This window comes from Cajanus cajan, chromosome 10, assembly GCF_000230855.2.
Source record: "Cajanus cajan strain Asha chromosome 10, NIPB_CcT2T_4, whole genome shotgun sequence".
NCBI classification, from domain to species: Eukaryota; Viridiplantae; Streptophyta; class Magnoliopsida; order Fabales; family Fabaceae; genus Cajanus; species Cajanus cajan.
Window position 1 is genome coordinate 24,341,798 of NC_138526.1, and position 72,089 is coordinate 24,413,886.

General features: G+C 35.5%; 3 protein-coding genes and 1 non-coding gene across 4 annotated transcripts in view; 3 read left to right on the forward strand and 1 right to left on the reverse strand.

Moving 5' to 3' along the window:
• Positions 1-1,957, forward strand: part of PSRP2 (RNA-binding (RRM/RBD/RNP motifs) family protein) — a 5,106-nt gene extending 3,149 nt beyond the window's left edge. Inside the window, exons 3-4 of the mRNA XM_020348907.3 lie at positions 1-269; positions 1,702-1,957. The exon at positions 1-269 is cut by the window's left edge and continues 31 nt beyond it. Of these exons, the coding sequence (XP_020204496.1) occupies positions 1-269; positions 1,702-1,740 (308 nt within the window). The 3' untranslated portion in view covers positions 1,741-1,957. The remainder of the gene's footprint in view (positions 270-1,701) is intronic.
• Positions 1,958-30,892: 28,935 nt separating this feature from the next.
• On the forward strand, positions 30,893-34,380 carry LOC109789867 (acid phosphatase 1). Its single transcript, XM_020348908.3, has 4 exons — positions 30,893-31,037; positions 32,577-33,036; positions 33,751-33,963; positions 34,091-34,380. Exons 2-4 carry the CDS (start codon positions 32,609-32,611, stop codon positions 34,266-34,268), a joined length of 819 nt encoding a protein of 272 aa, XP_020204497.2. The 5' UTR covers positions 30,893-31,037; positions 32,577-32,608; the 3' UTR covers positions 34,269-34,380.
• A 19,640-nt stretch (positions 34,381-54,020) lies between these two features.
• On the reverse strand, positions 54,021-54,127 carry LOC145952931 (small nucleolar RNA R71). Its single transcript, XR_014430438.1, has one exon. It is a non-coding gene; the product is annotated as a small nucleolar RNA R71 (small nucleolar RNA).
• A 13,216-nt stretch (positions 54,128-67,343) lies between these two features.
• LOC109793020 (sister chromatid cohesion 1 protein 3) overlaps positions 67,344-72,089 on the forward strand; it is a 7,385-nt gene continuing 2,639 nt past the window's right edge. The window contains exons 1-11 of the mRNA XM_020352483.3: positions 67,344-67,680; positions 67,790-68,051; positions 68,404-68,450; positions 69,012-69,061; positions 69,182-69,312; positions 69,390-69,781; positions 69,869-69,980; positions 70,092-70,228; positions 70,317-70,900; positions 71,463-71,502; positions 71,672-71,720. Coding sequence (XP_020208072.2) covers positions 67,557-67,680; positions 67,790-68,051; positions 68,404-68,450; positions 69,012-69,061; positions 69,182-69,312; positions 69,390-69,781; positions 69,869-69,980; positions 70,092-70,228; positions 70,317-70,900; positions 71,463-71,502; positions 71,672-71,720 — 1,928 coding nt within the window. The 5' untranslated portion in view covers positions 67,344-67,556. The remainder of the gene's footprint in view (positions 67,681-67,789; positions 68,052-68,403; positions 68,451-69,011; positions 69,062-69,181; positions 69,313-69,389; positions 69,782-69,868; positions 69,981-70,091; positions 70,229-70,316; positions 70,901-71,462; positions 71,503-71,671; positions 71,721-72,089) is intronic.

The window sequence follows — 72,089 nt, forward strand, 5'->3', positions numbered from 1 at the left end:
TAACTGAAAAACCTTTATCAACACTAGATTTGCCTTTACTCCAAGCTGAGGAATCCGAATTTATTGACAGTCCCCACAAGGTGTATGTGGGCAATCTGGCCAGGACAGTAACAACTGATACTCTTAAAACGTTTTTCTCTGAGAAGGGAAGAGTTCTAAGTGCCAAGGTTTCACGGGTCCCTGGTACCTCAAAATCCAGTGGGTATGGTTTTGTTTCTTTTTCATCAGAAGAGGATGTAGAAGCTGCAATCTCGTCTTTCAACAATTCTGTAAGTTGTTTACTGCTCTTGTTTATTTCCAAGCTGAGGCATACAAATATACTTCAAATTCATGGCAGTATGGCACCTTAAATAACACCTAGAGGATGAATTCCCATGTTAGACCCCCAATTAGAACATAAATAAATAAATAAGTGACAGTGTGTCAGAAGAAAGAATAAGGAGTGCATTGGGCCCCTTGTGGCCTTTCTCGGATCCCTTCTATTGTGTAGTTAGTTAGTTAGTCAGTTAAGCATCTAAAAGTTAAGATTCTATTAATTGATAGTATTGGCTATTGGCTAGTATAAAAGGGGGAGAGACAAAGGTTTTAAACACATTGAGTGTATTCAGAAAGTTATGTTTGGTAATGCAGTTTTGGGGAGAAAGAGAATAGAAATTTTCATTTTTAATATTTTAGTTTAGACTACTGGAATCCTCTACTAGAGGCAATCCTATTTGAGTCCTATAGGACCACTATAGGTGCAAAACTTTCCTTTAAAGTATTTAAAACAATTGCATACTTTGAACTCGAATTCGAGACCACTGGTTAAACTGAAACAGACCTATACTAGTTGGTTCACGTGTACATCAGTTTCATTTTACTTTTTATAACTATTCTCTGTTCTGATATTTTTTTTTTAATAAAATGATAGATTGACATATTAATGACCTAATCTTTTGCTTATTTTTCTGAGTATTATACAACTCTTAATTTTAAAATATAAAGTTTGTCCCCGTTTTTTTCCTTTATAAAATTCCACTCCTAAACATACTCTTAAGGGAGGGAGAGCTAGGATTCTTGAAATTCCTGGGAAAGAGAGACCTATTGAATTCTGCCGGTTCATCTTCTTCATACTTGAGTTCTTTTGAATTTTGATAGAAGAGATAATCTAGTTCGGTGGAAATTCCATTCTCTCATTTGGGGTCAGCACAACATAATCGCATACTATGTGCATTTAACTTAATTTCATATTTTAGTTCAATACATATATAAGTTTAACCCCAGATAACTGTCAAATTGCATCAACATGTTTTAAAATATAAGTAATAAATAGAATGTGTGTTGGCACAACCACAAAATAGCCTGCTTATTTTCCCTTATCCCGGTCCCTCATAAACATAGAATTGCATATCCATATGGCCAAATGATGTAGTAGCTGATCTAATCTCATCTCTCCCATTTTAGTGATGCTTAATTTTGACTTCGATTGCCCTAAATTTTCTCAGATTTTCAAAGATTAATCTTGATGTCTGCATGATGCAAGTTTCTTATCTCCAAAGATGTTAACATTATTTAAAAATCTGATCATTTTTTATCTGGTTTTTTTAATAGGATTGGATTTTGTAGGCTGAATGTAATGAGAGTTTCAAACGAGTAATTAGTTTAGTTCTAACTGTTATGCTGAAAATAATTTGTTATTTGTCTGATGTTTGATGACTGCAGTTGTTAGAAGGGCAAAAAATTCGTGTGAACAAGGCTTAGCGAATTAGCAATGTTGCAGAGCATGTTGTACCATGTTTCTTCTAGCAGGAACAAAGTATACTCTGAGGCTGAAACCACTAACAAATGTCCTTGTATAGCACAAACCTAATCATTTTCAGTTGATAAGGTTCTAATTTATGAGTAAAATAGTGGTTCATGCTTCTGTTGTAGACATTGCACCTTTAGTCCAGGATATTGAGACCTCACTATTTCTTCATGGTTGTGTTGCTCCTTTTTTATCTGCTCCAATGTTGCGATTCTTGTTGATATATGCATGTATTCAATTCATTTTTTTTGTCTGAATTTGAGTTACCATCAACATTATCAATGAATGAGGACTCTAGGAAGTTCAACAGTATTGTTATTGTGGGAAAACCTAATATTATTTGTGTTTGTCGATTTACCCAATTGGCAATTCCATTTAATATTTGTTCTATCACTCGATTACTCTATACTGGTTAAGAAGTTTAATTAAAAAGAACATAAAAGGGGAAAAAGAATTTTAGAAGTGAAATTTAAAGATTTAAATATGTTTGATAAAGATGTTTTTGAATCCTCAAATTTAAAAATATTATTTTTAATTCTTGTAATTTTTAAAAATCTTCTTTTAATCTCTTAAATCACTAATAACATATTTAAAAGTAACAAATTAAGACAATTATATAATATTAATTAGATTTAATATGATGTTTTCACTAACATAGACACTAATAGGTAAATTTTATGTAAAAATATTTAATAAATTTTTTAATAAAATTTGAATATAAGAATTAAAATAAGATTTTTTAAAATTATAAGAATTAAAAATAATTTTAAATTTGAAGGACTAAGAATAAATTTATCCTAAATTCAAGAGATTAAAATATATTTAAGTTAAATTTTAAATTTTTTTCTTTCAATTTAAAGTTAAAAATTTAATCTCATACTTAATTTTCTGCCCTCTCTAAATAATTAAGGGGTAAATATTTTAAGAGACTACGTGGGAGTTTTAGTGTTTCGGTAGAGGCTACGTGGTAACGTGGGAGACCATGAGAAATATATTTTACCATTCGACCTCTTTGTTTTTAAATCAATGACTAAGGTTTACTTTTTTTATTTTTATTTCTTTTATTTCTTTTTATTTTTTTTATTTTTTTTTCTTTTCTTTCTCGGTTACCCTTCTTCTCTTTTTTGTGTCGTCCCACCCTCCATCTCTTTCTTCCTTATTTATCTCAAAACTAATTTTTAAAAATATTTAATGTTATTTTTATCTGATTTCATTAATGTTATTTAGGTTAATTTAGTCAGAAAAAAAATTGAATATTTTTATAAAAACAAAAATAATAAGACCAAATTTAACAATGTAAAAGTAAGTTAGCTTAATGATTGTACCAACTTGACTCGAGCCGATCTTAGAGCCGAGCTTAGCCGAGTCCACGAGTCAACTTGACCGAGGTGACCTCTCAGACAAAATGAGATGAAACCATGAAATGCTTACATGTCACGAGTTAGTAAGACACCTCGGCAGGTTGACAACGTCAAGGACAATTCAACCACCTTCAGAAAATAACCATATAGCAGTTACACGGTTACTCGGAAAACCACCACAGGTAATGATATAAGCAATATGTGAAACTGGATACACAAACTAACTTGATCGTCGGAGTCCTTTTTGCAGGTACATCCGAGACGCCCGAGCAAGGAGACCGGAGAGAAGGAACTCAACCTATTGATCGATCTCACACAACCTCGGTTGAATCCAGCAGGGAAGACGACTTATCCGAGTTAGGGAGACGACCTGATTCGTGTAAGTACATTTGGCGCTAGAAGGAGGGCCTGGTAAAACTTTTCCTCCTTCACCCTTATGGTTTCAACCCGAAGTCAAACCAACACGACAACGAGTGCAACACACAGAAACGCATCAAACATGGAAGACAATCCAATTCTACGGCGGTTACTCGAGCAGATTGAATTGATGCGACAACAACATGCTGAAGCAATGGAGAGTCTTCGTAAACAACATGAAGCCGATCTCCAACAAATGCGGGCTGAGCATGCTGCTTTCAGAACTCAGTGGCAACAGCATCAACCACCCCATACACACAATACCAGCAATACTTCCCTTGCCGCTGAGGAGCATCATTCTTCCCCAAATCCAACCTATCCATCAAACCCAACTCGGACTCATCGTTCCGAGCATACCCATATTAGTCGTCCCGTCGATGATCACCACACGGTTCGTCGACACCCTTTCGTTGATGGTATTATGGAGGTTCCCCTTCCACCCTCTTGGAAAACACTGAATATTGAGCGATATGACGGCACCACAAACCCAGATGAACACATCGATGCGTATATCACTCAAATCAACCTCTACACCAATGATGACGCCATCATCTACCGTGTATTCCCCACCTCGCTTAAAGGCGCTGCCCTTAGTTGGTACACCCAATTACCACCCAGATCGATTGACAACTTCAACACTTTGGTGCGCCTTTTCTCCGCCTAGTATGCCACCAGTAAACCCCATCATATCACATCGGCCGCGCTCTCCAATTTGCGACAACATGATGATGAGTCATTAGGGCATTTTATGGAATGTTTTGCTAACGTTTCTATCAAAATACGCAACCTTAATCCTGAAGTCGCCCTTCATTCCATGCTTATGGCACTTAAACCCGGACCCTTTGTGGATAGTCTTTGCCGACATCAACCGGCCAGCATGGATGAACTCCGAGCACGTGCAGCCGGATATATTTAAATGGAGGAGCACGCCGAGTTTCGTAACTCTGTCCGCGACAGTTTTACCGATAAGGGAGAGTCTAGCACCAAGGAGAAATCCAAGACTCATTTTGACCAGAGATCAAAAAGACCTCGTCAATCACGAGGTCCCAGGTATGACTTTTACACACCTCTCAATGCTCCCCGTGTTAATATTTTGGAGGAAGCTAACCATGCAGATTTGATCTCTCTACCCCACTGGCACACAACCCGGTCAACGCTGATAAGAGCAAGCATTGTCGTTATCACAGAAATTACGGACATACAGCAGAGGAATGTTGGAGCCTCAAGGATCGAATCAAAGAACTTATCCAAGCTGGTCACCTTGGACAATACGTCCAACGCGGCCAAGCTTCCCGTGGAGGCTTCCGAGGACGCGGTAGAGGCCATGGCCGATTTTCAGGCCGATATCAGGGACGACATCAAAATTATCAAGGACGATCTGAACAGAGCAATTATCATCAAGCAAATGCACGCGAAGAGAGCAAACCAAGCACAAACAGTGCTGATCCGCAACACACGGATAAATCCTCTAAAGGAAACAGCATACGCAGTGTCATCAACACTATTGCTGGAGGGTTTGCCGGAGGAGGAAGTTCTAATTCTGCTCGGAAGCGGCATCTCCGCAATGTTTCCAATGTTCACAATTGTTCCAATTCAGAATTTAAGTCAGATATGAAAACCCCTCCTATCGTTTTCACTGATGACAATTACGAGGGCATAAGCCTAAACCAAGATGATCCAATGGTCATCTCGGCCGAGGTAGCCAACTGGGAGGTTCAGAAGACATTAATTGATCAAGGCAGCTCTGCCGATGTGCTATACTGGCCAACCTTTTTAAAGCTTGATATTCCTCACAGCATGATCCAGCCATATTCCGAGCCTCTTGTGGGTTTTGCAGGTGAGCGAGTCCACACTCGCAGTTTTATTGAGTTACTAACCTCTTTTGGTACAACTGCAAATTCCAGAAGAGTGTTGGTAAAATATCTCTTAGTCGATGCCTGTCGCCACCGGCCCGAAACGGGCTTTCGGCATTCGCGAAGGATGGTTGGACTCTTTTATTTGTTTAAAAAATATGGATTGCTAGAATGACTTATTCCCAAACTGAGACCTTGTCAAACGAGCAATTTTATTAAAAGGCTCACCAATCCATGTTAATCCCAAGCGGAACCCTCCATGGATTAGCGGTTTTCATAAAAAGAAGGGTTCATGGAGTCGCCACCAATGTTTTACTCAAAACATTGGAAAAAGAAGTTTAAGGCAATCGATTCAAAAATCGACTTCGGCCATGACAACCAGAGTCGGGTAAGGGAGTCGGTTACGCGTGGGGAAGGTGTTAGCACCCCACGACGCCCCTTTCGGGTTCCCTATGACAGATTATTTCTAAAAATAATAGTGCGAAATTACTAAATTACCCCTATTTATTCTAAACAATTATAACTTAACTATCTACATGATGACAGTTAAATATACACACAGAAAGCAGTAAAAGAAAGGTCTTAAGAAGAAACCTTTGAAGCGTGCTTTTATATTCAAGTAAAACTGGGAAGCTTTTTGGCGTTCCCTCGCTCTACAAGCCCGCTCGCTCCCTCCTAGAAAATTTTAACTATGGAAATCCGGAGGATTTCCCTTCGACTCAGTTCGAGACTCAAGCAAAAAGCTCAGAACTCGAGAACTTTGTCGGATCAACTCTCCGAGTGATTTCTAGGCAGAGCACTGCTCAAAAAAAACCCAGAATACTCAAGAAGAGGGTTAAAACTCAGTGTAAAAGTGTCTAATGACGTCCAAATGACGTCTTATTTATAGGGAACAGGCGCAATACGGGCCCTGGAGTCAATACGGTCCGTATTGAAGTTTTGAACTACAATACGGCCGTATTGAGTTCAGTGCGGCTGTATTGAAGTTCAGAAACTTCAATACGGCCGTATTGAGTTCAGTGCGGCTGTATTGAAGTTCAGAAACTTCAATACGGCCGTATTGAGTTCAGTGCGGCTGTATTGAAGTTCAGAAACTTCAATACGGCCGTATTGAGTTCAGTGCGGCTGTATTGAAGTTCAGAAACTTCAATACGGCCGTATTGAGTTCAGTGCGGCCGTATTGTAGTTCAAAATGTTCAATACGGCCGTACTGAACTTTTGGGAGGCCGTATTGGGCTTTATTCCCTCCACTTCCTTATTTTGAGCTATTATAAGACCTCTAGACCTACAGAGAATCCTCCTAGGGCCTTCCATGAGTCCTTCTAGCTGACTTTCCTTCATTCTTCAAGAGTCTTCAAGCTTTATTTCCGACCCGGACAATTTTAGGGGTCTACAGCTGCCCCCCCTTTACTTAGTCAAACGGCCTTTTGGTGTACCGTTTGATAAGTAAAGGAGTTGACCCAATTGTCCGGGGAATAAGCCATTTTTCCGACTTGTAGTGTCTTCAGGTGGGAAAATTGTTGAGTAGCCTCTCCAGGTTGAGTTTGCCCTCTCCAGGGTGAGTATTAGTCGTCGCCTCTCCAGGCTCATTGCATACCTCGGTGCTCTGGACATCTGGGTAGCTGAGTATTGCCTCTCCAGGCTTTGTGCATACCTCGGTGCTCTGGACATCTGGGTAGCTGAGTATTGCCTCTCCAGGCTTGTGCATACCTCGGTGCTCTGGACATCTGGGTAGCTAAGTATTGCCTCTCCAGGCTTTGTGCATACCTCGGTGCTCTGGACATCTGGGTAGCGTGAGTTTGCCCTCTCCAGGGATTTGTGATAGTTTTGTCTCCACAGTCCACGATGCTGCTTCGACGATTGTTTTTGATTTTTGTGCCGCTGAGGGCTGGATAACGCAGGGATCCGTCTAGGGGATGTGCAGTTACTCATAGGTTCTTGTGTCCCAATTTTGCATTGCGTAATTGGTGCCCATTGAGGAATTTCTGTTTCCTTGGGGTGTAGACACGAAGATGCTCTTTCTGAGATGAGCGGTGCCTTATGTTTGGCTGACGTCCTTTTGACGTAAGTGGAGTATCCCGGTTATCCTTATTCGGGTGTCTCTTTTGATTTTCTGATTTTTGTAGCCTCTGTGTAGGCTGTTATCCGCTGGGGGATTCTGTCGTTGATTCTTGATTGGCCTCTTCTGTTAGGCAGATCATCTTGACACTTGATGCTTGGCTGAAAGCCGAATTCCACTTGAGGAATGGTTATTGATTTTTTCGATTTTTCCTCTTTTTGAAGGAGTGCCTCTGAGTAGGCGAATTATCTTGATGTTTGGTGTTCGGCTGAGTGCCGGATTCCGCTTGGGGAATGGTTATTGATGTTTTTTATTTTTCTCCTTTTGTAGGGGTGCCTCTTGAGTAGGCGACTGGGGATTTGGGGATCTTATGTATCCCAGAGTATTATTTAGGAAGCCTCTGCAGGCTTAGCCTCACTCAGCGCTTGAGTCAGAGAGCTATCTTCCACTGAGGAAGTTTCAAGTCCTTTGACTGAATATTTTGCTTTGGATGATCGCGCTTCCATTGGGGATTTTGACGATCTTGCTTTGATAGCTCTCGCTGGGGATTTGTTCCATGAGCTTAAGCTGAGGTTTCTCTGGGGAGTATTATTTCTGCGAGCCTCTCCAGGCTCAATTATTCTGAGAGAGTATTATTTCGACGAGCCTCTCCAGGCTCAATTATTCTAAGAGGGAGTATTGTTTCTGCAAGCCTCTCCAGGCTCGGCTATTCCGAGAGAGTATTATTTCGGCAAGCCTCTCCAGGCTCGGTTATTCTGTATGGTGAGAGAGTATTGTTTCTGCAAGCCTCTCCAGGCTTAATTATTCTGAGGAAGTATTTTTTCAGCAAGCCTCTCCAGGCTCAATTATTCTGTATGATGAGAGAGTATTATTTCGGTGAGCCTCTCCAGGCTCGGTTATTCTGTACAATTTTGCTGGATTTTCTGCCTCTTTATTGATTTCGGCTTTTTCTATATTTTTGCCTTTTTTGATTTTGGCTTTTTTCTGTATTTTGCCTTTTTTGTTGATTTTGGCTTTTGTTGTACAGAAATAAAAGTGCTAAAAGATTTAGACTCAAAGAGTGAAAAATTTCATTCATTAAATAAACATGAAATTTTGTACAAGGGAAATGATGGGACGCAGCCCATTCAAACAAATACATAAAAATAGGAAAAAGAAAGCCGATCTTCATTCTTCTGCCGGCGGGTCCTGTGGAGGAGCGGGGAACTGGCGGTGCATCCAGACCGAGAGGTTGTCGAACCCCTGCACTAAAGTGTCCAGTCGAGTATCGGTGCTCTGCTGCCATGCGCCGATACTGTGCTGAAAAGCATCGAATTGAGTATCGATGCTTTGCTGTAAAGCGTCAAAGCGGGCATCAAAGTAGGCCCTATCCGACTGTGAGGTGCCGGCCTCTGGCTGTGGGCTGCCGTCGCCCTGAAGATCAACGTCATTGAAGAGCTCGGCGAAGGCATCGGGGCCATCCGCTCGTACATACCCCCCTCCTGACCTCGCTATGATCTTCATACTGATCAAGGTGGAGGCATTAATTGGCTTCGGTGCCAATGGCCCTGGCTCTGCGCCGTCTGGGCATCCCCAAGTCTCCGCAAGCCGTGAGAGGAGTGGGGCAACCAGGATGTATCCCTGCCTAGATCCTCCCTCTCGTGCCCCCAAGTTCTTGACGTGCTCGAGGAAGAAGTATCTGGGGTTGGCCCTCCGACTGGTGGCCATGCAGTATAATGCTAATAAATCCGGCCGTGTCACCGACTCGGGGCTCTTCCACCTGCCATGGATGGTGCTGGTGAGGATCTTGTGACAGATCCGAAGAGCGGTCGGGAGCCGGGTGCCCTTCACCCCGGCATGATAGTCTTCGTGGCCTGTGATCGCTCTCCACATGCCGACCAGGGTCCACTGATCAGGCCACTCGCATATAGCATCTCGATATGCCAGCTGATCAGTCCTGCTGAAAAATCCTGCTTGGACGTTGAACTCGTCCAACGTCAGTGAGCGGTACCCCTGGTTCATCCAGAAGTCAACTGAGCAGACAGCCTCCCCAAAACTGTTTGTCGACTCAGTAACGCCGACAGTGGCCAGAAACTCCTTCGTCGCCGTCAAGTACAGCTGAGAAGGGGGATCAAGGAGGAATCCCCATCCTATACTGTCGAAGTAGCCTCGGACTTCATCCTCCAAGCCCACTGTACGGAGAATGTCAAAGTCGAGTGCCCTCGACGGCTCGAAGGTGAATGACTCTATGAGCTGTAGCCGTTCCTGATGTCGATCTGTCATTACGAGTCGAGCTGGGGCTCTTTGCCTCTTTCTGGATGATTCAGCCATTTTGTATTTGGAGAAGATTTCTGGGTTTCACTCACAAGCAAGGTATGCAGAGGAATGAAGATTGGAATGCAAAAATAAGAAGGGAAAAACCTATTTATAGACAAAATTTCGCCAATACGGCCCGTATTAATTCAATACGGCCGTATTGACGTATCCGTTAGTGGGCAAAATTGGTAACCAATACAGGCTGTATTGAATGCAATACGGCCGTATTGGAGGCTAATACGGGCGTATTGGTTTTAATACGCCCGTGTTGAATCTGAAGAGTTGCTTCAACGGTAGTCTCAATACGGGCGTATTGAAACCAATACGGGCGTATATATATATATATATATATATATATATATATATATATATATATATATTTTTTTTTTTTTTTTTTAAGATAAACAGAGAATAAGTGATCTTCCAGTACACCTATCATCTGTATGCATGTATGCAAATATGATGCACCTAATTCTATTTGATTCATTTCTTTCAAAAGAATTAATCGGTGCACTTTTTGTTTGGATCTTGCCATTCCTCCAGATGGGCTGTGCTCTGCTGATTTCCGTAACCGAGGAATGATGCGTATTTGATTTTGGTGTCATCAACCAAATGATTTTCCTTTCCTTTAGAAGATATGTCAACCCTCCTATTGACCACTATATCTCCATGTTTCCACTAGATTATCCTAAAATCGCTTGGGACAAGAGAGAAAAGAAAGGAAAGGTATATATTTTTCGAAAGTTTGTGTTTTAGAGGGGTTTTTATTTTTATTTTGAAAAATGGTTTTTGTAAGAATGGCTGGCCAAGGTAGGCTTATTGTGTTTAGGCTTGTTTGTTTAAGCATTTATGAAGTTAATCAAATCTTGTTATTGACGTTTGTGATTTGACAACTTAGATAGCTTTCCCTGAACTTTTTCTTTTTGAATTCTGTTCATGGTACCATCATGGATTTCTTTTCGCTTTTTGATTGTCCTTATTTTTTCCTAAAACACCCTTTTGTGGCGTTTTAGCGGACTTTTGTTTTTGTTCATTTTTGCAACCCTAACTTTTGCCTAGGTCACCCTTTCGTGGGATTCCTAGCGGGTCTTTTGCTCTTATTTTTGCGCAGCCCCCTTTTTGGGTTTCCTGCCGAGCTTTTTTTTGTTTTTATGGTTCTTGTTTTTAAAGGATTTTCTTTTTATCCATGATGGCACTTGTCGAGGCCAAGGAAAAGTGCTCTAAGTTGTCACGCACACTTCCACATAAAAATGATGCGGGTTTATTGTTATTAAGACAATCTTAACCTCATTCATGCTTATTCAAACAGGGTTAAAAATAATGTGGTTTAGAAATTTATTGTAAGCAAGAAGAGAAGCAGTAAGAAATAATAAAGAATGATTTTATTATAATCATAATGGAAACATGTGCCCTATCGAGGCTCGGGGGTCGGGCTGTCCCCGAGGAGTGATCTCTAATAGTCATCAGGTCTACACATCCCTATCGGAAGGAGGAGAGCACTTGATGACGACGACCGGCCTTGATGCTTGTGAACCGGCCTTCCTAAAGATCTGGCTTAAAGAACGTCGAGAAGGATCTTGATTCCTCTTCGTTCTTTGATCTTTAACAGGGTTGTATCCTAACCCTTGTTTCCCCGGATTATCCTTGATGATGGGTAGCTCCGGAATTCCTTGGGAGTCCTTGCCAAGTCCTTGTCCCGGCAAGTATCCATTCTTGGTGAGCATATGGGCTACCTTCTTCATTTCTCGGGGAAATGTCTCAACATTGGCGATCTCCAATGCTTGGAAGGCGGTTTCTAAAGCTTCCTCTGCTGCATCCACATAAGGTATGTTGGATGGCTTGCTGATGAGTATGTCATCTTCAGCTTGTACAGTCACCAGTTTGTCACCCACTATGAACTTGACTTTCTGGTGGAGCGTAGAAGGAACAACTTTCGCATCATGAATCCAAGGTCGGCCGAGGAGACAGCTGTATGCAGGAGTAATGTCCATCACTTGGAATTCGACATTAAAGATAGTGGGTCCAATTTGGATTGGAAGATTGATTTCTCCCACCACTTCTCTTTTAGAACCGTCGAAGGCTCGAACGATCATGTTGCTCGGGCGCATTTGGATTCCCTTGATTGCCACTTGCTCGAGCGTTCTTTTTGGCATCACATTCAAGGAAGATCCATTATCTACCAAGACTTTAGCGATGTGATACTCCTTGCACTTTACAGAGATGTGCAAGGGCTTGTTGTGGTTCGGTCCCTCAGCGGGGAGTTCTTCATCGGTGAAAGTGAGGTGATCATTAGCCGTGATGTGACTAACAATCCCCTCAAACTTGTCTTGGGAGATAGTGTGCGACACATATGCCTCGTTCAAGACTTTCAACAGAGCTTGCCGATGCGGTTCGGAGCATAGGATCAACGACAACAGGGTAATCTTTGCTGGCATCTTATGAAGTTGATCCATGATGGAGTACTCGCTCTGTCGGATATACTTTAACAGCTCATTAGTCTCCTCCTCGGATTCTTTATTTTCCTCGGTTTTCTCCTTTTCTTTTCCTTTATTCTTGGGAGCTTTATCGTGAAGATCTTCGGGAGTGTAGATCCTGCCACTCCTAGTCATGCCCCCAAGTCCAGCGATGTTGGAGATATCGCTGTCGGCAGAAGAATGGATGTCGTATATCCATGGCACAGCCTTATTTGATTCGTAAGGGAAAGGCTTTGGAGCAGTGATCCTTAATGGTGTTGGACCTTCCCCTTTGTTTGTCTTGATTACCAACAACGGAGTTGACGTGTGTTCGCTTGGCGCAGTTGTTGGTTTGCATTTAATAACAAATGGCGTGCGATCCATTCTTTGAACATACGCATCGATTAATTTTTTCTTTTTATTAATGTTATTAATGGATTACTAGGAGAGATGTATGAAATGAATGACTCCTAGATCCCTCCATGATCTATATGCATGATATGAGATGATGATGTTGAATATGCATGCATAGTGTTTATTTAACTAAGCATTATCATGTTTTTAGGATGTCCCTAAGATGATGCATGATATTGCTTGGTTTTGGGTAAATATCATTTTTCTTTGTTTTTTGAATATATATTTTTTTTTTGTATTTTTAGGGTGAAAAGGGAAACTACCTATATGAATGTGATGAAGGTAGATGTTAACACCATGTAATGGAAGATTCTTATTTCTATTTATTCTTTTAAAAAGGAATGTTGTATGTTTAAAGAATGCAATGTATGCTCAAACAATGTCACATAAACAATGCACAAACAATTCACTCATCCACCAACAGTCACGAGCGAATCACGAGGTAGGGGTATCCTGCAGAAAAGTGCATATTCAAGGAGGTTCTAACTGTTCTCACTGGTCTGAGGCCCCCAAGGTGCCCCCATTATAGGGACCCAATTCCTCTCGTCGTAAGCCGATGGAAAGCTCCAACGCACTGTCGGACTCGAGTTCATGGTTATCACCTTGAGTGATGCTTTCCGACAACGGTCTACGGGTACCTATAGACCCATTCGACAACCGGCCGTACTAACATCCACTCCCTATGGCTTGCCACTCATGCCCCCGGGTATAGAGGGAACTGTTGTGTGCAAAGGTTCGTGTGCAGTTTGTATTTCAAACAATTGCGGAAAATTAAACATACAACAATTATTAAAGCCAAATAGATAAAGCATGTTATCATACAAGTAAGGGGTAATGAAGTAATTTTAAACTATTATTTAAAAATAATCCATCACTAAATGGGACTGACTCTCGAGGCTTCCCCAGTGGAGTCGCCATCTGTCGCCACCGGCCCGAAACGGGCTTTCGGCATTCGCGAAGGATGGTTGGACTCTTTTATTTGTTTAAAAAATATGGATTGCTAGAATGACTTATTCCCAAACTGAGACCTTGTCAAACGAGCAATTTTATTAAAAGGCTCACCAATCCATGTTAATCCCAAGCGGGACCCTCCATGGATTAGCGGTTTTCATAAAAGGAAGGGTTCATGGAGTCGCCACCAATGTTTTACTCAAAACATTGGAAAAAGAAGTTTAAGGCAATCGATTCAAAAATCGACTTCGGCCATGACAACCAGAGTCGGGTAAGGGAGTCGGTTACGCGTGGGGAAGGTGTTAGCACCCCACGGCGCCCCTTTCGGGTTCCCTATGACAGATTATTTCTAAAAATAATAGTGCAAAATTACTAAATTACCCCTATTTATTCTAAACAATTATAACTTAACTATCTACATGATGACAGTTAAATATACACACAGAAAGCAGTAAAAGAAAGGTCTTAAGAAGAAACCTTTGAAGCGTGCTTTTATATTCAAGTAAAACTGGGAAGCTTTTTGGCGTTCCCTCGCTCTACAAGCCCGCTCGCTCCCTCCTAGAAAATTTTAACTATGGAAATCCGGAGGATTTCCCTTCGACTCAGTTCGAGACTCAAGCAAAAAGCTCAGAACTCGAGAACTTTGTCGGATCAACTCTCCGAGTGATTTCTAGGCAGAGCACTGCTCAAAAAAAACCCAGAATACTCAAGAAGAGGGTTAAAACTCAGTGTAAAAGTGTCTAATGACGTCCAAATGACGTCTTATTTATAGGGAATAGGCGCAATACGGGCCCTGGAGTCAATACGGTCTGTATTGAAGTTTTGAACTACAATACGGCCGTATTGAGTTCAGTGCGGCTGTATTGAAGTTCAGAAACTTCAATACGGCCGTATTGAGTTCAGTGCGGCTGTATTGAAGTTCAGAAACTTCAATACGGCCGTATTGAGTTCAGTGCGGCTGTATTGAAGTTCAGAAACTTCAATACGGCCGTATTGAGTTCAGTGCGGCCGTATTGTAGTTCAAAATGTTCAATACGGCCGTACTGAACTTTTGGGAGGCCGTATTGGGCTTTATTCCCTCCACTTCCTTATTTTGAGCTATTATAAGACCTCTAGACCTACAGAGAATCCTCCTAGGGCCTTCCATGAGTCCTTCTGGCTGACTTTCCTTCAGTCTTCAAGAGTCTTCAAGCTTTATTTCCGACCCGGACAATTTTAGGGGTCTACAATGCCATCACTTCTTACAACATCCTCATTGGAAGACCCACACTGAACCAATTGGGAAATGTAGTATCTACAACTCATTTAACCATGAAATTCCTGGGGATGAATGAACATATCATCGCCATCAAGGCTAATCAACAATTGGCAAGGAAGTGTTACACTGAAAGTCTAAAGATCACTCCCATAAAACCTCAGCTTGGAATGACGAGTTCTACAATGATGGCCCATGTCGGCAAGAGCGAGATGACCGAGTTGGATCCACGAGTTGACATGCATGACCACCGACCTAGTCCTGTTGACGAGCTCCTGGAATTCCAAATTGGAAAGAAGCCAGGACAATGCACAAAAATCGGGAAGCACGTAGAACCCGATCTCCAAGGTAAAATTATGTCAATTCTCATTAAAAATGCTGACCTTTTCACATAGACCCCAATTTTATTTGCCACAGATTAGCCATTTACAGGGAAGCCAAGCCAGTATCCCAGAAACAAAGAAAAATTGGTGGCGAAAGACGAGAAGCTGTTAAAGTTGAAACTCAAAAATTGCTCAACACAGGATTCATCAAAGAAATTAAGTACACCACCTGGCTAGCCAATGTCGTGATGGTCAGGAAATCTAATGGTAAGTGGTGTATGTGTGTTGATTACACAGACTTAAACAAAGCTTGCTCGAAAGACGCATACCCTCTACCCAACATTGATAGGTTGGTGGATGGAGCTTCTGGTTATGCCATGCTAAGCTTTCTGGATGCTTACTCAGGCTATAATCAGATTCTCATGTATCCCCTAGATGAAGAGTACACTGCCTTTATCACATAACAAGTCAATTACTGTTACCACGTCATGCCATTTGGGCTTAAAAATGCAGGAGTAACATATCAAAGATTGATGGACAAGGTATTTGCCGGACAGATTGGACGTAACCTTGAAGTTTATGTTGATGACGTGGTCATCAAAATGAAATCAGCCACTGATCATGTCCGAGATCTCGAAGAGATCCTCCAACAAGTCAGAAAATACAACAAGAGGTTAAATCCTGAAAAGTGCATTTTTGGAGTTCAAGGAGGAAAATTCTTGGGATTTATGCTAACTTGCCGAGGGATAGAAGCAAATCCAGACAAGTGTCAGGCGTTGATTAACATGAGGAGCCCCCAAAATCATAAGGAAGTACAGAGATTGGCGGGCAGGCTTGCTAGTCTATCTCAGTTCATTCCCAAGATGGCGGAAAAGGCCAAACCTATTTTTAACTTGCTCCAAAAACCCAAGGATTTTTGTTGGGATGCCCGATGTGAACAAGCGTTTCTGGATTTCAAAAAATTTTTATCTGCACCCCCTATCCTAACCAAACCTCAGGACCGTGCCAATCTCTTGTTGTATCTTGCTGTGGCTGACAATGCAATCAGTTCGGCACTTATGCAAACCGACGGTAAGAAACAAATTCCCATTTACTTTATCAGTTGTGTTTTGCAGGCGACCGAGTAGAGGTACCAAACTATTGAGAAACTGATCCTAGCCTTAATAACATCGGTGTGCCGACTCCGGCCGTACTTCCAAAGTCATCAAATTGTAGTCAAGACCGACTACCCCATCAAACAGATACTTCGGAAGCCCGATCTCGCAGGTCGGATGACAGCTTGGTCGATTGAACTATCTGAATACGGAATCAGGTATGAAAGTCGAGGAGCGTTGAAAGCCCAATGTCTTGCTGATTTCATAGCCGAGCTTACACCTAGCATCCCGTTGGAAGATCAATGTTGGATTTTACACGTTGATGTCTCGTCTAATACCAAAGGTAGTGGTGCTGGTATTATCCTTGAAGGCCCTAATGATATGATGCTTGAGCTTGCAATTAAATTTGATTTCTGAGCTACTAACAACCAGGCAGAATATGAAGCCCTACTTGTAGGTTTAAGACTAGCAAAAGATGTTGGTGTTAAGAAGCTCAGATGTTGTAGCGATTCTAAGTTAATTACAGAGAAAGTCGGAGGAAGCTACCAAACAAAAGAACCACAGCTCCAAAGGTATAACCTTATGGTGTCTCATTTGACCTCTTCTTTTGACCATTTTCAGATTGAGCATGTTCCACGAGCACACAATGTTAGAGCTGACCTGCTATCCAAATTAGCTAGTACTAAACGTCCAGGACAACACAAAACAATTATTCAGGAGACAATTAGTGCACCAAGCTATGATTCTGTAGCAGTCTTGGCCAACAATCCTGGTTAGTCCAGTTGGATGTCAAGCATTTGGCAATATCTCACAGATGGTACTTTACCAAGTGATAAAGTTGAAGCTTCAAAGGTCAAAGCCAAATCCTGTCATTTCACAATTGAAGCTGGTGAATTGTTTAAAAGAGGATTATCAGTACCCCTTTTAAAATGCCTTAACTCGGGTCAAGCCGAGTATGTAATGGACGAGATTCATCGAGGCATATGTGGCATGCACTCTGGAGCTCGGTCAATGGCTGCAAGGGTGATCCGAGCTGGCTACTATTGGCCAACTATGAGATCAGATTGTAAAGCATATGTACAAAAATGCGAAGCTTGTCAGAAATTTGGCAACCTGCATCAGCTACCTGCAACAGCACTACACTCCATGCAATCAGCATGGCCTTTTGCATGGTGGGGCATGGACATACTCGGTCATTTCCCAATTGCCAAAGGTCAATTGAAATTTTTAATTATAGGGATTGATTATTTCACAAAGTGGATTGAAGCTGAACCTTTAGCGCGAATTACAGTGACTAATGTGCAGTGTTTTACGTGGAAGAAAATCATTTGCAAGTATGGACTACCTCAAGCAATCACCACAGACAATGGCAAGCAATTTGTAGATAAAAATTTTGAGCAATTCTTGATGCAACTCGGAATCAAGCACAAAGTCACATCAGTAGAACACCCGCAAACAAATGGCCAAGCTAAAGCAGCAAATAAAGTGATTCTACGTGAACTTAAGAAGAGGTTAGGATCTTCCAAAGGCGAGTGGGTTGAAGAGTTACCTAGTGTTCTGTGGGCATACCATTGCACACCATAGACCACCACTCAAGAAACTCCCTATAAGTTGACCTATGGTTCCGATGCAATGATACCCGTTGAAGTCGGCGAGCCAAGTCACAGAAGATTAACGTTTACCGAGTCCCAGAATGGAGAACAGCTGTGCTTGGACAGAGATCTACTTGATGAAACAAGGGAACATGCCAGAGTGCAAGAGGAAGCATGTAAACTTCGAGCATCACGGAGGTACAATTCGAAGCTCAAACCGAGATCCTTCCACGAAGGAGATCTCGTCTTGAGAGCTACAGGTGATGCTAGGAAAGATGCCTCAGTAGGAAAGATGCCTCAGCAGGAAAATTCGCAGCAAATTGGGAGGGCCCCTTTTGCATCTTAGAATGCCTACAAAATGGAGCGTATAGACTGACCGAACTCAGTGGCAAAGTTCTCCCTAGAACTTGGAACGCCACCCATTTGAAATTTTATTTCAGTTAAACGCATGTAAACCCAGGTACTGTACTCTTTTTCCTACTTCAGTCTTTTTTCCCAATAAAAAAGAAGGGTTTTGGATGAAGAGGTTTTAATGAGGGATACCTGAGGTCAGCAAGAGAGATGTAATACACATATAACTCCATATTCAATATTACAAATTCTCTCTTCTTATAGTTTGATTTCTTCTCTTGCATATCGATTTAATTTTCACTTGTTCATTAATTTGATTCTTTCTTCTTGGCCAAGTCTGAGCCAATGTTCGTAAAGTAGTCCAAGTCTGGACCGATGCTAATTTTGATTTGAAGTTTGGCCAAGTTTGAGCCAATGTTCATAAAGTAGTCCAAGTCTGGACCGATGTTAATTTTGATTTGAAGCTTGGCCAAGTCTGAGCCAATGTTTATGATACCATCCAAAAGTCAATGTTTATAAACTCGTCCAATCCTGGACCGATGTTAATTTTAATTTGAAACTTGGCCAAGTCTGAGCCAATGTTTATAATATCGTCCAAATCTGAGTCGATGTTAATTCTGGTCTGAAGCTTAGCGAAGCTCGAATATTGTTTACAATTTTTATTTATAATCTCGCCAAGTTTGAGCAAAATTTATTTAGCCAAGTTTGAGCAACATAAGTACTAATTTCATTCAAAAAGATCTATGTGCTAATTTTCAACATAACACCATAATTAATTAGCACCTTCAGGAAAATATCCAGAATATTACAGAAATTATCTAAAAGTTTGGCCCACGAAGGCAACCATAAACATAAATCCTAAATACAAATTGTACCACAATGCTAAAATAAATACAATTATTCATTGTTCTCCTCGCTTCTCATATCATCCGGGATGTCATCCTCGTTAACCAATTTCCCCTTAAACACATCTTTGGTGACGTGAACTTCTGTCAAATCAATGTTTGGAGCAATGCATTTCACTTGTTGCAAGGCTTTAGAAAACCCCTTCTTATGTTCTACGACTACTTCATACTCGGTAGCCTCCATCTCCTTTTTCAATTTCTTATTCTCATTCTCTATTTCTCCAATCTTCCTCACATCAGCAACAATAACTTCTTGACAGGCTTTATTTTTCTTGTAAAGCTCCACCATCTCTCCTTTCAAGCTCTGCATATTCTCTTCATGCTCCTTTGCTTTCTTTTCCAATGTCTTCACGGCCTCTGCCTGAACTTCTTTTTCTTTCTCTAACACACTCACTTTCTTCAAAAGGTCCTCCACCTTAGCCGCATACGTCTTATTCGACCTCACAGAAATCTCAAATGCCTTTGAGTTTTCCTCCAATTTTTTCTTCAAACTACCAACCTCAGCATTTAATGACCCAACCTGGGCATTCTCGGTCCTCAGCTTGGACATCAGTGCAACATTTTTATCCCACTTTTTCTTCCAATGATCTACCACAACGATAGATCTTTGTAAAAACACCTGCACGGAATCTAAACCTTGGATAGGACCAACCTTTTCAATTAAGGCCTTGTCAGCGATATAGGCTGGATCTTCCTTATAAAATGCTTCAGCCGTCAACTCGGCATTCCAGAAGGAAGTCACATCGGGTGACATACTTACATGATCCAACCTTGCCAGAGGATGCTCCGTATCATATCTCTGATGTAATGATCTCGGGCGGGTGTTCGGTCCAGATTGAGACGACCTCCCTTGTGAAATCGGCGAATTAAAGCCGAGTTGTGCAATTGCCGCCTCCAAGTTTGACACCAAACGTCCTGAAGATTCAGAAACTTGTGCATTTGCCAGCTTCAAAAGAAAAATTCACACCACAAATTGGGAATCAGAACAATCAACATAATTACATAGTATTTAATAATAATGAAACATATGCCTTTTCTTTTTTCAAATCATTAGCAGAATTTCTCTCAACTTGCTTCTGACAGGTATCTTCTTTTTCCAAATCAATCACAATCTCCGGGTTCGCCGTTTCTTTTGCAACTTCCTCCCTTGGCTTACTCGGATTACCGACATGGTCGGCCATCTTAGGTCCCTTATTTTGAAGGTTTTCGCCCTCTATTTTTTGCTTCTTCACTTTTTGCTTAGGAATGCAGCATCTGGGATTTCTTCAATGTTAAATTTCCCCTTTAGCTCGCGTCATTTGCTCCTTCCCATGATCTCTGCACATCACAGTAATCAATAACATATTCAATCACATGACTTTAATTACATATCACTATTATTATTACTTACTCTCTAAGTCATCTTGTGGATTTTGGGATCTCGCAAGCATTAAAATAGCCTTGCTCTCTAATGGCCGAGCTAGCTTTTCCAACTTTTTTTATATCTTTTGTCTCGTTGGGTGACAACACCAACCCCTCTGATCCCGAAAACCTCACAGGTTGTGATTGCCAACATAGAGGAAATTTTGGTTCCCCATTCTAGTGGAAAATCGGATCCGAACTCGAATTTTCATGAGACGATTGCACTTTGAAAAACTCTTCTTTAAAGTTCTTGTATGATTGTGCAAAAATTTGAAATAAACCCCCATGCGAACTTCCACTCAACGACACCCACCCATACGGTGGTTCTCCCAATTTTATTTGATAAAAGTGCATAAATATTCCTAAGCTAGGCTCTATCCCCATTACTGCACATAAAATTTGGAATGCACGTATGAAACCCCGGCTATTGGGATGTAGTTGACTAGGTGCTACATTTATCTTTTTCAGCAACTCACACTCGAATGGGGTAAACGGGATCATCACACCTAGATCCCTACACAGGCATTGATACATATATATGTACGGTGGAGTAGTAGCCACTTTAAAAAACACCCTTTCATATGGTGCACAGGGTTCAATAGAAAGTTGTTCTAGATATGGAGGCAGACAAAATTTCAAGTTGTGCTGTAATACACTAGCCTCCATTGCACCCTTAATCCTACTTTCGTATTTTCCTACATCCCTCCTTACCCATTCGTAACCAGTGGCAAGGATTTTTGGGTGTGAGTCTTTTCTATTGTTCCCCCCTCTCTTTTGAACACTTGCCTCTTTCCCCTTACCCTCAACGAATGTCTCTTTCCCCTTACCCATTCCAATCCCAATTACAACACAAAGATCGACAGATAATGCTTGATACCTGGAAATACTATGCTCCATGCAATCCCCTGTTCTTCACGACTGGCTTTCCTCACTCTGACTATGGCGGATGCTACCCAATACTCTCCTCTGATAAACTTCTAATCCTTGACACCATCGCGCTTTTTTTACTTATATATACACGCTAAAAATCTTTTCGTTGCCTTCTTGAGCATTGCGCCTCTTCAACGTGACATTTCACGCCTCTCCACGTCTCTTGCTTTAAATGCTCTACCTCGAAACCCTCAACAATAATGATTGAGCGTCGTACCTGCTCACGTTTCCCCATAATTGAGCTGTTGAACTCATACTGCTATGCCTTTTCAACCTTACACGTGTCTCTTTCGTAACGTTATGGCTCTTTACGCCCCCTTTTTCAGCTTTATTGGCAGATGTCTTTCTTTATCTCAGCTCTTTCATTCTTACATCACTCAGAGCTTGGGGGGCTTATGTACCAACCTAACTCGAGCCGATCTTAGAGCCGAGCTTAGCCGATTCCACGAGTCAACTTGACCGAGGTGACCTCTCAGACAAAATGAGATGAAACCATGAAATGCTGACATGTCACGAGGGAGATCAGTAAGACACCTCGGCAGGTTGACAACATCAAGGACAATTCAACCACCTTCAGAAAACAACCATATAGCAGTTACACGGTTACTCGAAAAACCACCACAGGTAATGATATAAGCAATATGTGAAACTGGATACACCAACTAACTTAATCGTCGGAGTCCTTTTTGCAGGTACATCCGAGACGCCCGAGCAAGGAGACCGGAGAGAAGGAACTCAACCTATTGATCGATCTCACACAACCTCGGTTGAATCCAGCAGGGAAGACGACTTATCCGAGTTAGGGAGACGACCTGATTCGTGTAAGTACAATGAGCAAAAGGATTCGGAACAAAGCTAAGGTGTTGGGTTAAGGATGGGTTAGGTTGCAAAGTTGGATAGGATTGTTTCTATTTTGATTTTGTTTATCGAAAAATGTTTTTTTTACTTGGTGTGTGATAAGTTGCAGAAAGGAAAATCAAGTTCATGGCTCGGTGGTGATGAACATGCTTACTATGTCTGAGTCCATTTGCAGAGAGAGAAACAATGAGGACTCGGTGAAGAGAAAGTGGATAAATTGGAAATAAATAAAATAAAATAAAATATTCCTCAACTATTAATTTTTAACCAAAATAATCTAACGGTTCAAAATACATTTCCTATGATAGGAAACATGTTAAGCTCTTCCACCCTAGGTCTCTTTAAAAAAAATATTTTATATAATTTTTTTAAGATTTTCATAATTTAAAAATTATTTTTTACATTCTTAAAAGTTTACTATAAAAGATTTATCTCCAAACAATATATAAATATAATTATTTTTATCAAGATCTATTTCTAAAATATATTTTTTTATTAAAAGATATTATTATTTATTTTTTTAAAAAAATTCAATTTAAAATTTATTTTAGGTCTAATAATATTTTGGGTTGAGCCTACTAACTTTCACCTTAGTTTTTCTCCCAACGTGATAATATCAATTTTTTTGGTGGCAAACCCAGGCTTTAGTGTTCATGGCATTCTATATTCTCAACATTCAATTTTAGCCACAGTCATCCCAAATGAATATATGATCATTTTAATTTAGCATTGAATATACGTGTAAAGTTTCAAAAGAATTTTTTTGACAAAGTGTAATGTTTCAAATTGAGTTGTTTAAATTATAGAATATGTGCTCAGTTTGTTTCCAAAATCTTAAGTACCATTAACTCGTTATGCTTGTTCATCTAGTATTTGGTACTTAAATTAACTTGTATATTGTAAAAGATAAATTCATTTAATTAAAATTGATAATAAGATTTTTTAAGACTAATGCTACCGCAGACCACCTTGATAGATAGGTGATTTACAATTAGGGATGACAAAACAGGCTAGCCCGCCCCGTTTTGGCCCGCCCCGCCATTGGCCCGCCAAAAATGGGCCGGGCCGGGCTGGCCCGCCAACGTAAAACGGGCTGGAGATGCTGGCCCGCCCCGCCTAAGGACGGGCTGGCGGGTTGGCAGGCCATCCCGCATACAAAAATAAAAATAAAAAAAAAATGGAAAAAATATATATATATTTTATGTTCAAATAAAAAAAAATTGCTACAAATAAATAAATATAACCATATGAAATTAAAAATGCATACATATTGTACATAATATATATTCAATAAAAACAAATTACAAACTTAGAACAAAATCAAATAGAAATTAGTCCATTTACACCAAAATCAAAACCAAATTATAAACTTACACAACTAAATTTTTTGATAGTTCACAAAACAAGTTTAAATACAATTAATTAACTTTAAATTTTTATTTTAAGAATATTAGAAGCTCTCTTAGAAGAAGATGTCTCTACATTTTTTCTTGATCATCTTCATCCTCATCTTCTACATCAAAATAAAATAAACATAAAAATAATTAAATTAAAAATATATATATATGCGGGCCGGCGGGTTGTGGCGGGCCGGCCCGCTATTTGGCCCGACGGGTTGGCGGGTTGAAATGGTGAGTCCGGCCCTCCCGCGGGCCATAGCCCACTTTGCCATCCCTATTTACAATACACCATTTTTTACTATAATTAAATTTATTTCATCCACGCACTTATATGTTATAGCTTTTGAAAGAGAATATATATATATATATATATATATATATATATATATATATATATATATATATATATATATATATATATATATGAGGAGGAATCCGTTTCTTTTAGGAGTAAGTCTATTTAAACTTATTTTGTTCAATAACTCATGTTCTACATCAAATTTCAACGATCTAATCGTTGAATTTAAAGTTCTTAATGCATAGATCAAGTCTGCAAATATTTAGAAATTTTGAAAAATTATTTGATATTATATTTCATTAATTCAAATTGACGGATAATCATAAAATCATTTTATATATTGATTTGAATTAATGAAACGAAATATCATATGATTTTCAAATATTTTAAAAATTTGTAGATTTGATCTATGCATTAAAAAATTTAAGTTCAACAGTTGGATCATTGAAACGTGATGTAGAACATGAGTTATTGAATGGAATAAATCTAGGTAGACTTACTCCTGGATAAACAGATCCCTCCTCTCTATGTATATATGGTACAATTCTTTTTTTCTTCATTCTCCATTGTCATCGCACCACTTCATTTCCTCCTTCTCTAGTTCCACTAATTTCTTGATATTGAGTTTGTTATTGTGTTAGTCCAAGAAAATGAGCTTAAGCGTAATTAGTAATTACTAGTAATTCCATCTACCATACCATGGTCAAAATCAAAGTGTCACCAATCCCTTTTACCTTCTCATGTTGCATGTTAATCTAATAATCTTCATCCTAAGCCTCACAAACTCACCAACCCCCGCCACACTTGTTCCATTTCCATGATTCCATGAATCCCAAGGCAATTTTTATTTTCTCAATTACATCCATACCACTTTATTCAACTTTACTCAATCCGTATCCAAAATTATTTCGTCGGTCCTACACTTTTTCAAGTATTGTAACCTTGATGACAAGGTTACTTATAAACTTATCAGCAATGATAGAATGAATTCAAGGAGACTCAAAAGAGATAAAATTAAATGGTTGAAACTCTTTATAAGTTGGTCTTAGATATCTATCTTGTAATTATATTGTTTTTATTATACTTCCCTTAAAATAATAGGGCAATGACACTCTTGTATGGGTACCCTCTAACTCGCGACTTTATAAAGTGTAATACAGATGGTGGTGCTCAAGGCTCTCATGGTCATGTTGCTTGTGGCGGTTATTTAAGATATAGTGGGGGAGCTTTTATGGGTGGATTTGTATCCTACATCAGTAATTATGACCATTTTACATGTTGAACTTGTTATTTTTATATGTGTTAATGAACATACGCATGATGTTGAGTGGTGCAAGCTTTGGTTAGAGTATAATTATAAACTTGTTATAGATGTAACACCCCTCAAATTTGACCTCTCAACGGTTTCACTCTATGACACTTTACACGATGACACTTCACGCAACTCCTCGTTAGTCACAACCCTTCACCGATCAGAACCCTCCGTGGGTAGCCCTTTCTAAGATGACCGTTTGTTTTTAGGATCAACGAATGAATCCACAAACTAATACAAGACTTTTCAATGTGTTTTGTCCTCACTTGCACACTTTCTAAGAAACTTTCCAAAAGGTCACCCATCCCTAAATTACTCCAAGTCATGCACGTGTAACTATGGAGTTCTTATGGGATAAGCTATTGAAAAATAGATGCATCTTGTTAGTATAGATAGTACAAATTAATTCCTTTAATCCATCCTCAATTATACAAATCTCATACTTATACAATCTTTGGATCTCGCTTTTGGAAACACCCAAATTGTTTCTTGGGACATCTGTGACAAATGGTGACATTGTTTCTCACTTTGTTCGCATATGCATTTTTTCATTCTCATATTTATAAGGAGGAAAATTAATATGCAAATAAATTAATTAGTTTTGGTTTAAAGCATAAGATTCTTTATAAGTGGTGGCTCATTCTGCCTTCTTTTATTTGAGAGGATTTTTTTTTTCGTGATCGTTGTGATTTACCTTCTTTTAATTTTTGTTGATTCCTACATGAAATTTTGATATAGCTCCCCCATACTATTGTTACTATTTTCCTCTTTTATATATATATTTTTAGTGTGTTGCAGATAATTAATAGACTTTGAGATGTCAACCTTGCTGGTATGTCTTAGTTCTATAATGATACTTAGCACACTAAACCTTTTATTAAAAAAATTCCATTAAATAATAATTTATACTATAAAATTTATTAAAAAATTAAAAAAATTATTAGTCAAAATTACAATAACAACAATAATATTTGAATCTATAACCTTGTGAATATTATTTTAATTTAAAAATTAAATAATTATATATTTAATTCAATAAAAAATTAAATAAGTTATAAATAACATATTACAATAATTATATAAAGTAATTAAAATAATAAACTATTTTCATAAACTTAAGTTCTTTTGTAAAATATTTCAAATACTTATAAGTTAACGTTTTGTTTAATTATAACTCTCTCATCAAATTGACCCATTTTAAGAGTAAAGTGATACTTTTCAATTGTAACTTTATATTTAAGATAAAAATTGAATTATGTAATATAAATGTCAAATTATTTGTGATGACTACTTTTATTTATTAATTAAGTTTGATCCATAGTGAAATGCTTGCATAGCTCATTTAAAATAAAACAAAAACCTCCAAGATTATCGTGCCACACAACATATAAAATGTCAAACACTTGCTTTTTTAAGGAACTTTTTGGGTGTCTTATTCCTCTACATTCTCCACCCTCATTGGCATAGAGTGAATCCGTTGCCCACTAGCAATATAAATCTCGACCATTTATTCTAAACCAATGTCAAAGCTCCCAAATAGAGCACTAATATTCCAATATCGAGTGTAGTTGGTTGTTGAAGAGTATAAGGAAAAGAAGAAAAGGACATTTTTCATTATTTACAACTTATTTGGGATGTACGCATGACATATAATTTGGCCTTGATTCACTATATCTTTGGTCAATAATCTTTAACACATGAAAATTCAATTGTATTGGCTCTTCAAGATCAAAAACCAAATAGTCAACTATTACTATTTATGTATAATTGTCAACTATTATTTTTATGAAGAGTTTCATTTGCTATGGAGTAATCTAGAGTTTAATTTACATATAAAAAAATGTTGGTTTTTTTAATTCATATGAAAATCAATTTTTTTTAATTTATAAATCGAAATCTAACTTGACACCGAGAGATTTACAACGCATAGTCCTACTAATTAAGCTAGACTCATTAATATATGAAAATCATTTTTTTTTTGCCTTTTATAGATGAAAATGTGTTAGATGTACGTGGTTAATTGAAAAATAAAGGGAAAGTCATAAAGAATATAAAATATACATTTTTATATAAAAAAAGTTAAATTAATTTTTTTTATCAATTCATAATTTTGATCCTTTTATTTTAAAATAAATTTATTTAGTCCCTTATTTTTTAAAATACAAAAAATTTAATCTTATCATGTCAATTTGATATTTTTCGATTATTAAATTTTGAATTATTTAATATTTTTTTACTATTTAAATAACATGATATTTTGTAATATAAATAATATAAAAAATTATTTACATATGTTTCAACAAATAATTAATATTTATTTTATTAATAAATTTTATTTATATTAATTATTTTTTCTTTAAATATTATATTATTAAATGTTATATCACTTAAATATGAATGATATTAAAATTTAATAATTAATAAATATCAATTTAACGAGAGATCAAAATTTTATATTTTAGAAATTAGAGGGACTTTTATTTTAAAATAGGGGGACAAAAATTACATATCAACAAAAATAAAAAAAAATTAAAATATAATTTAACCGAAACAAAAGATAAAAAAGAGGACAACTTTTAGAGAACAAAAGTAAGCATTTTTTTTTAATTGTAGGTATTAAACACTTGTTTTTAATCTAAGACCAATGATGTTTGAACACTATGCACATTAAGTGTCCAAGTAATGGAAATCGAATTGGCATAAAATTATCTTTGAATTTATAACAAAATTACTCATCAACTAATCTATGTGTTTAGTGGTTATATTATTTTTTTATATTGAAACTGAGTTATCAATTTTCAATTCTTATACGATAAAACGAAAGTAAAATATATCTTAAGTGGAGGGAGTATTATATTAGTATACCCACCATTTCCAATACGAATTTGTTTTAAGGATAAACATTTTAGGTCAGCATTATTTTAATACTTTTATTATTAAGTTTTTAAATTTTTTATAATCAGTACAAAATATTTGCTAATTGTATGGATGATTAATTTCTATTAAAAAATTATAGATTATTTAGTGAAATCTATCTTCATAATCATGCTTTTTTTTAATCTACAAGAATGGAATTCAAGACTTTATTTAAAAGATCAAGTTATAGTACTATTCAATTCAACGACTTGTTGATTTTTAAGTAAATCCTAGTATGATTTTTTTTTTTAATTTTTACAATATATTCTTAATAAATATTTAATATTTTATCATTCTTGTTGATTTTAATTAAATACTTAATATTTGAAAGAAATATTTTATATTATTAATTTTTACAGCATTTTATATTACCTCCTAATTATAAGAAATATGAGACAATTAATAAGATCGGAAAAAATAATTAATATGATTACTTTTAATTAATTCTACCATAAATTTAAGTTTTGTTTAAAATATACAAATTTACTTTAGGTTGTTATATTTAATATTAATGTATGAAGAGTATAAAGGAAATTTTATCCTAATTAACTTTAAAAATTAATAATTATTGCTTGTAATTAAAATAAGAAATAATATTATTTAAGAAGTGTTTAGATGAAACTTATTTTGAATATCAATTGTATAATAAGTCTCACAAACTTTATTATAATAAATTCATCAAATCTTAATTAAATTATTTTCTTAACTAAATGTACTCTTAATTAAAATAATGACAATAATATAAAATAAATTATTTTTCTTTTACACATACACGTATTATTTATGGTGGTGGTCCTGAAAATGAGCTAGTGAGTGACCGCCTAAAGCCTCATTGTTAGGGGCAAAAAAAATAATTATTTAGTGTATATAATATAAAAAATACATAATTGAATTATTAAAAATTTATCAGATAAAATAAATTAATTATGATCAATTAATCAATAATCAATTTTTTTACTACTAAAAAATCTATCAATAATATAAAAAAAATTAATCGATAATATTAAATATAAAGAGAAAAGTATGATATGTTATTTTTTTTGTGTAAAATTTCATAAGTGTCAATATAAAATTATAAATAAGTATTGTCTTTAATTTTTTTTTCATTTTTTTTATATCTAATTTCTTTGATTTTCTTTTTATTTTTTAAATCATGTCCTATTTTATTTTGCTAATTATGAACATTCACCTTTATCCCAAGTTTCTTTGTGATGTATCATTATTATTAATCTATTTTTTTGCATAATGGTCTCTAATGATAACTCATATTCTTGTACATTTGAACAATATGTTTAGTCATTTTTACATAACTTTTGTATATTTACACTTCTAAATTTAAAAATTCAAATCATAAATAATATTTCAATATTTATTAGGATATTATTTTTCACTTTATTAGAAACACCAAAAAAATTCAGAGCAATTGTGATCATTTATGAAAAATAATCAGGTTCTGTATCATGGTGGTCTCCTGTTGTCCGACCTAAAAGACGCCTCGATAAAATGTGATAATATATAGTCTCTTTACATTACTTTGTTTAAGCCTGGAGGACTCTATAACACAGTAGTCTCCAGTTGACCGACCCAAAAGACGCCTTGACGAAATGCTAAGTCCACATACTAAAGTACCTCTCAGACGAATGACAAATGTTGTATATCAAAAAGGTTTCAATTTATATGTATGGGAACTTAGATCAGGACGATTTGCTTATCTCGTGATTCGCAAGATAGGCAAAATAACAACTATAAACACCAAGATTTGCAAGTTCATAATAAAGCATGATTTATAGGATCATAACAAGAAGCATGTGAATTATATATATCTATAATACCACACCATTATATATAGGAAAAATTAGGTCTAAGAAAACAGGTTACACTCATCTAATATCCTATACCTGGTTTACTTATAGGTTCTTTTAATATTATATCACTAAGAATTCTTAAGCGGCAGTCCCCAATGCCAAAACAGGTTTAAATAAGATAAAATAAAACTATTATTATTAACAAAATTTGTTACCATCTTTTTTAACACAATTACATGCTATTAATTGATGTTTAAATTTGAGATGAAGTATTAAATTAAAATAATTCCGTAGCGGTCGGTGGTATCTAAATTTTATTTTTGTGTATTTATTTTTAGCTAAAGTTAATGTGGTGATGATTATGGAGACACAAAGGTCGGTTAGATTGCATGATGCATATTATTCCCATGTGGTTTCTGACGCTATATCCACTCTAAAGCTTCCTCAATAACCTTGGATTTGTAGATATCTATGAAAGTTGAACTCATTCCATTCCTCAACGGTGGTGGGCCATGCAACCCAACACTCCATCTTCACCTCTCACATTTTACACTAACATTAAATTTTGCTCTCTGACGCCAACCCCACCCAATCAACATTCAGTGCATTTTTAAACGTCATATTAGTCTATACACAACGATATATAACCAAATCTCATAGGTTAGAAATGATGTAATACAAATTCACTTTTTACATAATATTATTAAAAGTATAAATAAAAAAAGTAATTTATAGTGTATTGAAAACTCAACATAATATTTATTTTGAGATTTATTTTATTCTTTTTTAACATTTATTATGAAATAATGGAAGAAATATTATATATACATAAACATAAACTAGTGAACTTAATTGCATATGCATAGTTCTCTCCTATATAAATACCTACGCTACCTTTATCTTCGATATCAAATGGTGAATATCGTCAACCATTCTTTAAAAGAATCTTGGTTTTTTTTGTTTTCCTCTTAGATCAGTTGAGTGCATGTCTCACAAATTTTAACGCAGGTGTGGCTAACATTTCGCCAGGCACATCCATTCTATTTTCAGCTTTGTGTATCTTTCTTTTTCTGGTTCCATTTAATGCAAGGAATTAACGTTACTTTTATTATCAGTCTATTTTCTTCGTCTCTTGAGTCTTGAAAGTTGCCAAAACTTGAAGTTGAATGATAGATGATGGGTACTCATAAATTTTACTATTATTGTTATATATGGCATGCACCCGAGAAAAAGTTTATGATTTTACTAAAAGAAGTAATAAAATGAATTTTTATGCTAGAACTTACAACACGATATATTAATAATATTAAATACTATTGCTTTAATATTTTTTTAATTTTAATTATGTAACCATTGTCTTTAGAGCAATGCTTCTCAGCATAACTACATGGTGTTCGATTATATTGGAGAGAGAGGTATTTTTTATCACATAAGTAAGTCAATGATAAGAGATCTATCTCATGATCAAAATTAATGCATACCTAGTGTTATTTAATAGTAGTACATTAATACATGTCTATCTATATTAGATCGAATGTAGTGAAGAAGGGTAAATTTTTCAAGCGTAGAATAATATATATATATATATATATATATATATATATATATATATATATATATATATATATATATATATATATATATTTATCTTATTGTGTGTGTGTGTGTCTAGTAAGTTTGTAAACGATACTCATTTACTTTACCTATATGTTCCCGTGAAAGCTTTTCATTCCAAAAACACATAAAAGTATTTAAATTTGAAATGTATCAATATGCCAAGTGTGGTCGTTGATGATTTGAAGTTCTTCCAATTAAAATACGTAGAATAACACTAAATTGGACAGACACACGTACGTACGTTTAGTGATGCGTAATCCCACCCAAAATTTGTGGGTATAGTTTTAACTTTATTTCCATAGCTTTACCCCGTCTTGTTAATAAATTAATTATAAAAACTGTATTATATTACTTTTTCCATATGTAAAGTAAAAGATCTTGTTCCTTGCACTTGTCCTACATTTAACCCTAAATTCGGGTTCCAAAAGTCATTGCATTTATCATTTTTCTAGTTGTTGTTGAATAGTCATTGCATCCATATATCTGTATACCTTGCACTTCTCCCCTTCACTTAATGTTGGAATCCTGACACCTTTGTTCTATATAGATAGTGAACCCGGTCCCAGCATCAAAGAATCTAATTTTATTTCTTCAAGATATGATAATGTTTCGTGACTTGACATGGCATATATTCTCTTTCTCAAAAATAATTTATTTATTTTGAAAGATTTTACGTAGACCTGTTAAGGTAGAAGGAAAAAAAACTATATAAAACTAAAATGATTTAAGTGATGTTCAAAAACATTGAACGCAAGACTAATATATATTCTAATGATAGAAACAACCAATTTTAAGAGATGAATATATGATAAACATTATTATATGAGCTACTATAAAAAGCTACTCATATATTATCAACAAAATCAATCTTCTCTAGCCACTATGTTTTATTTCCTAGGGGAAAAGCTGAGAATGTGTTGAATCTTATAGGCACAAGGAACAAGCACAAGTGAGGAGGGTGAATGGCGCAAAGGGTGGTGAGAGGGGTGTTTGTGATGGTGTTACTATTATTGATGGCTCAGGAACCGATGTTCCGGAGAACAAATGCAATGGGCGCGGGGACCCGAAAAAGGGGTAAAGAGTCATCTAGTGGTGGTAGTGGTAGTAGTAGTAGTGGTGATGAAGATGGAAGCTTTTGCTTGAGTTGGAGACTGGCTGTGGAGGCAAACAATGTGGTTGCGTGGCCAACGGTTCCACCTCAGTGTTCAAGATATGTTGAGACTTACTTGATCAATGGACAGTACGAGAGGGACTTGGACTTGATAGTGGAAGAAATCTTGGGTTATGTCAACCAAACATTTCTAGTTGGGGATGACATGGATGCTTGGATTTTGGATGTTGATGACACTTGCATCTCCAACATTTATTATTACAAAGGCAAGAAATATGGGTATGTATATTAATTCCTCTATTAGTTTCTCATGTGTGTATTTGTTTTTTGTTTTTTTTCATTAATAGAAAAAAATTATGATATTGACAATAAGAAAGATCAAATTTGAATTTTCATACATCTACTTTAATCTTTTCCTACCAAGTAAATCAAAGTTATCTGTATATATACATATTTGCTTTTATTCTTAGACTTAACTTTTTTTTCCTAACTGGTGTATGAAATAAAAGTCCCTTTTTGTTACCAAATTTGCTTCTGCATTCTCTCTCTCTCTCTCTCTCGTGTTGCATATGGCAGAGAATAATTTTGTTTGTAATGCTATAACCATTACTGATCTGACAAGTGTTTACACATAATGAAAAACTTCTTAATTGAGTCTTAATTTTATAGCTCTTCTCTTCATGCTTGATCCATTATTATTTATTGGTTTTTCCTGTTAATCCAAGGCTAGTACCTAATTTATCCCACCCATCTTTTTAATCAAATAATTTTAAACTTTATAAAAATTTATAAATTTAAATAATTATCAAGAATTTTTATTTTAATAACTTGGTCCTTAAAATTTAATGTAGATCATAATTTATTGGGTATATTGTCTATAAAAAAAATAATGGTCTCCAATTTTGTTTTTCCCAAATATTTGTTTGTAGCATATATAATAGTTGTGAAATTGGTTAATTTGTGTGGTTGATAATTGGGTATATGTATATGCAGGTGTGATCCATATGATCCATCTGCCTTTAGGACGTGGGCCATGAAAGGAGGGTGCCCTGCAATTCCTTCCGTACTAAGGCTGTTTAACATATTAGTAGATAAAGGATTTAAAGTATTTTTAGTGACTGGAAGAGATGAAGAGACTCTTGGTCAAGTTACCAAGAACAACTTGCACAATCAAGGATTCATTGGCTATGAAAGCCTTATTTTGAGGTAAGACATATAGGGCATATTAATCCCATGAAAATTTTGATTATATGATAATAGTTTCCCTTTGATTCATTGAAGAGTGAAGGCATGCATATTGAGATTAATTGAAGCATGTTGATGAAATTGGCAGGAGTGCAGCATATAAAGGGAAAAGTGCAATGAAATACAAATCTGATGTAAGAAAGCAGTTACAAGACCAAGGTTACAGGATATGGGGGAATGTGGGAGATCAATGGAGTGATATTCGTGGAGACTATTTGGGGAATCGCACTTTCAAGTTGCCTAATCCTATGTACTTTGTTCCCTAATCTTATCATTTGAATGTGTTATTATGAACTTATGGTAAATAAAAATGTATTTGGTTGTCACCAATAATTTACTTTGTGGATGAATGGATGCAATTGAAATGTTAATTATTTATTCCCCGGAGACCAAGGTTGGACTTTCATTGGGCAATGGGCCCAACTAAAATCTTAGTCCAAATTGGCCTATGTTATTGTTACACTCTTTTTACTTCTTCTAATTTTACACCCTTTGCTATTTGATCGGTCAAATCAATGGATATTTTTGTGGTGTACACTGTACAATACAACAAACACTTGTTTTTGTTGAATTATGATTGAAAGTAGGGAATGTGACTTCATAATACATTTGAAAATATTGCAAAGTCATACACTCTCTCTTCCCGTTATAACACAATGAAAACAAGTTTTTTTTTTTGTTTTTATGTTAAAATAAAGGATTTAATTTAGAAGGGGGTGAATTGAATTTTTTTTTTTTTGGAATATAATTTTTCCTTGAGCCTTTAAAACCTTTTCCTTAAACCATTCTTTTTAATGTGACAAACAATTGATGCTAATATATAAAGCTCTAATTAAAGTCTAGTTATTTCAATTTTTTTAATGCAAATGCTATGACATTTATTGATGCAAGAATTAAAAATTGATAGACAGAGAAAGGGGAAAAAGAACATATAAAAATGATATTGATTCCCTCTCAACCTTAAAAAAAGTTAATTACATTCGATTCTTAGTAAATTTATTTAGATTTTTCACAATATTAACTAAGAAATCTCTCAAATGCTATACGAATCACTTAGTAAAAGTTCTATTCACGTGAGAAATATATCCTTTTGAGAAACCTTATCTCAAAAGGTTACAATCCTATACCAACGACACTTATGATGGAGGCTCCTTCAAGTAAAATGAATAGTCACTTTAAGAAGTTCTCCTTCTCCCAAGATCTTCATCCATTGGTTGCAAACTTTGAAGATGAAATTGCAAATAGTGGTGGTGGTGGTGGTGCCACTTCTTCTAGGAGGAAGATAAGCCAAATGCACACTTGCTACAAAAAGAAGTTCCTAGATAAAAGTATCAAAGGAGCCAAAAATAAAAGTGACTTTTGAGAGAGAGAAGTATCATCTCAATCATATATCCATTAAAAGTAACGAGTTTACAATAAGAAAGTCTTATATAGAGAGTTGGTTTGCTTGTGGTGCAAACTAACCAACTCTATATACACAATCCGATCTGATCCACAAAAAAAAAAATTGATTATTTTTGACAAATGCATCATTAATCAACACAGATAAGAAATTGTAAAACACAATGAAAATAAGTAAAATGTGGAATAAATAATCCAAGTGAACTGATAAGTCAATAAAGATTTGTCGCAAAGATTTATCCTTTTGATAAGAACCAGGTTTTTGATAAGAACAAGAGAAATCTTCTCTCATAAGAAAGGTAAACTTTCATTCAATTAACTCAAAAGTGTATACAAATGAGTGACAAATACTATTTATAGTTAATATACTTAAGAAGTGTATTAGACACAATTTAGCTCACTAAAATGCCCCAAAAAAAGGTTTGGCATGCAAAACAAATTCAAATTACGGTGGTAGTTGAACAATCTTTGCTCAACCACAAGATTCTCACTTTGCTAAAATACTCACAAAGAGAAATTCAAACCCTTTGGTCCCAAAACTAAAATTTAGCAACCAACCTTTTTTGTCTCTAATTTAGTCTTTTTTTTCCTAACAAAAATTACTCCTATAGAATTAGCTCAAACACAAACTCAACTTATGATTATTACAAGCACCATAATGCGCAAAAACTATTCTACAAGTTGGCTCCATTTCTTCATGCAAAATAAATGGTCGAGTCTTATTTCTTAACCCTTCAATGTCTTCAAAAAAATCCAAAAATTATCTTCAATTTCTTCCTTGGTGAGTCATTCCAAGATCATATTAGTTAGGTTAACTTGTAAGACAAGTTAACTATGGTTGGCCATGTGAAATACATATGGGTGCCCCAATCATTACTTTCTCATTGGCCAATAGAAATGAAAATATGCAATATGGTGTGCAAAAGTGTGATGGGGATTGTGAGTAGGGGTGGCTATATGGGCTAAAGCCCTCAAGCTATCCCACGAAGCCCGCAACCCACATAGTTAATGGGCCTATTTTTCAAAAATTCACATAATAATAAAAGAAATTAATTGTGGCCCACGAAGTCTGCAAATTTTGTGAGCTTTATTTGCAAACCTCGCAGGTTAGCCTATTTAAGAGAGTTTTTTTTTCTTCTATCTTTATGAGAGATTTTGTATTTCGGGTCATTAGAATAAGAATATATTTTTCTTTTGGGAGTGCATCTAGTAATTGGAAAATGCAACCAATTTTGATGAAACTAGTGAGTGAGGATTTCTTTCTATTATCTTTACAATGGGTGTGAGAGGGCTTTACGCTGAACATGTGAGCTATAGGGGGCTCCTTGTTGTAAATTCATTTGGCACGAAAGGGTCATGTTGAGTGAGCTCCTTCTAGAGAGCAACATGTGCTCTTTGCTTGAACTACACTAATTGTAAGGTATGCCACGTTAAGCGTCACCTTATTCATGTGTAACTATTAATTTAAATATGTGTGATGATTATTTTGATTAATTAAGTATGTTATATTGAGTACTAATGAACATATGCAATTGTTGATGGAAGTAACCTTTGATAAGCATTACAAATTATGTGAAATCTTGTGTATGGACCATGTGATGAAAAGTCTAAGCCGAAGGTTAGCCACATTGAAGTCTAGCGGGTGTGATTGTTGTGATGTTACGATTGAGTATATGATATGAATATCCATCGTGTCTTGTATGACATGCATTATGTGCATAAATTGTATTATTGTGACGATTACAATATGAAATGCATTGCCAAGGAATGTCTCGCATGTGTTAAAGCTTAGGGATTCGTGACCTTAAAGATAGCCATGTTTGGAAGCCCTAGTTTCAACCATTGTGTGTATGGGGTGTAACTTGGCCTACACCATTATCTCGACATGCCCTAGTGTATATCCTTCTAGTGTAAAGTGTTGTAATGACTTAACTTGACATGTTCTCCTAGTCTACTCTAAGTGTGCCTTAGGGCAACAGTTGAATTATTTTACTAACACCACAAGCATATAGTATAGAGAGTTCGTGTCAATTGCATTGTCGAGAACACGATGGTTGTGTATTGAATGGATGTGGATCATAAATATTGCTTATGATGAACTGTGGAATTTTTTGGGGGTGCAACTGCTATTTGTTGGTCTATATATGTAAATGTGTATGTAATGCTTGTTACGTATGGCTACCCAACCATAACTTACACTAGTAGCCAAAATGAGATATTTCTCACTCTTTTTTTTCTCTTCAATGGTGTTTGGTGTGTTCTTGCAAGTAAGGTTCATCATGAGGATGATGAGGTTGAGACGAGGCTTTTTGTACTTGGTTGTGCTATGATAGGATGTGACATTTGGGTAGAGGTAAGGATTTCATTTATGTTAGTTGATCTTCACGTTAGGACCTTATGTTAGATTTTGTTTTGTATTCATTATATTTGACCTCTATTTTAGTCATTATTTTGGTTTCATTATTTATGTGATACCTTTATTCGAGGGGATGTGGAACTTGGTTTCATTCAGTAATATTATTTTTGTTATTTGGTTCTATATTCATTAATTTATTAAGTTATGTTAGCATATGGGATAAAAGGGTGTTATGAGTGAGCTACGGTCTCCCATATAGGGCATAACCCGCTTAGTAAGCTATGGCCACCCAACAAAGTGATCCATAATGGGTTAAACTCACTCAACAAGAACAATCTGCTTAAGCGAAAAGATTTAGAGGAGTTTAAGCACCAGACAAGGTTATGCTCACTTGACGAGATTCCTCTAGTTTTGTTGATGTGTTATTTCAATTGAATCTTGATGAGGTGTTGGTGTTTTTAGTTGATTATTACATGTTATAAGTTGAAATATGTTATTCTATGAAAATGTTCTATGTTGTTGATTTTCTTATCCCATATGATGACAATGAATATGTGTTGTATATAATAAGAGTTCTCTTTGTTGCTAATGCATGATGCATGCTTTTTGTGTTGTGAGTTGAACTTATATTTAGAGGAGAGTAAGTTATTTTTTATGGTGGAAGATCCCATGTGAGGATTTGAGTTGTGGTGCTTTAAGAGCTCCAAAATAAATAAAAAATTCTTCAATGAGAGAGTTGACTCCTGAAGTGGAGAGTTGTTTTAAAAGTTGTCCTTATAGGTTCTTAATTAATACAATATGAGTACAAAGTTGAGTCATATTGCTTTGTAAAGTGGCCAATGAGTAAAGCATAAGGTCACAGGCTAAAATCCTTAACTAAATATTGGAAGGGTGCACAATATTTGAAGGGTAGGTAAAAGGTTAATTTTATATGGGCTTAGTTGATGCATATTAATGTTGTGGTAAGTCAACACTCAAGTTGTTCTATTCCTAATAGTAGTATTGGACTTTTGATGACATGTTGCCTTCTAAAAGTCCTATTGCAAGGGCAACGTCAAGGAGGATGTAAGAGGAATGAGCTCGTGGTGAAGGTAGGGGGCCTAAGCTCCTTTTGAGTTATAGGTTAATTACTTAGTTTATTTTCTTTGTGTATATTTTTCCTTGTAAATATTTTCCTTGTTTTTGACCTTATATTTTTGGTCAAGTAGTGTAAGAATTTATGTTCTTGTATTTTTTGTCAAGTAGTTTAAGAATTTATTTCATTGTATTTTTTACTTTTAAATGTGTAAGTAGTATTTTCGGAGTGGTGCAACTAGAAAAAGCTAGTTGGACTTTTTGAGCTTAAATGACCTATGAGCACCACTTTGGCCTCATGTGGGGCATTCACTTGCTTGAGCAAGTGTGTTGGAAATCCAACATGGAGGAGAGATGGTTGTCTCACGAGTTATTCAAGAAGCCAACATGTCACATGGCCTTGTCTAGTCACACTTTAAACATTATGCCAAGTAGTAGCCTCCTATTAGCTCTTCTAAATTTAGGATGGTGACATGAGTCACACTTTCCTTGCCTTACCATGTGGCAAGCTATTATTGGCTCTCTTAGATCTAAGATAGTGACACTTGGGAGAAAATTATTTGAATTCGAATTAATAACTAGGATTAGTAGTCTTGAGTTTAAGTTAACCTAACAAAGGTTACATTTAACCTAGGTTAACTTAACTTACACCACAAGCTACCGAAACCTATATATATTTGTACCATGAATTGGACAAATCAGTTTTGAGCATTTGTAAGAAATAACATTTTTTTTCTCTTCCAAAAGCCTTAGTTCCCTCTCTTGGATAAATTATCTCCTTATAAACTTTTATCAAGGATTTCCTCCTTGTGGAAAATTCTTCACCATTCTTGCTTATCTTCTCTAAGAAGTAGCATGCCTCACCTACTCTCCTTCTTTATTGTTTTTGATTTTTTAAGCTTTGGAATCCATGGAAGAAGATAGGGAGCATCATAGAAGATAGTTGAAGAGAAACATCAACTTTCTCCAAGCTAGTTTCATCATATTTGGTATCATGAGTTTTGGTTCTTCCATGGTGGTTTCTTTTAAACATTTTCGTGTTGTTTAATTTTTTTACATGTCTTGTAGTGTGTTTGTTGATTAGATCTAAATTTTTGAATGCTATATGATAGATTTAAAATGTCTTGAAAATTTTGTTTTAAATTAAAAATAATAATTGTAGTTTCTATGAACTAATTCTCTTTGTATAACCTTAGGATTCTTGTTCTATGAGTTTTTATTTATTTTTTGATGTCTAATATTATGAAGCATGATATATTTGTGTGGTGTACGTGTGATTTTTCTTTTGAAATCTATGCATATGCTTATGTCTTGGTTGTCATGTTTAGTCTTTGTCTTCTCATCACTTCTAGTAGTACATTTTGTTTTTGAATCTTGCAAAAATATTTTGTTATATTATGCTAGCTGAATCTATTCATATTCTTTTTGTTTATGATCTTTGAGTTCATGCATGTTCTTAGATCATTAACATGCTCTTAGAAGAGTTAGGCTTCTATATGTTTTGTAAATTTCACTATTTCTTGTTTCTTTATTTTTTGCTATTCAAATTGATTTCAAACTTTAGTGAATTGTTAAAAGCTCTTGAGGCTATAGTAACATTACAAATGAACTCTCTTTTTGAAGTTCAAAAGGTTTTAAAATCAAAGGCCTAATAAAAAAATAAGAGTAGTAGCATGACTCTCACTAATTTTTGGAGTCCTTTTGAAATTTGTCTACTTCTAAATTGTTTTTGCAATTGTGTTCTTATTTTTGGGACATTTTGTGATATAGATAAAATACCTAAAACAAAAAAAAAGTAGTCACAAAATAACTCCAAAAGAACGAAGAAAATAAAAGTGTAAAAAAAAAAGAAAATAGAAAAAAAGGATAAAAATATTTTTTTATATAAAAAAATATGTGGAGTATTTTGTGAAAAGCAATTCAAAAATATTTGTCACATTTTCATTACATGTGAATTTAAATTTATTTTGAAAGTGGATTTGAATCTTTTTTTACTTTTGTAATCCAAATTTAGAACTAACCCTAGGACTACTCCTTTGATGTTTTTGCTTCCAAATTGTTTTAATTTTTACTTTTTAAATTTTTGTAATTCTTTGAGTTTATCATGCTCACTATCTTTTGGGTTTAACTTATTTTAATTTTATCTTTGTGGAGAAAATAAAGACACTAAAAGGGATTTTGAATAGTGTCAATCAAAAAACTCAACATTTTTTTTCGAAATAATAAAGTATTAGCGAAATCTTAAGAAAGCAAACAAAAAGTAAAGTAAGAAGAATACACAGTATTTTTATATTAGTTCATCTCAACCACCAAGATTACGTTCAGTCTTTGATCAACCTTAACAAGTTTCACCATCTTTTATAAAGATATAAGTATTCTTTCACAAATCACTTCTTGTTAAACCTAAATGTTCTTCAACTTGCCTCTTCAAGTAGCTACCTAAGTATTCTTTGAACACAAAATCTCTTTAACAATTAAGTATTCTTTTTACAATCAAGTCTTTTCATGCTCAAATCAATAACACAAAGTTAAAGTTGGGTAAGCTAACAATATTGTTTCGTCTTACTATCAAAACATGATACAACTAATTAAGTACAAGACTTTTTATAGAATGAATGAAATGTACAATGATCTATGAATTTGTCCCTTCATCATTTCTTTATGAATCTTCAAGCTTCTTTATATAGGTGCTTCATGAACAAGATCGTTGCAAATCCTTAAGCATCTCTTACAGACTTGCTTTGTTTATCTTCATCTTTGTTCAATATAGAGAGAAATGTTCATTAGTGCATTAAATTCTTGCATTAAATATATTTTACCAAATTGTCACTTCTTATATGATCAAGAAAGATACTTATCATCTTTTAGATGCCATAATAGAGGAATCGTGCGTGTGTTAGTCTGAAACAGCTTTTCCTGCAATTTTTACGTGCTTTACGAGATATACTAGTCTTTTATTTGATGAAAGGCATATTTTTAGTTCTTTTAGAGAATTATGAGTATCGAAGAAACTTTTCCTTTGGACCTATTAAAGAATCATGTAGACAAAGATGATTTCATTATCATACATCGTAAATGATATACAAATAATGATTTTTTTATTATTAATTATATAAAAAAATATTTATGTCATACATATTTCATTCCTATAAATTTTAATGAAATTCATACCATGCCTTAAAAAACCTCCCAAAAAAATTACATAACAGATTTTATATATTATATAATTAAATGCATAATATAATTTAATTATATATAATATGTTTGTCAAATTTAAGTAGATAAATTTAAATGATTTAGTGATAAAATAAATTGTCCTCAACCTTTAACTCCATGGTATGAATTACTATGTAATTATATATATATATATATATAAGTTAAAATTTTAATATATTATAAACAATATTTAAATTACCTCGATAATAATAAATTGTGTTAGTGTAGTGGTAACTAAGATTTAATGTAGCCAAAAAGCAACAATTCAAATACTATTTATGTTAAATTTTCTCTATTTTTTTAATTTATTTATATATCATATTCAAATTATGACCTAAATATATTTTTAATCCCTGTAAAATGAATTACAACAAACTGAGAGATCTCTACACTTACTATAGTTCAACAACTAGGCAACGGAAAAACATGAATGTCAACTAACCAAGGATTTTTCATACAACAATATATATATATACATACATACATAATACATACATACATACATAATATATATATATATATATATATATATATATATATATATATGAAGGAGGTTATAATAACATCGGTGTAACTTTTACTAAGTGTTACACCGCTCAATAACTTTATGTTAAATGCAAATTTTGTAAATCGAACCGTTAGATTAAAAGTTCATATCTCTTAGATCATATATACAAAATTTTATATTAATCCAAGATGATTTGATACTTCATTTTTTTAAAACAAAATTGGCGTAATATATTCATTTCAAAATATACTAAAATATGAACACTTTGATCACCTTCAAGTTGTTATCCAATTTTAACAAAATTGGATATACATTTTTAAAGTGATATGAACTTTCAATCTAACGGTTGGATTTTCAAAATTCACATTTAATATAAAGTTATTGAGTGGTGTAACACTTGATAAAAGTTACACCGGTGTAATTATAACCCCCTATATATATATATATATACATGTATATACGTATGTACGTAGACACACATATATGCATGTGTAAGGAGTAATCAACTAAAAATATAAAAGTCCCTCAGTGGGACTACAACATGATCCTCGACACACACACACACACACACACACACATATACACACACACACAAATATATGGATAAAAGATAAACACTAGAATGGAGATTGATAGTGTATATAAAAAACTCATTCTTTTTTACATAGTGAAGTAGTAATACTAGTCGGATGGAATGCAAAGAGAAGTCAGACAAAACATTGGGTATTTTTATACTAGTTCAACTCAACTACTGAGACTATGTTTAGTTCTCAATTCAACATAATGAGTTCTATTATCTTTCAAAAAAGATACAAGAAGAAAACTCTTGGTTCAAAATTCAAATGCTAAAAATGTATTCTAGTAATCGATTACCAGACCTTGTAATCGATTACAAGAAGAGGGAACTTCAAAATTTGAATTTAAAAGATACAACGTTTCAAATTATTTTTTAACTTAAAAATTGTTGTAATCAATTACCAATTCTTTGTAATCGATTACTAGAGTATCTTTTCTGAAAATTATAAAGAGCTACAACTCTTCATGAAAAGCCACAACCTAATAAATAATTGTCTATAAATACCTATAATTTTTCAGAAGAATGTTCTCTATTGTGAAAAAGTTATTTACAAAACTACTTGGTCAAATACATTTGTATTATTCTCTAAAGAGTTCATTAAGATCTTAAAAAGTGTAATATCTACTCTTAAAAGAGAGTTATTCTGTAATACCCACTTGATCATTTGATCTGTGAAGAGAGACATTTGTCAAAATTATTCTATCATTCAATCTATAGAGGAGAAAGTGTTTTTCTCCTGGGTGTTTGTGGATCTCAACACAAGGAAAGGAAATTCCAAGGTGTTGGAGGATTCAAGTCTTGTAAGGATTACAAGGATAGTGAAATCTCAAGTGGGAGACTTGAGGACTAGACGTAGGCAGGATTGGCCGAACCAATATAAAATCAAGTTTGCAAATCCTTCTCCTTACTCTTTTATTTATTCCTTTGATTGTGCATAAGTAGTGAGCATCTTCATTCTTTACATATAAATTTATCTAAGGAATTGAATTTATAAGAAAGTAATTCGAAAAAATTTTAAAAGAGGAAAACTTGGAAAACTTAATTCACCTCCCTTTTAAGTTATATAAGGCTACTTGTCTAACAACTATTGTTCAATCATAATTAGAGTTTCATTTTGATAATATATGTAATAAAGGATTTAATTTAATGTCAATGTGTATTACCATGGTAAAACTCCAATTTTAATTGGAGAATAGCACCAACGGCCCTAATAGTCCTATGATACTCTGTGTAAGTTTTGTCCTTATTAATATGGATACAAGTTAGCCTTTGTGTTGTTGAGTTAACGGCTTTGATGAACATTCCTATTATTTAGTTTATTAATGTTAGCTTTAACTAAGATTGCAAAGATTGTTTATGTGTTGTAAAACTATAGAGCATATGAGATGGCATGCTTTAAAGAACAAGGATGGTTTCATAAGGCATCCAAGGGACGGTGAGGCTTGGAAGACATTTAGTTTAATGCATCCTAAATTTGCTTATGATCCTCAAAATGTTCGCTTAGGCCTTGCTAGTGATGGTTTTAATCCTTTTGGCACTATGATTTCTACTTATAGTATTTGGCCAGTGTTTTTAATCCCATACAATCTTCCTCCTTGGATATGTATGAAGCACACTTCATTGGTCCTATCCATAATAATTCCAGGCAAGTAGATGCCTAGAAATAATATTGATGTGTACATACAACCCCTTGTGGACGAGTTATGTGAGCTATGGAATGATGATGTGGAGACCTTTGATTCTTCATTGAATGAAACTTTTAGAATGCGAGCAGCTATTATGTGGACAATTAGTGACTTTCCTGGCCTAGGCATTTTCTCTGGTTGGAACACACACATAAAGGTTTAGCTTGCCCTACTTGTAACTTTGATGTAGAACCTTGTCATCTTCCTCATAGTAAAAAGTGGTGTTTTATGGGGCATCGTCATTTTTTAAGCAGAAACCATAGATATAGATTGAATTGTGTTCGCTTTGATGGAAACATTGAAGAACGAAATCCACTACTAAAATTATCAGGATCTGACATTTTTAAGCAAGTGGAAAATATTAATGTTACATTTAGGAGAGGAGTGATGTTGGATGGTAGAGAAAAAAGATCTAGACAACCAGTTAAATAATGGAAAAAAAAAAGCATATTCTTTGAACTTCTATATTGGGAGTCTAATTTGTTACGCCATAATCTAGATTTTATGCATATTGAAAAAATGTATATGACAATATCATATATACTTTGCTCAATGAGAAGCCTAAATCAAAAGACAATCTTAATGCTCAGAAAGATTTGAAGGAAATAGGCATAAGACGGGATCTTTGGCTAGACAATCTTAATCTATGACTGGATTAATCCTTCATTGATGGTTTTGAAAGGTTCATAGAATCGCCACCGATATTTTTCTCAAAGCATCGAAAAAAGAAAATCATTTTTAAAAATAGTTGGGTACGAGGTTGGTTACGTGTGGGGAAGGTGTTAGACACCCCACAACGTCTAGTATTAGTACCCTATGGCATATTTATTAACAAGATTAAGCAGAGATTACTATTTTTACCCTTTTATTACAGATATATGAGTAAGTTATCTACATGAACGCAAATCTGAACGCTAATCTAAACATACATTATTTAAAGCAATAAATAAGACAAGGAATAAAGAAAAGAACCTCTAAAGTAAGCTTTTATTAGAAGAAAAACTTGAAGGAGTTTTGTGGCAGCCTCTTCACTCTACAAAAATCTCATTGTCACTTGAAAATTTAAACTAGAAACTTTGAAATCTCGGGCCGAAGGGCTTGAAATCTCTTAATCAGGCTCTCAATGAGTTTATTTTTTTTACTCAGAGTGCTTCTAAATAGAGTCAAGAGAGAGATAAGTCCAAAATTTCAAATTTTGGAAGGTATGTCTAGTGTGGTGGAGCCAAGATCCATTTATAGGTATCAAGGAGTGGAAACGGTCGTTCCAAGGGGAGAATGACCGTTCTCACCCATTTTTGCAAGTGTAATTTTTTGTTTGGGAACGGTCATATCCAATTTGGAATGACCATACTCAGTGACATTGAGTATGGTTGTTCTCATGGCCAGTATGTTTGTTCTTAGTGTTTAAAAACTTGTTTTCTTGGTTCTTTGACTTCTTGGGATGCCTTCTAACGGTCCACTACCTCTTTTTCAAGCATCATTGAGTCTACAACTCCTATTAGGGGACATTTCCTTCACTTTTGAAGCTTCCCATCGTCGAATTCTTAACCCGAACAGAAATTGGTGTCAATAGCTACCCTTCTTTACTTAACCTTCGAATAGAAATACATTCTTTTTTCGAGGGCAAGTAAAGACGTAGATATGTGTCTGTTTGAGCCTTCAGATCTTTGATTCTTAGCAGATCATCTAAAGGTTGAGTGTTATGTAAATCCGTCTTCATGTCCTGAATATTGATGTTCAGTATCGTTTGAGCTCAACCTCTTCAAACTGGGCGAAGATTAGTGGTTCTTGCTGATATTTGAGTAGTTTCTCTAGGTTAGGTATTGTTGGCCTCCCTAGGCCACCGGAGTGCGATCGTTCACTTGTCCAGGTTAGGTATTGTTGACCTCCCTAGGCCTCCGAAGTACAATCTGTATATACCTATCCCAATTTAGGTATTATGGACCTCTTTAGGTCATCGGAGTACAGTTATTCACTTGTCTAGCTAGGGTATCCTTGAATCGGCCTCCCCTAGCCTCTAGAGTATGGTTGGGTCACCTTTTTTCTAGGTTGGGCATTGTTGAATCGGCCTCCCCAAGCCCCTAGAGTACGGTCTTCATATACTTGTTTGAGTTTAGGTATTATGGACCTCCTCAGGTTACAGAAGTACGGTTGCTCACTTGTCTGGCTGGGGTATCCTCGAATCGGCCTCCCTTAGCCCTTAGAGTACGATTAGGTCACCTTTTTTCTGGGTTGGGTATTGTTGAATCGACCTCCCCAAGCCCTTGGAGTATGGTTAGTATATACCTATCTGGGTTTAGGTATTATGGACCTCTTCAAGTCATTGGAATGCGATTGTTCACCTATCCAGTTGGTGTATCCTTAAATCGGCCTCCCCTAGCCCCTAGAGTACGGTCCGGTCACCTTTTTTCTAGGTTGAGTATTATTGAATCAGCCTCCCTAGGCCCCCAAAGTATGGTATGCATATACCTGTCTGAGTTTAGGTATTATGGACCTCCTTAGGTCACTAGAGTATGGTTGTTCACCTATTCGGCTGGGGTATCCCCGAATTGGCCTCCCCTAGCCCCTAGTGTACAATTGGGTCACCTTTTTTTCTAGGTTGGGTATTGTTGAATCAACCTCCCCAGGACTATTGCTTATGTTTGCAATTCTTTTGATTTGAGAGAGGGTCCATCTGGGACGACATTTTGATTAAAAGCCTCTTGTTTGGCAGAGTTTTGATTAATTGATCCTCTTGATCAATTTGAGCTCACTTGAGTTAAGCCATTTTTCTTAAGGACGATGGAAGAAAGAGCTCTCTAGAGCTAAGCAGCTTTTGCTAAGGTTCTTCACGACGGAAGAAAGAGTCCATCTAGGACAATGATCTTCATTTTTATTCCTGTGTTGGATCTTGGTTGATTCTCTTGAGGATTTGGTTGACGCTTGCTCAAGCTAAACATTTTCTACTGAGGAGTCCAACTAGGACATTGATTTTTGCTGATTACCCTTGGTTCTTGACTTATTCACTAGGGATTGCTTTTGAACTCTATTGAGTTAAGCATTCACTACTAAGGATTTTTCATGATGAGAGATATAGTCCAACTAGGATATTAATCTTTACATGTTGCCCCTATGTCAAGTAAAATCTTGACTGATCTACTAGGTAAGAATATTTTCTTGTATGTTTTTTCTGGATGAGTCTTGAAATGGGTAACTCTCTCATTTTTTACAGTTTTTTTAGGAGCAATCCGTCAGGGATGATCTTCCTTGGTAAATTCTCCACTATAGGGATAAAGCCTTTCTAGCAAATGAATCTATTGGGGATAATCCCTTGATTGGGTAAAAATCCTTTTTGATCTATTAGGGAAGGATTTTGAGAAGTCAATGGTGACAATGCATCTTTGGCGGATGAGTCCATCAAGAACAATGATTCAAATTTTATCCCTTGATTAGGTAAGCCTTTAGCTACTCTGGTGGGGATATACTCTTGTGAACTCTTTGTTAATGCTATATTTTGTAGAGAAATCCACCAAGGATAATATTTTTTTTGGGAACTACCCATGTGTTAGGTAGAAATCTTATTTAAGACCTTATTGGGGATGGATTGCCTCACCTTTGATAGGCATTTATCCATTGAGGATTTGTTGCTTTGAAGTGCGTGAGTATTGTTGTTGAAGCCTCTCTAGGCTTGATTTCCATTGGGGATGCTTTTAGCACTTTCAATATTATTTATCTAAAGCCTCTTCAAGCTTGATGTGGATCTTTGAGCAAACAATAACCCTGATTGGGTATTTTGACAAACAATGTCACTAGGAGATTGAATCCATTTTTGGACAATATGTGACACCCTTACTACCTCCAACACATATATAAATAAATCTTGTAAATAAACTAAAGAATAAAATATTCAACGTTGGTAAAAGGGTTCACATAAAACCTTCATAAATAACCAAAATAATTAAAAATGAAATTTAGAAAGTAAAACTTGAGAGTTTACAAATTTCTTTCAAAAGAGAAGTTATAACTCTAAATACATATAAAAATTTATCCTAGAATTCTCTGCCCCGCTGTCACAATATCAGAGCACACCCACAACTCAACGGTTGACATTCTAGATGCCACTCACAGCTGGATTTTCCTCACCTAAAACATCCACAAATTGTACGGTGAGAAAAGAAAACATTTATATATAAAGCACACAAAGAAATTCACAACATCATTTCATCATAACTTGGAATGTTATTTACAAGAATTTCTATAGATATATCATCATTCTATCAATCATTCATCTTCACATCTCAATTCACAATTACACCAATCCATCACAATCCACACAAATCTTACAATTAACCCTATGTCAAGGTCACGCCTGTAGCATCTCTTGCTCGAGGTCGTGTCACCCCCAACATAAGCATTATTTGCCTCACACATGCCACCCTATGCCAAGGTCACGCCTGTAGCATCTCTTGCCCAAGGTCGTGTCACCCCCGACATAAGCATGAGAAATCACATATCCTACACTGTGCCAAGGTCACGCCTGCAACATCTCTTGCTCGAGGTCGTGCCACCCCCGACATAAGCATGAGGAATCACCCATCCCATACTATGTCAAGGTCACGCCTGTAGCATTTCTTGCCTAAGGTCGTGCCACCCTTTGTCACAAGTGTGAGGAACCACAATCACATTCTCATTCACATCCACATCCACATCCACATCCACATTCACATCCACATCCACATCTCAATTCCATAATACATACACAATCCACACAAAATAGTGGTTCACATACCCCTCAAGTAATTCACCATGAATCCTCATCTAGATCATCAATTTTATCAAATAATATAACAATAACATTCATAAATTAGTATAATAATCAATGGAACTAGCAATTTAATATAATCTTAACCCAAACAATAAAACCCCCAATTTTTCCAAAACCTAACTCACAAGCACTTTTCTATAATTTTGTTCTCTCTCCCAGAGCATCATTTTTACAAATAAATCATATATTCGTAGTCCTAAATATATACAGCATCACATAAGACCAATGATTCTCCAAACATAAATAATTATAAAATTACTCATAATCCTAAGGGCTCTTCCTCTACCCAATTCCCTCATATAACTCTACATATAAATAATCCCTTTTTCCCCCATACCTGGATAAATAGTAGCTGAAACTAAGGATCTGGTTGATCTCCTCCGCTGGGTTCCTCTCGATCTTCAGAGAGTGCAGAAGAAGATAAGAGAGAAAAGAAGAAAAGAAATCAGAAAATGAGATGTGTGCCTTTTAGGAGTGGTAGAGAGCGCAATTTATAGGCATCAGGCTTCGCCGGAACGGCCCGTTCCAAATCCGGAACGGCCCGTTCTGGACCCTTAAATCATGGGTAAAAATCACATCCAGAACGGCCCGTTCTCATACCAGAACGGTCCGTTCTGGGGTGCATTTAATACTCACAACGGTCATATTTCGGAACGGCCCGTTCTCAATTAAGAATCGTAGGCAAATTTAATGGTTTGGAACGGCCGGTTCCAAATCCGGAACGGCCCGTTCCGGGCTACCAAAAGTAGGTCTATTTAGTAATTTGGAACGGCCCGTTCCGGGCTACTAAACCACCTTAATTGGGCTCTTGGCCCAGTGAAAATTGGGTTGTTACACAATACCCAATTTTTTTTTGTTTGTTGAACAACATCAATGAGGAGAACTTCGTGTCCCAAGTGTTTATTGTATTGATCGCTTGTTATGCAATTTACCCATCTGGGGTTATCGTGTTGAATATTTTTGTTCCTTTAAGGAGAATTTTTTGTTTGGTGCCACTGATAGAAGGTTATGTTTGGGTCGATTTTGTTGTTTGAAATGGACTTGATTGTTTGATAGCCTTCCTGGTTGATTTCTGCTTTCTTGCTTTGGTTAGGGGTAGTTAGTGCCCCTGGTTTTGGATATTCTTATCCGGTAGCCTGGTTGGCTTTTCAATTCTTGATGACTTAGAGTTATTCCTTATTTTGTGTTTTTTCTTTTGAGCTTCAGCTTTTCACAAGGTGAATCTTAACCTTTTATTCTTTCTAGGCTTTGGTTTTTTCTATAGAGTGAAGCTTAGCCTTTTATTATATTTTTTGTTTTTTAAGCTTCGACTTTTTCTACAGATTGAAGCTTTGCCTTTTATTATATGTTGGTATTTGCTTTTCTGATGGGAAGTTGTGTTATGTTCGTCTTGAACTTTGATTTGTTTGTTGATCATTTTGATTATATCCTGCAAATGTTAGGCTTTTGCATTTTTTTTAAATAATCCCCCTCTAGTAAAGAAAAATGCATTCTAAGTGTGTGATATGTTTTATTATGCACGCCATATGTTTTATTTAATCCCCATAAGGTGACTTTTTCCGTCTTCTTTTGAATAAACCATCTTGGAGCTTTTATTTACTATCGTTCCAAATTTTTTTACTACTTTTATCAATGTTTTATGCTTTTTAGGGGCTCCCATTCTTGTTTTATTAACACCCTAATTTTTGCCTAAGTCACTCTTGGTGAACTTTTGACTTAGTGGGCCATTCATTTTTCTTTCTTTTTAAGACCCTAACTTTTACCTAGGCCGCCCTTAATGGGTTTTCAACCTAGTGGGTCATTCATTTTTCTTTCTTTTTGACTTGTTTAAATTTTGATAACCCTTAATAAAACATGTCATTATCAATGCAAAAGAGAGAAAAGAAAGAAAAGGAATATTTTATTAAAATCAAATGGCTTTGTACTGAAGGAAATACAACAATATTTAGAAGAATGGGTGACCAAGGTAGGCTAGTGTTTTTGGGTTTAAAATAAGCACCCCCTTGGATAATACACATGATTGTCATCCTAGTGACCTTTGACTGCTTGTCTGAGTAGAATACTTGTTGTTTAGCCATAAGTGGCTTGTAAAGAATACTTGTTGTTTAGCTAGAAGTGACTTGTAAAGAATACTTGCATCTTGGATAAGATAGTGGAACTTAATCTGGTTGGATTGAGAATTGGATGTAGTCTCTGGGTTGGAGATGAACTAGGGTAAAAATACTTGTGTCATTTCTTCTACTTCATTAGTTCATCTGATTACTCTCTAGTACTTTGCCTGTTGGTATTTTTCACTATCTCATTGCAAAAAGCACAAGTTTTTGATATATACTATTCAACCCCTCATTCTAGTGTGTATCTTTTTCTCCAACGGTCGTTAAAGAGTTTAAAAAGTGATGTTGTGTATTTTACTCGTATTTTAGCACTTTAATTCACAAGAATTCATAGCATAATCATGCATATCTTTCATGTTTTTAATAAATTTTTATATCATTTTCCTATTTTATGCTTTTCTTGGTATGTGTTGTGTTTTCTCTGAGCAGGATCAAGATTTAAGAATTAAAGAGGAAATGCTGAGCTACAGGGAAAATCACGGCCGTGATTCTAAATCACGCCCGTGATTCACCAGAGAAAATCACGGCCGTGACTCCCAATCACACCCGTGAACGCCACTGACCCTTCATAGATGTGCTCCAGAGAAGATCACGGTCGTGATTCTCAGTCACGGCCGTGATTCACTTCGCGTCCCGGCTTTTTAAGTTTTATGTTTTATTTTTATTTTATCTTTGTAATTTTTATCTTGGTAGTTTTACCTTTTTACCCTTTTAGGTTATAAATTAGATGAGGTTAGCCTAGAACGGGGACTTTTGTTTCGGAGACAGTTTTTTTTAGTTTTTGACACTTGGAGAAGGTTGGGCGCCTGTGCCATCGACTCTAAGGTTTGCTTTTCTTTTATTCTTCTTTTCTTGGAGAACTACTATGAACTCCTGTGAGTAGTTTCCCTTTTTCTAGGATCAGGGCTTAGCCTCTGAGAACCTCTTTATTAATGCATTATTCAGTTTCTTAATTTTATTCCAATTCTTGATCTGTTATTTTATATTTTATATATGAACTTTAATATTATTGTTTTCATAATAACATTAATTAAGGATGAACTGAGAGGAGAACTTGATTATAATTATGATAAACAATTAATCTTAATTTTCATAATCATAGATAATTAGGGATGAACTGAGAGGAGAACCTAATTATCGGAACCTAAAGGAACAGACTTGAGTGTTAAATCACGAGAGTTGATTTAAGCTTTCGAGGAGCAATAGATTAACAAAGATCTTAATGGGTTTAATTGAACGTAATTACTACGAGAGTAGAGATTAATTTTAATTAAACACGTCCTCGTAGCCTGAGAAGGTGCAAGGATTAAATTAGGTTAAGACTACCTTCAAGATGGAATAGAATTAATTAATGAAAATAATAATTCAATATTGTTGGAACTCTTTGTGCGAACCCTAGATTCCCGGAAATCTCCTTATCTTATCTTAAAGTTTTATCTTATTCATTAATTGCATTACTATCTCTTTTACCATCAAATCTGATCTTATCATCTCAAAACAAAAATTCAATCTGTTTTAAAATTCAAATTAAAATACTAGTAATTCTAGGTCAAACACGTAGTCCCTGTGATTCGATATTTATTACTTGACGACAACCGTACACTTGCGGTTTTCCATACATCAAGTTTTTGGCGCCGTTGCCGGGGACTACGTCTCTTGATTTAAATTACAATTATTTTAATTCGAATTTTAAAAAAAATAAAAAAAAAATTAAATAAATAAATAATTTTTTTTTTTTTGTTTGTTAGTATTTACTTCTCCAATTCAGATTTCACGGGTCACTTTCTTTTTTTTTGCAGTGCCTTAGGGTTAATACAAAAGAGATCTCTACGTCTTGGGAAACCAACACCACTTGATCCTGAGATTGAAAGAACTCTCCTGAGAAGGAAAAGAAACCTTTCTAGAGAATTTGACATGGCTGCACAACGAGATAATTTACCGCTTCGGGATTACTCTGCACCCGTAGCTCGTGGGATACCTGGAGGGGAGATGCAAACTGGAGCTACTGTACCAGCTTCTCTGGTGAATATGCTCAAACAGAACACCTTTGGAGGACTACCATCAGAAGATCCTAATGACCACTTAGAGGGGTTCTTGGAAATCTGTGAGACCCAGCAATTTGATGATGAAGTTTCTGATGGAATGCGACTCCGCTTATTCTCACTCACCTTGAGAGATAAGGCAAAGGTGTGGCTAAGAACAGTGCCTAGAGAAAAGATAGCAACTTGGGAATTATGTGAAAGAGCTTTTCTAGAGAAATTCTTTCCTCCTTCTAAAACTAAAGAATTGAGGAAGAAAATCACTAATTTCCAACAAGGCACTAGAGAGACTATTTATGAAGCATGGGAGCGGTTCAAAGGATATCTTCAAGCATGCCCACAACATGGCTTCAACCGTTGGCTTACCATCCAATTTTTCTTTGAAGGATTGGACCAACAAAGCACCATGATATTAGACTCAGCAGCTGGAGGATCTTTCATGGGGAAACCTATTAATGACTGCATGATTATTTTGGAAAATGTAGCCTCAAATCACAGCCAATACAGTGAAAGAGAAGTCACAGCAAGGAAAGGAACTCCGGGGCGATATGAAGTGAACAATATTGAGTTACTTTTAGCAAAATTTGATACTCTTAATCAAAGATTAGACAAGATGGAAAAAGCTAAGGTTAATTCAGTGGCTACAAATCAAGTATGTGACCTTTGTAGGGAACAAGGGCACACTGCAGTAGATTGTACCTCAATTTTTACTGGAGAAAAAGAAGATACTACTGAACAGGTGGCAGCTTCTCATAATTTCTATGACACTCCTCGAAGAGAGAAGAGTAATCCATATTCCAACACATACAACCCTGGTTGGAAGAATCATCCTAACTTTTCTTGGAAGAATAACCCAGTTCAAGGAACTAGCAATCAGCAACCTAATTTCCGTCCGTCCAATCACTTCATTAATGGGGAAGGAAATCCAGTACAGACACCCTCAATTCAACAAAGTGTTTCAAGATTAGAAAACCTTATGGAGAATTTTGTCACTAATCAAAAACAGACCAATGATTCAATGGAAAATTCTATTCAAAACCTTGCTGTCAAGGTTGAGAATATTACTCTCCACAACAAGATGCTGGAAAATCAAATTGCACAGTTGATGCCTAGTTCAAACAATTCTCCAGGTAAGTTCCCAGGTAAAACAGTTGCAAACCCAGCTGAAAATGTTAATGCTGTTACTTTAAGGAGTGGGAAGAAATTAGACAGACCTGTGTCTAATCAAAATGATAATATTGAGATTGATGAAGACGCTTCTCCTATGGTTGAAAAACCTGAAAAAGAGAGATTAGAAAAAGAAAAAGTATCTTCATCAAAGCCTCAAACTGTTTATCACCCTCCAATTCCTTTTCCTCAAAGGTTAGCAAGGACTAAACTTGATAGACAATTTGAAAAATTTTTAAATATGATCAAACAAGTGTATGTAAACATTCCATTTGTAGAAGCTCTACAACAGATGCCTACATATGCTAAATTTCTTAAGGATCTTTTAGCTAACCGAAGGAAATTGGATGATAGAGAGACTGTTACATTGATCCATCATAATTTGCCCAAAAAACTTAAGGATCCTGGTAGTTTCTCTATACCTTGTCTCATTGGAAATCTAAGGTTTGAAAAAGCCTTATGTGACCTTGGGGCAAGTATCAGTTTAATGCCTTTATCAATTTGCAAGAAATTAGATATGGGAGAATTAAAGCCTACAGCAATGTCAATCCAGTTAGCAGATAGATCTATAAAATATCCCATAGGAATTTTAGAAGATGTTCCAGTTAAGATAGGTAAATTTTTAATTCCGGGAGATTTTGTTGTTTTAGAAATGGAAGAGGACAAACAAATACCAATCATACTAGGTAGACCATTTTTGGCTACAGCAGGCGTGATAGTAGATGTCAAACATGGAAAATTGTCCTTATCCATTAATGATGAAACAATGGAATTTAATATTGCTAAATCTGTTAGACAACCTTCTCTTGAAAATATTTGCTGCAGGGTTGATATATTGCCTAAAGACATGGAGGAAGAAGTCATGAGATCTATTTTGAGGGATCCCTTGGAGAATTTTCTAGTTGGAGGAAAGCACATAGATCTTGAGGGGATTCAACCTAATTATGCTTGCTTGATCGATTCAAGTCCCCCGTGTAAAGAAAAAGATCCTCTAGTAGAAAGTCTTCTTGAGTCTTCAACAGATTGGCAAGAAGAAAACTCTCCAAAGTTAGAACTTAAACCACTTCCTTCATCTTTAAGGTATGAGTTTTTGGGGGCTAATTCCACTTATCCAGTCATAGTAAATTCAGCTTTAAATGAAAAAGAAACTGAAAAACTTCTCAATGAGTTGAGAAAATTTAGAAAAGTTATTGGATATACTATGGCTGATATAAAGGGAATTAGTTCTTCATTTTGTATGCATCGCATCTTCTTGGAGGAAGGATCCAAACCTTCTGTTGAAGCTCAAAGAAGACTAAATCCCAAGATGAAAGAAGAGGTAAAGAAAGAAATTTTGAAATTACTGGATGCTAAGGTAATTTATGCTATATATGATAGTCCTTGGGTAAGTCCAGTTCATGTGGTTCCTAAGAAAGGTGGGATGACAGTAGTTAAAAATGATAATAATGAATTAATTCCCACAAGAACTGTGACTGGGTGGCGTATGTGTGTTGATTATAGAAAATTAAATAATGCCACTAGAAAGGATCACTTTCCCTTACCTTTTATTGATCAAATGCTTGAAAGGTTAGCAATGCATTCATACTTTTGTTATTTGGACGGATACTCCGGTTTTCATCAAATCCCTATTCATCCATTAGACCAAGAGAAAACTACTTTTACATGTCCCTATGGTACTTTTGCTTATAGGAGAATGCCTTTTGGCCTATGTAATGCACCTGCTACCTTTCAAAGATGTATGACTGCAATCTTTAGTGATTTATTAGAAAAAGAGATGGAAGTTTTCATGGATGACTTTTCAGTTTATGGTATTTCCTTTGATGACTGTCTATTAAATCTAACTAAAGTATTGCAGCGTTGCTCTGAAGTGAATTTAGTCTTAAATTGGGAAAAATGTCATTTTATGGTACAAGAAGGAATTGTCTTAGGACACCTAATATCTGGGAGAGGAATTGAGGTAGATAGAGCAAAAATAGAAGTAATTGATAAATTGCCTCTTCCAATTGATGTTAAAGGTGTTAGAAGTTTCTTAGGGCATGCCGGTTTCTACCGAAGGTTTATTAAAGATTTTTCAAAAATCTCTAAACCATTATCTAATCTACTTGTGAAAGAGGTACCTTTTAACTTTGATGTTTCTTGTAAGAATGCATTCTACAGGTTGAAAGAAGCTCTCACTACAGCTCCTATTCTGCAAACTCCTGACTGGAGCCTTCCTTTTGAAATCATGTGTGATGCAAGTGACTATGCTATAGGAGCTGTATTGGGACAAAGAAAGGACAAGAAGGTTCATGCTATATACTATGCCAGCAAGACTCTTGATGAAGCCCAAGCCAATTATGCAACAACAGAAAAAGAATTGTTAGCAGTCGTCTATGCTTTTGAAAAGTTCAGATCTTATCTTGTGGGGTCTAAGGTTATTGTTTACACAGATCACTCTGCCCTAAAGTATCTTTTTAATAAAAAGGATGCTAAACCTAGGCTCCTCAGATGGATTCTCCTTTTACAAGAATTTGATTTAGAGATTGTGGACAGAAAGGGAGTAGAAAATGTAGTAGCTGATCATCTCTCTCGACTTCCACAAGACCAAGCAACAAAGGAGGAACTCCCTATTAATGACAGCTTCCCAGACGAAAAGCTTTTAGCAGTTGTTGTGAAAAACAGTCCCTGGTATGCAGATTATGCGAATTACTTAGCATGTGGAGTCCTTCCTGAAGACTTTAATTATCAACAAAAGAAGAAATTCTTTAGTGACCTTAACAGCTTTATTTGGGATGAACCTTACCTATATAAGAGGTGTAGAGATGGTATCTACAGAAGGTGTATCTCAGAAGAAGCAGCTCCTCACATCATTCACTCATGTCATTCTTTCGCATATGGAGGGCATGCTAGTACGTCAAAAACTGCAGCTAAAATTCTACAATCTGGTTTTTACTGGCCAAACTTATTTAAGGATACTTGGAAGATGGTAAATTCTTGTGACCAATGCCAAAGATCAGGGAATATATCCAGGAAACATGAAATGCCATTAAATGGGATTTTAGAAGTAGAAATTTTTGATGTATGGGGAATAGATTACATGGGACCATTCCCAAGTTCTAAAGGTTACAAGTTCATATTAGTTGCAGTTGATTATGTGTCCAAGTGGGTAGAAGCGATTCCCGCTCAAACGAGTGATTCAAATACTGTCATTAAACTCTTCAAAAGAATTATATTTCCAAGATTTGGGGTCCCAAGAGCTGTGATCAGTGATGGAGGCTCACATTTTATTGAAAGAAAGTTTGAATCTCTCTTAAAAAAGTATGGAGTCACTCACAAGGTTGGTACACCTTATCACCCTCAAACAAGTGGACAGGTAGAAATATCCAACAGAGAAATCAAAAAGATTCTTGAGAAGACTGTATCTACAACAAGAAAGGACTGGTCTTTAAGATTAGATGAAGCTCTTTGGGCCTACAGGACTGCTTACAAAACACCTATTGGCATGTCTCCATTTAGGCTGATTTATGGCAAATCTTGTCATCTTCCTGTAGAGCTAGAACACAAGGCTTTGTGGGCAATAAAATACTTCAACTATGACCTAAAGGATGCTGGAGAAAAAAGGAAATTGGAACTCAATGAGCTTGATGAAATCAGATTAGACTCATATGAAAATGCTAAGATTTACAAAGAAAGAACAAAGAGGTGGCATGACAAGCATATACATAGAAGAGAATTCAAGCAAGGGGACTCGGTGCTATTATTTAATTCCAGACTCAGATTGTTTCCTGGAAAATTGAAGTCAAGATGGTCAGGGCCTTTTACAGTTCAAAAAGTATATCCCTATGGAGCTGTAGAAATCAGAAACGATAAAGGCGACATATTCAAGGTCAATGCACAGAGATTGAAGTTATATTTCCATGGGGAACACTTAGAAAAATTATACTCTATGGTTCTTCAGGAACCTACTCAAGTTTCTTAAAAAAAAAATAATAAAAAATAAAAAAAAATAAAAAAAATAAAAAAATAAAAAAATAAAAAATAAAAAAATAAAATTTCAGAGTTCCAGAGAGAATCACGACCGTGATTCTAAATCACGGGCGTGATCTTCTCTGGAAAATTTTTGGAAAACCCCAGAGAGAATCACGACCGTGATTATAAATCACGGGCGTGATCTTCTCTGGAAAATTTTTGGAAAACCCCAGAGAGAATCACGACCGTGATTATAAATCACGGGCGTGATCTCCTCTGTTTGAATTTTTGAAAACTCACAAAGAGAATCAGGGCCGTGATTTCCAATCACGCCCGTGATTCCCTGCTGACGCTCAACAGATACAACCCGTGATTTTTGAAATTCCCCTTTCCCTTATATATTTTTCCCCCTCCTTTTACATTCTCACTTCTCTCAAACTTACGAACTCTGTCCATTCTCTCTTTTCTTCTCTCCCAAACCCTAGCTTCTCACTTCTTCTTCCTCTTCTTCCCTCTTCCTCCCACATTCACTCCTTCCGTTCATCCATGGCTCCCAAGCGCACCCGTACCGTTGGTTCGTCCTCCACCGCTTCCGATACCCACAGTTACGAGGAAGAAGCAAGTGAAATTCCGCACCTTCCTCCGAGGTTCTATCGGAACGATGAACAGCGTGAGCGGAACGAGGTATTACGCTTCCGCACTATCCATCCTACCAGGTATCTCGACTTCCCATTTATTCGTAAGTTGGGTTTACGTGCTGATATCAATTTCATGTTAACTAACATTGGGTGGACAACCTTTGCTACCATGCATAATGATGTTGTTTATCCTCGACTAGTTCTTGAGTTCTTGAGCTCTCTGCACACGGAAATATTATCTGGGCCAAATTGTTCTGAAGGTTTGATTTCTTTCCGTATGTTTAACCAAGAACACGAATTAACCCTGGCTCAGTTCAATAATATTTTTGGATTTCCCACTGGAGGGAGCACGAGAACCCCAAGTTCTTTCAACCCTGGTTCTTTTTGGTATAGTTTGACAGGTACAAGTAATTGGGTCGCTGGAAAATGTAATTCCTCTGCTTTCCGCCATCCCGCCATCCGTATTATGCACCGCTTTATTGCCTCTACTGTTTTGGCCCGAGGTGATTCTGAAGGAAAGGTTCGTTTGAGCGACCTTTTACTTTTATGGGCTATGATGGAAAACAGAGAGGAGCCTATTGATTCTGGCAGTCATTTGGCACGACAGTTCCAGAGTATTTCCAATACCAGCCACGGTGCGATTGTGAACGGCGGCCTCATTACCACTATAGCCAAACACCTTGGCTATCACGCTTGGCTGGACCAGTTAGAACCACTCCCTGGAAGCCGTACTATTAATTTTGCTACCTGCTCTTCTATGAACTGCATTGCGAAAGATGAAGATGATAAATACTACTTTGTAGTAACCCAGTCGGGAGTGCACCACCAGTTACCAAATCCAACATACACCGTGAAGAACCGGGCTACACGGCAGTTTCCACTGGAGCCATTAGAGGACCTACCTCCAGCAGCTGAGGAAGCGGCTCCTGCAGATGAGGAAGCAGCTCCTGAACAACCCCCTCTACATCCTGGACCTGAGGTGGACAATGCTGCTATCCTGGCAGCTATTCAATCAATGGATAACCGGCTGAAACAAATGGATGAACGCCAACAGCATTATAATTACATGGTTGATCAAATGTATCAATGGCACATTCAACGGTATCCAGATGATTTTCCACCACAGTGAGATCTTTCTTATTCCTTATTTTACTTTGATGCTTAGGGACAAGCATTCCTTTCTGTTGTGGGTTGGTTGCATATTCATGCATTTTATAATTTTGTCAAAATAATCTATCATGCATTCATTAGCTCTTTGCTTCGGGACAAGCAAATCTTTAAGTTTGGGGTTAGGAGGATGTACGCATTTCATTCATTCATGCAAAGTAAAAAAAAAAAAAAATCATGCATATATACATATTCAGCTAATCCCAGCTTGAATTTGTGTTTGAAAAGTAAATATTTTTAATGAAATTGTTCGTCTTTGAAAACACTGAATGTGATGAATTGAATCTTGAAGTCTCAGAACAAAAGGTTGAAAAATTAGCTGGTTTTGTGGCTAGCACTTGGTTCTTAGTATTGAGGCTTGAAATGATCGAGAATTATAAAAATAGTCTCTTGAAGATAAATTCTTTTTAATTCGTGCTTAAAAGCTTTTGGGGGGTAATAAAAAAAAAAAAAAAAAAAATTCACCTAGCACCCCTTTGAGGTCATAGGTTAGAGGGAGAATATTCTTAACCTTAGAAAACTAAGGGAACTAATTAGCTACTGGGGAATTGTTTAGTAAAATAGCTAGACCCCCTTTGAGGCTACGTGTTCTTGAAATTATCATCCTCTCTACACTGATTGGCTACTGGGGAAATGTTTTAGGTGAGACAAAAACAAAAATAAAAATATTACCCCTATTTGTGTCACAAGCATTGAAAAATTATTTCTGTTAAATTATCTTCGTTTGACTAATGAGCTTTACAAGATTTGACATCATGAAACTCTTAGAAACTAAGAGTTGGCGCTAGTAATGAAAGATTAAGATTCTAATTGGACCTTGTGAGACTAAGAGTGAAGATTTTAAATGCTCAGTTAATTCTTGATGATTTTTTTTTGGAATAAAATTATTGTTTGAGGACAAACAAAAGTTCAAGTTTGGGGTTATTTGATGTTGTGTATTTTACTCGTATTTTAGCACTTTAATTCACAAGAATTCATAGCATAATCATGCATATCTTTCATGTTTTTAATAAATTTTTATATCATTTTCCTATTTTATGCTTTTCTTGGTATGTGTTGTGTTTTCTCTGAGCAGGATCAAGATTTAAGAATTAAAGAGGAAATGCTGAGCTACAGGGAAAATCACGGCCGTGATTCTAAATCACGCCCGTGATTCACCAGAGAAAATCACGGCCGTGACTCCCAATCACACCCGTGAACGCCACTGACCCTTCATAGATGTGCTCCAGAGAAGATCACGGTCGTGATTCTCAGTCACGGCCGTGATTCACTTCGCGTCCCAGCTTTTTAAGTTTTATGTTTTATTTTTATTTTATCTTTGTAATTTTTATCTTGGTAGTTTTACCTTTTTACCCTTTTAGGTTATAAATTAGATGAGGTTAGCCTAGAACGGGGACTTTTGTTTCGGAGACAGTTTTTTTTAGTTTTTGACACTTGGAGAAGGTTGGGCGCCTGTGCCATCGACTCTAAGGTTTGCTTTTCTTTTATTCTTCTTTTCTTGGAGAACTACTATGAACTCCTGTGAGTAGTTTCCCTTTTTCTGGGATCAGGGCTTAGCCTCTGAGAACCTCTTTATTAATGCATTATTCAGTTTCTTAATTTTATTCCAATTCTTGATCTGTTCTTTTATATTTTATATATGAACTTTAATATTATTGTTTTCATAATAACATTAATTAAGGATGAACTGAGAGGAGAACTTGATTATAATTATGATAAACAATTAATCTTAATTTTCATAATCATAGATAATTAGGGATGAACTGAGAGGAGAACCTAATTATCGGAACCTAAAGGAACAGACTTGAGTGTTAAATCACGAGAGTTGATTTAAGCTTTCGAGGAGCAATAGATTAACAAAGATCTTAATGGGTTTAATTGAACGTAATTACTACGAGAGTAGAGATTAATTTTAATTAAACACGTCCTCGTAGCCTGAGAAGGTGCAAGGATTAAATTAGGTTAAGACTACTTTCAAGATGGAATAGAATTAATTAATGAAAATAATAATTCAATATTGTTGGAACTCTTTGTGCGAACCCTAGATTCCCGGAAATCTCCTTATCTTATCTTAAAGTTTTATCTTATTCATTAATTGCATTACTATCTCTTTTACCATCAAATCTGATCTTATCATCTCAAAACAAAAATTCAATCTGTTTTAAAATTCAAATTAAAATACTAGTAATTCTAGGTCAAACACGTAGTCCCTGTGATTCGATATTTATTACTTGACGACAACCGTACACTTGCGGTTTTCCATACATCAAAAAGCAAAAATGTTACATTCTCTTTTTTAAATCTTCTAAAAAATGAAAGGTTATTTTGTCCTAACCCAATAAAAGAAGTCATCCTCTCTCTTATTTCACTCCCCTTTCCTAGTCTTCATACTCCTACCAAAAGTTATGGCCTAAATGAAATTTTTTTAATATTGACCTAGTCACATGTCAATATTTAGATGATTTTTTTCATTAAGAATAATATGTGTAAGAAAAGGGGAAGTGGATCCTAAGTTGTTATGGAGCCTTTAAAATAGTTTCAGGATCTATTTAGTTCAAAAAAGGGGAAGGGAGAAGGGGGGAGGGGAAAGGACAGGGAGAAAAGGAGTTGAAATTTTGTTTAGTTGAAAAGAAGGGGAGAGGAAAAAGAGATAGTTTTTTTCTTATTTGGTTCATGAGGGGAGGGATTTTTTAAAACCAATTTACTGTATATATCATTATAATTTTAAATTTAAAAAATAAGTAAGGATATTATACTAAAAATATTTTAAAATCCTTCCTTCTCCCTCTAAACAGTATTGGAAGCAGTGTTTTAAAAACCGAACTAGACATTGAACCTGTGAGAGTACTGGGTCAATGGGTCAATGGTTAGACTGGTAGGTCACCTATTAAACCGCATGACCCGATTTTTATTAAAAAAAATTAAAAAAATATTTGTTATACATATTTCATACCTATAAATTTTTTTTAAAAAAATCACATCATACCTTAAAAAAAACTCCAAAAAAATTACAAACACATTTTAACATAATTTTATAATGTCATTCATGAGTTTGAAGCAAATAAAACAAGTTCTAAATATGAGTTTCAAACAAGTAAAAAATTTCTTCTAATTCTCTTTATTTCTTTTAATCTTTTTTTTTTTTTACAATTATCATAATATTTTAGAAAATGCTACCAATATCTTAAAGAATCAAAAAATCGCACATTTTCTTGTGATTTTATAATTTAATGAACCTTATAACTTGAAGCAACGGCGCGGTGGTGCGACGAGGCGGCGGTGCAACGATGCGGTAGTGCGACGGTGCGACTATGCAGTGGTGCAGCGGTGTGGCTGTGCGGCTTTGCAGCAGTGCGGCAGTGCAACTGTGCAGCGATGCGACGGTGCGATGAGTGACGGTGCGAGAGGGTTGGGTTTGTGTCTTAAAATCAAACTCTGAAAAAAAAAAACTTAGGGTTTTTGAAAGAGGAAGATTAAGCGCAGTGTGCAACAAATGGGCAGAGACATTTAAAAATTGAAGGTTTTATTTTTTAAATTGAAAAAATGACGCCGTTTAATTATTTTTTTTCCAAAAAAAGTGATGACCCGGTTTGGGTCATGAGACCCGCAAGTTGATGGTTCAACTGGGTTTTTAGCCGGTTCACACCGAGTCAGCTGCACATCCGGTCTGATCACTGGTTCAGCTCGGTCAAACCACCAGTTTCCGGTTTGACCGGCCAGTTCGAACCGAGTTTTAAAACACTGATTGGAAGAGAGCTAAAATTAGATGAGGAAAGGTTTTGCTTCGCTCCGTTCTCCTTCAACCAAAAACTATGTAAGTGAGAATAGTGAGGGATGTGAGATCAAGGAAAGTCTTTTTATCTTTTTTCCCAAAAATGGGCAAGGCCCATTAAACCTTTACCTACATTAACCTAGTATTTACTTTAAAAGGAAAAAATCACCTAAACCCTACATTCCCTTTATTGGTGCGTGATTGCCACCTTCTCTCTTTCTCCTTACCTTTTGCTTTCTATACACTATTGGAAACGTGAGGAACCCTAGACCTAGGGTGGAGTGTGTGGAGCACTTTTTCTTCTTTCAAGTTTTGCTTAGGAAGCCAAGTAAGAGAGATCATCTTTTGGGTATTTTTTCTTCATTCTATATATGCGTCTGTGTGTGTGTACATGATGCTTCATATGTTTTATGTATGGATTTGGATTGTCACAAGGCTTAGATGGCATGTTTATGGGTTTTGATTGTGTTTGAGTAATATGCATGCATTGTGTTTAATGATATATTTTCTTTGAGAAACTTGTTAAAAATGATGATTGGAGCAATGAGGAATGATTGTGGTTTGTTTCAATAGTGAATACTTGATTTTGTGGATGATTTGTTGGATTTGAATTGGCTGGTTAGATCGAGAAATTGATGAATCAATCCCTTGACTAATTCGAATAAATTACATAACAAGAAAAAAACAGGTCAAAGAATTGAAAAACTAATCAAAATTAGTAGAAATTGGCTAAAAATTGATTCACAATGGATCAACGAAAAATTCATAACAACAATATTTTTTATCTTAGAAAAAATGAAAAATAACCTATAATATTTGCCATTTTTTTCTTTTGTAAATATAAATTTGTTATTGTTAAGAAATGTTAGATGTGTATTAGTGGAAAATTATGTTTATCATAGTTGGAGTTTGATTTCGAAGAGAAGTGGCAGAATAGCTAAAATGACAACACATTTCCTTCTTGTTCTTTGCTTTTTGAAAGTTAACATTTTTGCTTGCTATGTTTTTTTTATACAATCTGTGGATGGCTAGTTGATATGGTATTTTGATGATTTATGAGAAATTCATTGTATCTTCTGCATGATATGACTTGTGACATAATCGCATAGTTACATTAAGCTCTCTCATTCTTTGCACATTTTTAATCGAACATTCTCAACATTATTTATTTATGGTTTAAAACATTTTTTTTAACCAAAAAATATGTAAAAATTCATTGTTTTAGTCTTCTAGTTTTAAAATTGTCTTTTGGTCCTCTGTCTATATATATTTTAGTAAATACTTGATTTAATTTCTAAAATATGATATAGGTGGTTGATAAATTCTTGAAAGATTTTTCATGACATTTAAGTCCCTAAATTTTAACTTCGTATAAATCCTAAGTTATTAAATTTGAGGTTTAGCAAAATGAGTGATCATTTTGAAAGGCTTCAAAACAAAAATGCGTGATTCAAAAAGGACACTACTACTGTGTTTAATGAATCATAAAACTCCTATGATAAAATTGAGGGAAAAGCTTAAGAGTAATGGTAATGAGTGAGAAGAAATAAGTCAAAGCGTCACTTCAATTATTCTAAAACTAAATTAACAATTAAACCTTATTTTGTCATATGCCTAAATTTACTTAGTTTATAACTGGTCATAAGACTAACAAAGTTAATAATTAAGTATAATGGAAAAACTAACTTACATAATGAAGTCAAAATTTAGAGTTTATGATGAAGTTAAAATTTAGAGATGAAATGTAGAGATGAGAATAGGTCGAATCTAAAATAGGGGTTTATGCCTTAACTTGTTTTAAATTTTACCTATTTAATAAAAGGTTAGATTTAGATTTTTACAAAATTCTATTTATTTAAAAAGGTTGGACATAGGCTTATAAAAAAATCTAGGCTAGTTTATTTATCTATATGATATAATAAACAAATATATATTACATTTTTAATAATATAAATAAATAAATTTGTAATAAAAAAATCAAATTATCAATATTTTTTTTTACATTTCTACTGTACTTAAATGTTTTACATTCTTTATTCATACAAAAAAAAAAAAAATTTCAACGGTCTTATCTTTGCCTGCTCTTTGTCTTCGTCTTCATTATTGATTATTTAGAATATATATAGAAAATATCTATAAATTTTTTTATAAGATTATTTTCTTTCCTTACAATTTGTGCACAAATGTACATAACTATATATGAGTTGTTCTTAAGATAGTTTTTATTTTTATTTTAAACTATAAATTTTAATAATAATAGAGTAAACTAATTTTTTTATCATACAAATTAAAAAAAGTCTCACATATGTATATTGACTTTTTTAAAATTAAATTTATTGGTCTATTTAATATTGTTAATGCAAAATAAACTTTTAAGTTGGATATAAGTCAGACTAAACTTTAAAAAATGATAGATCAGACTTATCAAAAAAATATAATAAATAATATGACAAACTTAAATTTTAATTTTATAAAACATATTTGACCTGCAAATTCAAAGCTCGACTTAACTTATTCTCATGTCTATTAGATAATAAAAAAATACTTTAAAAGATAAAATGTAATGATAATCGATAAAAATTAAAAATGACAATAAAATCAAATACATACAATATAAAATACAAAATTAATTATTATATCTATTACTAATTTTTTAATTATCATACCTCATTCTTTATCCTAAAATCTCTTCACTTTATAAATTCTGGATATTATTATTATTTTTATTTTATTTATATTCTATCATATCTTATACCTTATCCTATATCCTATATTATGTAACAAATCATAAAAGACTCTTGATTAATACTTGCATGAAACCTTACATTCTAAACCTTAAACACTATCACATTCACGTTGAAAAATCCAGATGGCAGTTATGGTAAATAGAGGATGAAGTGATGTCCTTTCAGCAAAACACAAAACCTGAGCACATCGCTTCCCAAGATACGCGCCACTCCACTCCTTCAATTCATAGTTTCCCGCGCCAAATACTTCACATTTGCCACCTTCACAAACCCTAACAAACCAAAACCTCAATCTCTCTTCCTTCTCAACCAATCCTAGTTCAGTCGAAACCTCCAAAAACATGTTCTATTCTCACACATTTTTGGCGCGAAAAGGCCCTCTCTCAACGGTGTGGATCGCCGCGCACCTCCAGCACCGCCTAAAAAAATCGCACTATGCCATGACCGACATCCCCTCCACCGTCCGTAAGTAAAACGCCGTCGTTTCTCCGATTCCAAACATTCTCCAAGCTTCCATTTTGTTCTTGATTAGGTTTTTGTTTCTTGTGTTGTTTTTGTTCTTGTTGTTGTTCAGTGCGCATCATGGACCCTGGTGTTCCCATCGCGCTCAGAATGTCGGGGCACCTTCTCCTCGGCGTGGTTCGGATATACTCCAAGAAAGTGGAGTACTTTTTCCAAGATTGCAAAGAAGCGTTGACGGGTCTCCACAAAGCCTTAGATAATCTCAAAACTACTCATCAAGAAGAAGCTAGGCCTGTCCCGTTTAGTACCATCACTCTGCCGGAAACCTTCGACCTTGATGCCCAGAACATAGACCTCCAATTAGATCATGATGGGTAACAATTTATTACCCTTTTCACTTTTTTTTTGCTTGGTTTAATTTTGAGCAAATTATACTGACAATCCATGAGGTTTGGTGAGATTGCACACAATTTTCGAGCTTCTTTTTATGTTTAAAACAATTTCCCTAATTGGGGTTAGCGCGTAATGCATGCCTTTGTGTAATATCTGATGGGCGTTAGTGTAATGTTTTTCAAATAATTAAGGGAGCTTGTGCAAGATTAGAAAAGAATAGGGGTGTATATACAATTTTACGAAATTTCAGGAGTGTTGGTGTAATTTACTCTTTAGTTTTTTTTATGGTGTGATTTGTGTTCACTCTCATGGATAATTGGGTTTATGTTTCAGGGCTGAGGATCTTCACTTGAGGAATCCAGAAGATATCACGCTAACAGGTTTTTTGATTGAATGAGTTGTATTACTGTTTGTTAGAATAAGCAACTAATTAGTCCCTGAAGGTTTTAAATTTTAAATTGTGGTTGTGGTTGTGAAATAATTGTATAATGTGGACGAATGTGGTCAATGAAGCCACACTTGGTGGTCACATTTTGGTCACGGGCACTCAAGAGCCTTGTTGTTGCAACTGAAAATTGCGGTGGTCTACCATTCTTTAAAAGCTTGAATTTGTGTTTGAGGGGAACATTGTATCAGTGGAAGAAAGATTTGTAGTTGGTCAGTCATGTTAGTTTCTTTGAAAGATGAAAATTGTTTTTAGTGTTTCACTCACTATGTGTATTTTGTTAGTTGATGGGAAGTCAGTGATATGAAGTCTTGTTTAACCATATAAATGGACATTTGGGGACCTTGGGTGTTGTTTCCATTTTTCAGTGAGTAGTATGGCAATCTATGTCTTTCAGTCTTCAGGGACTAATTTGATTATGTACTCATTGCCTGCCACTTCAAAGTTTTGTGAGCACATAGAAGTTGAGGATCTTCTGACACTTGTGAATTTGCAGATCAAGTTCCTGTCACAACAGATTATTACGTGACTGTATCTTTTGATGAGGTGCAGCCTTATTCCCTTTATGTTACCTGTGTTGTGTGTAACTTCTATTATTTTTTTGAATGATGTGGTTTTGGAATAGCAAATTTGTTTCACTCACTGTACTTTTTTTTGTGTGTTTAGGATATAATGATGGATTCTTCACATACAGAAGTGCTACCTGATTCTGGAGCTATACTAACAGAAGTGCCACCTGATTCTGGAGCTATACTAACAGAAGTGCTACCTGATTCTGTAGCTATACCAATGGAAAAGTACGCATGAATGCATTTTGGTTTTTCTATTTTTGGGCTTATGGCCAATGAGATAATACATTGTTTTGTTCCTACAGCATTGTCGCTCAATCTCCACCAACGAATGTCATGGGTGCTAAAGATCATGGTCCAAGTACCCAAGAAAAATCGCCAACTATCCAGCATAGTGATGGATTGGGACCCAATGTTCATAGTGTTCCACACGCAACCCCAGTTGGATCAGTGGAACGTATTCGGGGTCCCTACAATGATATTAATCCAGAAAATTCTCCATTATTTTCAAATCTTGGGGCTAATGACTCTGAATCAAACAGAAATCATGACCAAACTGTGAATGAAAATGATCATGTTTCTGAAACGTTTTGTGATTTGGTTCCTGAAGGGATTCCTGTACCATCTCAGCTACATTTTAATCCGCCTACTCCACCAACCTCTCAAGGGGGCACCTCCAATGCACAAGTTCATGATGGTCTGTGTGCATCTATCTATATCTCTTGCGTTTCATATAGATCCTAGAAATACAAAACTTTACTTTTTTCTTCCTTCACTGTTTCAGAGAATATTTTCCCCCCTTTTGAGCTTGATAAAAGTCCACCAGTACAGCAGCCGCAGCGGAGAGCAAGAAAAAGAAAACAATTCTTCGATGAATCCATAGTGTTAACAAATGGGTAATAATTTAAGATTTGTTTTTGTTGAATTGCTTCCTCATGCAACTTATATAGTTTATACCTGTTTAGTTATAAGTTTCTGTTCTTGCTATGGTTGTTACTTCTTTGTAGATTCATGAGGAAGGCACTTAATAACCCTCGTGATATACTGAGGAAAAGAAAGGATCTTCCTTCCTCTAGTTTGGGTACATGGAAGTTGAACAATAGTCGAAGAAAAGAACACATTTTTGACCAGCCCTTGTTAACTGGTAGGCTGATTTCTATCTTCTATTTTGCCGATTGTGATACGTTGTAACTTTTTAAAATTGTGATCTGAAAACTTATGGCTGTGTTCAGGGGTTTGCAAGGATCTTTTGGACATATCCAAAAGTGAATATGTACGTTCAAGACCCCATTTGGTGATCTCTGAGGAATATCAGGCAGATGCTAGTATGGCTGAAACTCTTTCTCCTACTAACCAACCCCCTGAAGAGCCAATAGCTGCTACTATTGAATCCCCTGAAGAGCCAATGGCTGCTACTAACGAATCCCCTGAAGAGCCAATAGCTACTACTAACCAACCCCTCGAAGAGCTAGTAGCTCCTACTGACCAAACCTCTGAAGTGCCAATACCTGATACATCTCCCGTTGATGCATTTGATATGGAAATTGAACACCGTCGTAATGTTGCTGTCACTCCCCTTATCACTGTCCCAGAACACGATGTTGTTGAAGGTGACTACATGAGTGCCGATAAAAGAGATGACTTGACTACTATGGCTTCACCCCCTAATACACCAGTTGTTTTTTTGGGAACAAATATTGCATCTGAGAGAATGCAGACACTACATTCAGCAGGGTCACCTAGTGCTTATGGATCGGAGACAATGCAAACACCGGATTCAGATGCTTATCACTTGACCGATTCTGCTAAAACAGATGTAAGCTTTAAGGTTTTGTTACAAATGCTTTCATATAGTCTCTCTTGATTAACCACATCCCATTTCCTTTCCATGCAAAGTGTTTATTCTGGTTACTTTTTTTGGAAAAGGAATATGTGAGGCAGAATAACTGTAAATCTGCAACTTTTAACTCCCTTAAGATATTGTTGTATTTGCGACAATAACGAGTCTTTCCAATAGTTAAGTGCTTCAATCATTGTTTTTTAATTTTTTAGGAATTAAAGGTCATTTTAATTAAAATGCTTGCGTGACAAGTTCTCTTCTGATCATTTTTTTCAAACTAGTCGCAATAGCATAAAATCTCTTGTATTCTATTTATTTTTATATGGCCACTTATATGGTTTTGCTTTTGGTGTATCTATTTGCAATAATTTATATATACTTGCCTCTCCTCTGCCTCGTCTATTTTCACCATCCGTGGTTTCCATTCTTGTTGGGTAGCAGAACATTTGCTACTAGTAATGTTACTTGGAATGCTGTTAAAATGGTTGAATTGAAGCTGTGCGTGCATCTAATAGGTTTGTCCAACTTGTTTATGTAGGAGTTTTGGTTTCTGACACTGGACAGCAAAACATCAGCAAGTAGGTTCTATTTCAATCTCATCTTCAATTTGATTTTTCTGTGAAATACCCTTGTTTTACTTATTTATTGTGGCATTGCTTGTATTATATGATGCTTAGATGATATTAGACGGTCAGTTTCTTTTATTGACATCAGATGTATAGTAGATAACATGAGTAATTTATGCAGGTTCACATGGTACAAGTGGAAGTAACAAGACATTGTCTGAAAGAACCAAGTACTTATTCAGTTCTCAATACTACCATATAATATGCATGTTTTTGTTAAAGATGTTCTTATGTAAACTAAAATTTTCTGAGGCAGTTGATATTACTTGCTAGATAGCTATAAGCACTGCAGTTACCTCTATTCCCTCATCCCTTGATTTGAAGAACAACTATTATGAATCTTAATGGCTTCTGATCAATAATTGAAGTTAATAAAATAGACTTAATAGTAATGCACTAATAAAAATGGCTTGTTGGATAGCCTGTTCAAGTATGAATATTGTGAATTCTTTTCTCAAGCAAGCCATTATGATGCAATTTTCCTTTTGATAGAAACCATGACTAGAAAATAAGAAATTCAACAGGGAAAGAGTTACTAC

Coding starts and splice junctions, on each gene's coding strand:
- LOC109789867 (XM_020348908.3), top strand. CDS start 32,609: ATGGCGCAAAGGGTGGTGAGAGGGGTGTTTGTGATGGTGTTACTATTA. Junction 33,037..33,750: donor TACAAAGGCAAGAAATATGG/GTATGTATATTA, acceptor ATGTATATGCAG/GTGTGATCCATATGATCCAT. Junction 33,964..34,090: donor TATGAAAGCCTTATTTTGAG/GTAAGACATATA, acceptor TGAAATTGGCAG/GAGTGCAGCATATAAAGGGA.